The sequence below is a fragment of the Scleropages formosus genome, chromosome 12 (genome assembly GCF_900964775.1).
Source record: "Scleropages formosus chromosome 12, fSclFor1.1, whole genome shotgun sequence".
In the NCBI taxonomy this organism is placed as follows: Eukaryota; Metazoa; Chordata; class Actinopteri; order Osteoglossiformes; family Osteoglossidae; genus Scleropages; species Scleropages formosus.
Window position 1 is genome coordinate 19,928,010 of NC_041817.1, and position 72,089 is coordinate 20,000,098.

The following is a 72,089-nucleotide window of genomic DNA, read 5'->3' on the forward strand; positions in this document are numbered from 1 at the left end:
ACTGCGGACAAATCAGCACCTAGCTTAGCGGGGCTTTAATTAAAACCGCGCAATAAAGTAAACATGACATCTGGAGTGAAATCTGGACAGGGGATTATTCCCATCATGGCAGAGAAGGCAACTTGTGCAGTCAGTATCTGATTTATGCACGATGAGAGGCAGTAATAAGGGTGTGATTTTTTTGTAATGATTGTGCTTTAAGTGACTTTCACATTATTTTTATCATAAAGATAATTCTGAAACACATCAATGCAGCTTTCAATTTGTAGAAGTCTCAAAGCCCATACATGTAATTGGATCATTTTCATATGTGAATTGTTGTGAAATGTTCACATATACTTGGACTTCTTAGATTCAAAAGGATTTATACCCTGATAGTTCCCTTTATTTAGATTATGTTTTTTGAGGACAAGCCTTAGTAGTATTAATGCAAATTATCATTTATTCATTTATCTGATAATTTTCTTCAAAGCAGTACATAATTCTTCAGGTTTGATCTTTTACCCGCTTACAACTATTCATAGATTTATGCAGCTGGATAATTTTCACTAGAACAAGTACCTTACTTATGGTACTTACAGAGTAATGCAGGGTAATACAGCGGGAAATGGGATTCAAAATTGCAACAAATCTAACCCCTACAGCACCTGCTGCCCCACATATGAAGATATAGTTACATGAAAATAAATGGCACATTTCCTTCACGTTTTACAACATGGATGGCAAAGGCTGACATTCACAAAATCTCAATGTCTGCAGTACGTAAGTGAAACTAAAGAGCGAATGAAACTCACAATAATGAAATTCCAGCAGTCAAGTAAAATGCCAACAGGTGTCTTATGCAACATGACTACTATTCACAGTATTCTTTAGGAATGTATGCGATGGTGTTATTACATTTCCTGACCATCCTCCATTTTAAAATGCACAAATTAAAAAAATGTATGATTGAAACATCATGAAGTGTTACCATGTAGTTTATTATACAGTTTTTCGGTCTTCTGTCCTCTCGTATTTATAACTGTGTGCCTTTTAGATACAAATACATGACGATAAAACTATTGGATATATCTACAAAGCTGTAGATACAAAAACACAGATGGATTCCACTCGAATGTATCAAACCATCAACATTTTTGTCAATAACTGATTGCCAGTTTTAGTAAAATCATATTGCCCTACTGCAGTTTACTGTGAAATCTCCTGGTGGCTTTACACTGTTGTCTAGGAACCCGAATTCTCGTAATCTTTCCACATTTGCTGTTTGTTTTATTGAACGGGGGCATGCCTGTGTGAGCAAGGAGTCCGAGAGTTATTGCCATTCCAGGACGACTGATAATGACAAATAAATTATTAAAAAGTAGCTTGGCTTAAGTGCATATTAAAAATCCTGTAATGCAGTCTGAGCAGGCGGAGGAGGCGGAGGAGGCGGAGGAGCCTGGCTCCCCCCAGCAGCTTCGCACTTGAAGGTTCCTCTGATGCTGTGCAGGGCCGTCCACTTGATCATGTGCTGTATGTCATTCCCTTTATGTGGCTCTGGACTGACAGTAACTGTAGGCTAAAGAGTGACAGAAAGTAATTTCATTCTTCATGTCTTGCTGTGCCAAGCTGAAGGTCATTAGCACTTGTTTAGCAGACTTTCCAGTAGGAAATGTACTCTTCACGACAGCCAGATGTTAGAAAAATACTTGTAACTATTAAGAAAGATGGAACTATGGGAGTTTCCTGTATCAGTCTCACTTAGTCTCAACTAACTTATGCTGCATAAAAGACAGTGAAAGCAATGACATTGTGTTAAAAAACCTTATGGCCTATCCTGGATTTCATATAATAATAATAATAGAAGAAGAAGAAGAAGAAGAAGAAGAAGAAGAAGAAGAAACTATTCAACCTTACTGTGAGAATAGAATTCTAGTTAATTAGTACTTATGCATATTAATTAAAACAACGAGGGCATTATTCGTGTAAAATTTGAGTCCATTATGTAGAAAAAGATACCATTGACAAAGTTATTCAGTAACACACACAAAATCGTTTGTGTTGCTATTTTCCATCACATAATTTGAAAACACAAATGGATGAATCACTTCTTTTGATCAATTATGCCAACACAGCAAAAACTGCATAAAGAAATATAATAAATGCAATGTATAAAAATAATAACTAACAAAAACAGCAAAGCACAGGAGGTACCAGTGGAGTTGAAGGCACAGCGGTGGATGCACTGTACAGGAACTGGGTAAAGGCTTAAAGAAAATACGACAGCTCTCCCCAGGAGTCTGTTCTTCTGCGCTCAGATAACACAGTCTGATGGATTTCAATCAAGATTTCATTTATGGGGTAACAGTTGGAGCACTCAATGCCACTGACCCACAACGAAACTCAGTACATAATTGAGCAATCTGCTTCCTTATCCCCCAAAAGCAGCTGTCTGTGTGAGATTTCATGATGACAGATGTTGTGTTTTATTGATTTACTTATTTTTGTGGTCAAGGACAGAAGTTTTTGTGTACTTTAATGCTCCAGAATACCAAACACCAGAAAAGTTTTCATAAGTTTTTTTTTTTTTTTTTTTTGCATTTTGTGCTGTCTTTGTCTACATAATACAATTAAATAAATACTAACCATGTGCAGTAATTTCATATTCCTTATACTGGTACTTTAATTGACTTACTTCAGCTAAGTTTGGGGCTTAAAATCACAAGATTCTTGTCTTCAGTTCTCATCTTGCTGTAGGAGCCTTGAGCAGGGTACTCAGCCTGAATAGATATGGTAAGAATATTCTGCCACAGGGGGGTGCGGTGGTGCAGTGGGTTGGACTGCAGTCCTGCTCTCCGGTGGGTCTGGGGTTCAAGTCCCGCTTGGGGTGCCTTGCGGCGGACTGGCGTCCCATCCTGGGTGTGTCCTCTTCCCCCTCCGGCCTTATGCCCTGTGTTGCCGGGTAGGCTCTGGTTCCCCGTGACCCCGTAAGGGACAAGCGGTTCTGAAAATGTCTGTGTGTGTGTGTGTGTGTGTGTGTGTGTGTGTGTGTGTGTGTGTGTGTGTGTGTGTGTGTGTGTGTGTGTGTGTGTATATTCTGCCACATAAGCTGATAAATCATTGTAGAGTTGATCTTCTAACACCATAACTTGCCATGGACAAAAGTGTCAGATCAACTAAAAACTGGAAAAAGTTCACTTTGGTCAAGAACATATACTGTATGAGCAGTAAAGCAGAGTCTGAAACTGCTGGTCCCACACAAGGGTGCGGCAAGCCAGAGCCTAACCTGGCAACACAGGGCACAAAGCTGTAAGGGGAAGGGACACATCCCGGATGGGATGCGAGTCAGCTGCAAGGTAGCTTAAGCAGGACTCGAACCCCAGACCCACCAGAAAGCAGGACCTAGCCAAAACCCACCCTGCCACTGTGGTCCCTAAGCAATAACAGCATAACATAATATCCTTTGTCCTTATTTATATTGCAGCTGCAGTTATTTGATTATTACAGTGATATCAATGCTTTAATTTATTAGTTTTTCCATCCTGCATTAGGTTTCTTTTAATGACAACGTTCAAGATTCTCTGATTTTTTTCTATTATTAACATACAGACAAAATGACAATGAATGTGCAATCTACACACATGAACAGAATCTTCAGCACACAGAGGGTAAAATGCAGAGCAGTACAACTTTCCCGTATGATTGGTTGGAGCCCTGGGCTAATCTGCATATTGGAGGCGTGTCTTAGGTCGCTGACAAGATGAATGAGTGACTTTTCCAGTTTGCAGTCCCACGGTTCTGCAGGCAGGGCGGTCGGCAGCAATCTGCTTTCATCAATGGAAAAATGCATTAACGGTGGAGAGCATTGTTTTGTTTGTGTCAGCGCAAATGTGTGGAATTATGTGTAATAACAGACGCTTCAACCTCAGGGCAAAATTATGGGTGAGTACTGAGAAACTAGAGGCGACATTCAAAAAATTTAAAAATGAGGTTTTGATTAAAACAACGAAATCAAACATGAAAATAATTGTTTCATGATTTATCTCTTTCACTTTTTCGTGTAAGTCTGAGAAGGATAAAAGAATGTACTACTGTTACACAAACTTAATGTTATTAGTATCGTTATAATATTAGTTTTATCATGCTTTGGTTCTTTCTAGAATTAAACTGCAATGCATGCACCAGCAGCTAGGTTTTATTGTGTGCCACGATTTTTATATATTTTGCACAATGTTCAAAAATTTCTGATGTCCACTTTTGCAAAATTGTATTTGTAGTCTACTGCAGATTTAATTACCTATATTATTATTATAAATATTTTGCCCTGAAAATTACTTGCAGTTTCACACAGTTTGCACTGCAGTTTAAACAGTCAGAAGAACAAATTATTTGCAGCTAAATCTTGCTTTTCAAACATTACTGTTTCACATATTTTAAAATGAACCATTATTGTTATTCATTTCAGGGATTGTGCATTCTCCTGCTTTTCATCAGCCCTTTTCCCTGCTTTTCAAATTTCAGCCAAGCAAAAGAAATCGTCTATAAAATAAAAGAAGGATTACCCAAGGGGAAAATAATAGGGGCCATCGGTGCTGACCTGGAACTGGATTTCTCTGTTGATCCCCCGCTTTTATTCAATCTGGCCCTAAAGAAATTCAGTGAACGCTATGTGAGTCTAAACAGCACGACTGGGGAACTGTATACTTCAGAAAATGAAATGGACAGGGAGGCTCTTTGCCCAGGCCTCCCGGATAGCCAAGATTGCTTCTTGGCCCTGGATGTGTTCATTCTGCCCCAGCAATATTTCCAGTTGGTGAAGATCAGAATTATTGTGGAGGACATCAATGACAACAAGCCCAGCTTCCCCGTGCAGGAGATCCACGTGTCTGTCCCAGAAAATGCGCAGGTGAACTCCAGATTTGCCGTGGAGCAGTCAGCAGTTGATCCCGATGCAGGGATTTACGGAGTTCAGACCTACTGGCTAGTGAACGACTATGGGGTCTTCACCCTGGACGTGGAGGAGAATGACAGCGGTGAGCTGACCCCGTTTTTGATTGTAACTGGTCCCCTGGACCGAGAGACCAAGAGTGAGTACACGACAAGCATCATTGCCGAGGATGGGGGATCTCCGCCCCTATTAGGCACCGCCACCCTGAAAATAATGATTATAGATGTGAATGACAACTGCCCTCAGTTTACAGAATCGGAGATCAATGCCACCGTGAATGGAAACTCTACAGTAGGCACACACATAGCTCGTGTTCATGCATATGATCCTGACCAGGGTGAAAATGCCCAGATAACATATGTTTATAGTGAGAGAGTGCCAATAGGTGTAAAGGAAATGTTTAGTCTTGACAAAGTCACTGGTGTCATCAAGTTGGCCAGTAAAATAGACACAAACACCAGCAAATTCTACAAGCTTTCAGTTCTTGCAAAGGGACCAGGTTGCATACCTGCCCTGGCTACACTGACACTGCATGTCATCAAAGTGGTCTTTGGTCCACCAGCTTTGATGCCGCGGTACATTGCCCATGAAGATGATGGAATTGTGTTTCTGAAGGAGTCTGAGCCAGCTAACTCTCCAGTTGCGTTTTTCACTGTGAAAAATACTGATAGGCAGCAACAGATTGACTGTCATTTGGAGGGTGATGGTCCTTTCAAGTTGTCCCCCTACAAGCAATTTAAAGATGAGTATCTACTAGAAACAACCAATGCTTTGGACTATGAGAAAAATAAGGAGTATGAACTTTCTGTGGTGGTGAAGAACTACCAAGGTGTGCTGATAAAAATGTTTGTCAAAATACAGGTGATTGATGAGAATGACAATGCACCCATTTTCGAGCAGTCTTTGGTCAACCTGTTTATTGAGGAAAACAATCCTCCAAATATGTTCCTTACCAAACTGCATGCCACTGATAAAGACAGCAAGGAGAGGGGAGAGGTTGTGTACCTGCTGGGATCTGATGCTCCGTCTATTTTCGCACTGGATCGAGTGACAGGGGTTCTTGTAGCATCAACATCATTAGACAGGGAGGAGAAGGAAAAATACAGCTTTACAGTGAGGGCTGTGGACCGTGGAACCCCCCGCCAGGAGACCTTTGCCACTGTCACCATAATGGTGTTGGACCAAAATGACAACAGTCCACGATTCATCAACAAAGACTTCACATTCTTCATCCCTGAGAACTTCCCGGGATTTGGAGAGATTGGAGTGCTTTCTGTGACCGATGCTGATTCAGGAAAGAATGGCTGGGTGGCCCTGTCGATTGTGAATGGAAGTGACATTTTTGTTATTGACACCGGGAGAGGGGTCTTGAGAGCCAAAAACCCTCTGGACAGAGAGCAGCAGGGCACCTACTACCTGTGGATTGAGGCAGTGGATGGTGGGGAGCCCTCGCGCTCCTGTGTCACCATGGTCACTGTTTTGCTTCTGGACGTCAACGACAACCCTCCTACAGTTCTATTCCCGCAGTCCAATCAATCCTACATGCTAGTGCTGCCCAATACTCTCCCCGGGACATCTATAACTGAGGTGTACGCCATTGACAAAGACACTGGTATGAATGCTGTGATAGTTTACAGCATCATCAAAAGGAAGGGAGGGGAACCAGGGTCATTCGATATCGATCCCAACACGGGTAACATTACTTTGCGGAAAACGTTAAACTACAGGGGCCTTTACAGCCTGCTGGTCAAAGTCAGCGATCACGGTCAGCCTGAACCACTCTACACCATGGTCATGGTCAATTTCTTTGTCAATGAAACGGTGAGCAACGAGAGCTACATACAAAGTCTTTTGACCAAAGAAGCCGACATGGAAATGGAGAGTATTATGAGGAGACTTATCGATCAGCCTTCAAGAAATAAGGATTTTCCTTGTCAGACTGTCCTGATTGGACTTTCTACTGCATGCCTGGGGCTGCTACTGACAGTGATCACACAAGCTGCCTACATGTGCAGTAAAAGAGTGAAGAAACACCGAAAGAGAGGGAAGAGATCAGAGGCCGAAATTCCCTTAAAGATTAACAGAGACTTTCAGACAGCGGACAGAGGGTTTTCGGAAATGTCTAATATATAGCCACCATTATAGTATTGTTCACCGTTAACAGAACAGTGTCAGGTCAAGGTTGACTTAATCTGTAAGAAAAAAATTAGAAGAGTATATGACACGCTGCCAGCCTAACCAGGACAAGCAGTTAGCAAAAATGAGTGAGTGGGTGGATATATAACACTTCTTTACAATATTTAAATAGGCCTACTCATAAACTGTAATTCATTAATGCAACTTGAAAGGTCAAGTGATTGCAAACTGCATTTGGGATTACCAAAATGAGATATTTTTACTGCGTAAAACATAAATATCAATATGTGTCTCAAAAGGAATTACAACCATCATTCCATAATTACAGTGAAATCCATGTGCAAGGTATTTATCTGTGTAAATGTCCAGGCAGTAAGTGAGTTTGTGAAAACTGTATAATACTGGCCATTAACTATTTAGTGACTTGGGTTACTGGAGTATTACTATGAGGACGCCCTTTCATAACTTCTCTCTTTGCATTTCCTGACATGTTAAAACCATTCCTCTGTGCATAGCTAGGATTAGTTTAGCACTGAAACATGTTATTGAGTGCTTTTATTTTACACATCAGGATTCTTTTTTGTCTTTCTGTTATAGATACATTGTTGATATTATTATTAAAAGTGCTATATTTTCATAAAAATTTAGTCATATTTAGTTTTTCTTTATATCACAGTATATACACTTAAAATTTAAAACAACTTCATTGTTACTCAGCAATTCCAGAAAGAAAAATACAACAGACAAGATTTTTTTTTTTTTTTGCATTAAATAGGCATCTCCAGCTATCATGGGTAACTCTCAGATCAATAATGTGCAATTTTGTTGGATAATTTTTGATCAAGATTACTTGCATGAATTCCTGAGCCCTCAATGAAGGCAGTGTTTCTTGAACCAGTTCCTCGGAAGATAGGTTAAGGTGCATTAATGGATGCTTTAGAATACGTGTAATAGCTGGTAAGCTAGTTCTAACAACACATGCGTACATAAAAACTTAAAATCTGAGAACTTTTTATATAAAAATAGTTAAATGTTGGAATCCAAATATGATATAGTGGTTTGAGAAGATCCATTGCACGGACAGAACATTCTAGAAAAAAGTTTTTTTTTTTCTTTCCCCCTTTTGAAACAAACAATGTAAAAGTAATCTGCTGACAGCACTTTAGACAGTTCAGAAGTGAAAACATTCAGCAGGTGAAAATACTTTTCGCTAATTACTCACGCAGCTTCAAGTGGAGCTCTTGACAGACAGACACTATAGATATGCATTGGCATAATAACCTTATTAAGATATCTTTGTTTCGTGACTAGGATAGTTTAATATAACCCCTGAAATTAAGATAATCATTTCTGCTTGCATAAATCTGATTAATTTAGCATGATGTGTTTTCAAACGTAATTGGTACTTTATCCGAGTCACGCGCTACCAGCATAACCAGTTATTCATAGTCCTTCACTTTGAAACAATATACATCTATTTCAGATGTATTTCTAAGGTAAACAGAGGAAACACACAGTGAGATGGCACTAATCCATTGTTGTCCATTGTCATTTTGTGTCCATTGAAACTAGCAGGTAAACATTTTCATTCCAGGGCATCTATTGGGTCTTTCGTTAGAAATGGAGTGCAGGTGTTTTTGACTGACGTAGCAAAGTATTTCTGTTTCAGAATGAAGATTGGAAAGCTGTTTCATTATTATTAACCAGTATCATCAGCAGAAAGAAATCTTGCAAACAATCCTTTAGGTTAATTCGTGTGAAAAGCTCATCTTCTCCACATGTTCAGCCCCTTCCCTCTGAAAGAGGCAGTAAAGAAGTAAGAGGTTCATTTTGTAGGCAGATCTTTAGCGCTCACCTGTTGTGTGCAGGGTAATCGTTGAAAAAAAATGTCAGGTGCTCTGTTAAATGAGCATATAGTAAAATTATAACAGAAAAGAACAGGAAAGAGAGCTCTTTTTTTGATTTATTTCTTTATTTTTAAATAGAATATTCAAATAGAAGTCTGTCACCTTTAAATTCATTGGTCTAGGCAGGTTTTTCTTTAAGGTGGAGAAATGCTACCATGAAAACTTTAATTAGGATAATGCATTTAGTAAGAGAGGGAACATAAATTGTTCACCTTTACCCTCTTCACACTTTTTTACCCTTGGATTGTGAACAGAGAGAGGTCACACAGACTGCACACTCTTAGCCTGATTCAAATCTAAACGGAAATGCAGCACTAAGTCTTTTCCTGCTGTGCCACCATGTCGTGATTTGGGTTTTTTTTTTTTTTTCTTTCTTTCTAATTCATCTACAGTAAAATTTTTTCTGGATTATCTTTTTTTTTTTTTTCCTAGCAGAAGGTGAAAAGTTCATTTCATTTCAGATCATTTGTACTCCTGCAGCAGTCTGTGTAATGACTTCTTAACATTTGGCTGATAATGTATACCTGTGTTGGTTCAGGTATGCTTTTGTACCATAACATAAAGCACCATCTTATCTTTTCTCTAAAAGGGATCGATTATGATCGAGAATGTTAGGTCCATCAGAGGCATGTTTCCCAAAACTCAAAGCCAAAGTCATGCTTTCAAAAACCGCTTCAGGGTGCTTATTCTTTTATGGAAATGTTTTTTTTTTTTTTTTTCAATCTTCATTCATACATCCACAAACTACATCTTCATTTTTTGTCTTGTGTACTTTGAAATGGTTTTCACTCCAAATGTTGAAGGAAGTCTTTCAATAAGGCAGCTGTTCTGATGTTACTCCTGAGATGGAAGACTGCTGCGCATGTCAGGCATTTTAGAGGAAATGTGTTTTCAAGCCATGCCATCCTCGTGAAACTTGTTTACTGAGATATACAGGGCAGGAACATCAGATGCTTTCATATTTAATTCATTATCCGTGATCTTTTCTGGCCATGGCAAACAGATAAATAGATTAATCTTTTTTTTTTTTTGTTAAACTCTGTTTTGACATTTTGTAGCACAACTTCTCTTCACATTGAATAAACTTTATGAGTGGATGGATGGATGGATGGATGGATGGATGGATGGGAAACACCATGACCTGCTGTAATTAGAAATGCTAGCAGAACCTACCCTTTACAATGGTGACAGCCCCAAAATACTTTATACTGCTTATATAACAGGCACAGGAAATACACTTTGGAACTGGGTAAACTGATAACATATTCATCTTTGTAACCATTTCATTTTTCATTTCACTCTCATTTACCATTCAAAAATACCCTAAGCAGATGAACAGGTGAGCTGAGGTATAACTCACTCCAGCCACGACATCCACAGCTTCTGAGACTTTAATTTAGCAAGAGAAGTTTAAGAGGGAGTTGAGGCCAATTGTGCTCTTTCTGGAAAGTGGTGTATCTGAAATTACATTAAATTATTAATTGCGTAGACAGCAAGTAATTACTATCAGTCATGGACTGATCAAATTTCAAGATTGGCTTTATTGTTCTGTCCATGCCTTGAATTCAAACAAATGCAGGCACAATAAAAGAGGGGATCTTGGGTTACCTGGGTCTGAAAATGTGATTAGCTTGGTCCGTAGGTTATGATGGAAATCCACCTTGTTCCCTCCTTGTCTCCCACATCAATAACGCATTTTGATATTATTTCTCTCACCCCTCCTCTACACTCCTAAAATCTGTCTTTGATCTAATAGGTCTTTCCAGGCTGGGATGTAACACACATAATTCAGTCCATAGCTTTCATCTCTTGTGGATTATATTACTGCTTTTATCTGCTTTTTTATTTATTTATTTATTTATTTATTTATTTACCTACCCCCCCCATTGTTTCCCTTAAAATAGACTTCCTTTTCTTAATTAATTAATTAATTTTTTTTAAAGGCTGCTACTTTTACTTAATTCAACACATTCCTTCATTTCAAGATTCAGCTTATGTCAGAAGTCTTTTTACAGCTTCTATTTTTGGAATTTGAAAAGTGGAAGTGCTGGGAAATTCGGCAACCATTTCATTAAAGCTTGTTATACTTTCATAAAGGGACTGTCTTCACATCACAGCAAGTAAAATACAAACTTAGAAATATTCTAATATTTAAAAGAAAAACATTTAAAGCAGATTTTGCAGTATGATGAAACATTTTGGGGAGCTCAACTAACAAGGAAATCAGCTAAAGCACAGTTAAAGCCTTACAAGTCATGCAGGTAATAGGTGGATCCTGCACATAAATTCCAGAAAGGCCTCATTAATCTCCCCATTATGGTCTCTGCATTGCTGTTTTCTCTTAGAGCTTTCATATGCATTGTGATATTATTAGTCACTTACCCTGTGCAAAAAATGGTGTCAAAAGCAATGACTTACCCTTCAGGTTTGTCTAAGTTTTAGTATGAATCCAAAACTAGAGTTATCTTTCTGAGAAAAAAAAAAAATAGTGATGCATAATGCCCTTTGGGAAGAAACAGGGTGAACTGAATTATCACTTACTTTTCTTAACTGCTTATCCAAGTCTGAGTTGTGGTGGGCCGGTGTCTATGTCAGAAGAACACGGGGCATGACCAAGGGCAGTACGTGCTGGACAGGTAGCTACACATATACATAATCACACTATGGGCAATTTAGAGTGACCAGTTCACCTCACACTCAAGTATTTGGACTGTGTGAGTAAACCAGAGCACTTAGGAAACCCACATGAACATGGAGAGAAAATGCAAACTTCCCTATAGACTGAGTTGGCTTCACACCTCTGCCCAAACAACCTAGGTGCTATGAGGTACTGGTCTTGCCGGCTGAACCACCATGCCGCTATGATCTGGATCATCATTAAGCACATAACAGAGGATGCAAATGTAAGATTATGTGTGAGTTGTGGATTTGACAATGAGGAAGTTTTGTATGAGTCACGGAGGGTAAAGCTGTTTTGTGGTTAAAATACCTCAGTGTGGGCAAAGAACGAAACGGTAACTGCCATATCCAAAGAGAAGAGACGCTCTTACTGCTAGCACCAGGTTTTTGAGTAGCATTAGCTTTCCTATAATGGGACTGATGCACAAAGCCACAGGGGCTGAATCCTCATTTAACCTTGCAGTCTTATTCTATTCTATTCTATTCGATTCGATTCTATTCTATTCTACCATATTTATTTCTGGGTTAGGGTTGAGATACATGTTCTGCCTTTGCGATTCTCTAAAACACTGCACTAAAACATCTAATTGAATTATACGATGTGATATCCATCCAATTTAGTGTGCATATCGTGTACATTCAAGCTTTGCGGAGCTGTTTCATGCTTTGCAGACAGCCTTTCTTCACTCTTGAGATTTTACATCATTGACGTCTCCGATAGCTTTCATATTTGCTTTGGATAACTCCCTACCGTGCCTTTTCCAGCTGTGCTACTTCATCTATCTTCTGGTTTAAGATGCTCGGGAATAAGTAAAAATGTATCCATCATTCTTCGGTGGGCTCACCACCTGCCGGAGAAACCGTAAGGGGCCGGTGCATTGTGAGTTGGGCGGTGGTCGGGGCCGAGTGCCCGGCCGACCCAAACCTCGGGCGCCAACTCTGGTTTTTGGGACTTGGAATGTCACCTCACTGGCGGGGAAGGAGCCTGAGCTGGTGCGGGAAGTTGAGAGATACCGTCTAGATATAGTCGGGCTCACTTCCACTCACAGCTTGGGTTCTGGAACCACTCTACTCGATCGAGGGTGGACTCTCCACTATTCTGGCGTTGCCCAAGGTGAGAGGCGGCGGGCTGGTGTGGGCTTATTAATAGCCCCCCAGTTCAGCCGCCATGTGTTGGAGTCTACCCCGGTGAATGAGAGGGTCATCTCCCTACGCCTTCGGGTCAGGGAACGGTCTCTCACTGTCGTTTGTGCTTATGCGCCTAGCGGCAGTGTAGAGTACCCGGCCTTTTTAGAGTCCTTGGGGGGCGTGCTGGAAAGCGCTCCCACTGGGGACTCTGTCGTTCTACTGGGGGACTTTAACGCCCACGTGGGCAGCGACAGTGATACCTGGAGGGGCGTGATTGGGAGGAACGGCCTCCCTGATCTGAACCCGAGTGGTGAGTTGTTATTGGATTTCTGTGCTAGTCGCGGTTTATCCATAAAGAACACCATGTTCATGCATAAGGGTGTCCACCAGTGCACTTGGCACCAGGACACCCTAGGTCGGAGGTCGATGATCGACTTTGTAGTCGTTTCTTCTGACCTTCGGCCATATGTTTTGGACACTCGGGTGAAGAGAGGGGCTGAGCTGTCAACTGATCACCACCTGGTGGTGAGTTGGATTCGATGGCGGGGGAAAAAGCTGGATAGACCTGGCAGGCCCAAACGCATAGTGAGGGTCTGTTGGGAACGTTTGGCGGAGGCCCCTGTCAGAGAGGTCTTCAACTCCCACCTCCGACAGAGCTTCAACCAGGTCCCGAGGGAGGTGGGGGACATTGAGTCCGAATGGACTATGTTCCGCTCCTCCATTGTCGGTGCGGCGGTTCGGAGCTGCGGCCATAAGGTCTCCGGTGCCTGTCGCGGCGGCAATCCCCGAACACGGTGGTGGACACCGGAAGTAAGGGATGCCGTCAAGCTGAAGAAGGAGTTCTATCGGGCCTGGCTGGCTCATGGGACTCCTGAAGCAGCTAACAGGTACCGACGGGCCAAACGGAGCGCGGCTCTGGCAGTCGCCGCGGCAAAAACTCGGGCTTGGGAGGAGTTCGGTGAGGCCATGGAGGAAGACTTTCGGTCGGCCTCAAAGAGATTCTGGCAAACCGTCCGGCGACTCAGAGGGGGGAAGCGGTGTTCCACGAACACTGTTTACAGTGGAAGTGGTGCGCTGCTGACCTCAGCTGAGGATGTTCTCGGGCGGTGGAAGGAGTACTTTGAGGATCTCCTCAATCCCTCCGACACGCCTTCCGTAGAGGAAGCTGAGGCTGGGGACTCGGAGGGGGACTCGTCCATTACCCTGGCTGAAGTTGCTGAGGTAGTCAAAAAACTCCTCGGTGGCAAGGCTCCGGGGGTGGATGAGATCCGCCCCGAGTTTCTCAAGTCTCTGGATGTTGTGGGGCTGTCTTGGCTGACACGCCTCTGCAGCATCGCGTGGAGTTCGGGAACGGTGCCTCTGGACTGGCAGACCGGGGTGGTGGTCCCTCTTTTTAAGAAGGGGGACCGGAGATTGTGTTCCAACTACAGGGGGATCACTCCTTAGCCTCCCTGGGAAAGTCTATGCCAGGGTACTGGAAAGGAGAATCCGACCGATAGTCGAACCTCGGATTCAGGAGGAGCAATGCGGTTTTCGCCCTGGCCGTGGAACACTGGACCAGCTCTATACCCTCACTAGGGTGCTGGAGGGTTCGTGGGAGTTTGCCCAACCAGTCCATATGTGTTTTGTGGACCTGGAGAAGGCATTCGACCGTGTCCCTCGTGGCATCCTGTGGGGGGTGCTTCGGGATTATGGGGTTCGGGGCTCGTTGCTACGGGCTGTTCGTTCCCTGTATGACCGGAGCAGGAGCTTGGTTCGCATTGCCGGCAGTAAGTCAGACCTTTTCCCGGTGCATGTTGGACTCCGCCAGGGCTGCCCTTTGTCACCGATTCTGTTCATTATCTTTATGGACAGAATTTCTAGGCGCAGTCAGGGAACGGAGGGTGTCTGCTTTGGTGGCCGCGAGATCTCGTCTCTGCTTTTTGCGGACGATGTGGTCCTGTTGGCTTCATCAAGTCAAGACTTGCAGCGTGCACTGGGGAGGTTTGCAGCCGAGTGCGAAGCGGCGGGGATGAGAATCAGCACCTCCAAATCCGAGGCCATGGTTCTCAGTCGGAAAAAGGTGGATTGCCCCCTCCGGGTTAGGGGGGAGTTGCTCCCTCAAGTGGAGGAGTTTAAGTATCTCGGGGTCTTGTTCACGAGTGAGGGAAAAATGGAGCGGCAGGTTGACAGGCGGATCGGTGCGGCGTCCGCAGTAATGCGGTCATTGTACCGGTCTGTTGTGGTGAAGAGGGAGCTGAGTCGTAAGGCGAAGCTCTCAATTTACCGGTCGATCTACGTTCCTACCCTCACCTATGGTCATGAACTCTGGATCATGACCGAAAGAATGAGATCGCGGATACAAGCGGCAGAAATGAGTTTCCTCCGCAGAGTGGCTGGGCGCACCCTTAGGGATAGGGTGAGGAGCTCAGTCACCCGGGAGGAGCTCGGAGTAGAGCCGCTGCTCCTCCGCATCGAGAGGAGCCAGTTGAGGTGGCTCGGGCATCTGTTCCGGATGCCTCCTGGACGCCTCCCTGGAGAGGTGTTCCGGGCTTGTCCCACTGGGAGGAAGCCTCGGGGCAGACCCAGGACACGTTGGAGAGACTATGTCTCCCGGCTGGCCTGGGAACGCCTTGGGGTTCCCCCAGAGGAACTGGAGGAGGTGTGCGGGGAGAGGGAAGTCTGGAGTACTCTGCTCGGACTGCTGCCCCCGCGACCCGGCCCCGGATAAAGCGGAGGAAGATGGATGGATGGATGGAAGTATCCATCATCACTGTCTTCAGCGTTCGTCCAAACATAAACACATATTCAAGAAGCATTCAATAGATGGCAACCAGTTCTGCAGATAATGTCATGTTTGTCATTAATAAGCCTCAGCGACTAACCTTTTGAGGTGCAGCTACAGCAGATACAAAACAAACACCACATACCTATATTGAAAAAGTAACTCTTCCATAATAACATGTGGCTTGCTTGAGGTAAGACCTGGGGTATGTGCAAACATTTGTTACATATCGGTTATACTTGCTCTCAAATGTATATACTTACTTTATACAACTTTTATATAGTTGTTTTGTACAGCAAATTAAGTTTGGTAAGTTTACATCGTATTTAAGTGTCTACACTAAACAAAGAAATGTTGCCCTTATGCTTTTTAAACTGTTCAAACTTATTTACGGATCTCGGATGACACTGACACTCCCTTTTCTTTAAATGGAAGAGCAATTTTTTAGTTGTTTGCCTTATTGTGTGCGCAGCACCACATGAACCTAATATGGTGACAGTTATTTTTTTTTAATTTATGCTGTCAGATCTCCTTGCGGAATAGAACGCAAACCACCCTTAGCCCTGTTACAATTATCTTCTCAGTAATTGTACAAGTGAAAGGTTAACAATAGTAACTTCAGATTTTAACCTAACTAATCACATGTAAATGAAGTGACTCTGTAAATGAACACAGGGAACACTATTTAGAATTATTATTCCTCCATTAAATCATGAGTGACGGCACCAGGTCTCGCAATGTCCTCCTCACGGTCTGAGCAAGATTAGCACTTATGCCGTTTCCTGCTTTGTAAAATGACCCTAGACTCATGACATCAAGACTCTTAACAGAGAGGAACATTAATATTGAAATCTGTATGCTTGGCAGTGAATGAGGCTTGGATGGGAGTACAGAGAATGAGTATGAAATCCTTTTTACAATTGAGGAGCAAAAGTTATATTTTACACTCTCGACCAGTGAATAAATACACATACAAGAGATGGAAATATGAGAAAATATCTGTACGGTAACATTTGATAAGTTCATTTATAGATGCCTTCCTTAAGACTGGATGTTATTTTGTGCTGAAATGTACATCAAACTGGTTGTTGTCTGTGTTTCGATGTAAGGTACTACTGATAAAGGAGCACAAAACTCAACAAGCATCATACAGTCGAGATAAACCCAGCGATCACTCGAGGTTTACGTTCCTAAATATACTTCTAATCTCCTAGTGATTTCATCAAAAAAGGTTTTGTGACGCTATATTACTTTTGTCTGTGGCTAAAGATGCGTGTTAGTCTGCCTTCAGAAAATACCCTAGTGCTAAGCAGGTTTCGGATCATATGTTTTCTGTACAGCTACATGCTGGAACACGCAGCAGCAACATGCTTTTTCCATTCCCAGAAAAGTGATAAAGTTTACTAATCCAGGGAAATTCAAACATCAACCACTAACCATATACAAAGAAATTTATTACATTACCCATAATACATTTCAGTTCCTCATTATACATCGGCATATGTTCATAGCATCCTCCCCCAATTTAACAAAAGAAAAAAAGGGTCTTATTTTCTTGCATTCTTTGTTTAACCATACAAAGAAACTTAAATTTCTGTTTGTTTGTTCATTCCATCAGTTTTGTACAAATGAGTTCAACTTTGTATTATTATCAGTTAATGAAGTTGCTGCATTATTCAATTATCCAGCCCTCAAGTGAAAACTAGGAAGTTGCACTTTAAAAAGAACTCAGGAACAAAGCATCATATCTTACTGCTATGGTTTAATGCAATTTCATATAGTAATGGAAGCACTTTTATTTATTTCCTGAAAAAGCACTCTAAATAGGTTTAACAAAGATATGATTCTACTTTTTATCGCAAATTAAAGTTTGCTTTGGGGAGAAAAGGAGGTGTTATAGACAGCTAATAAAAAAAAAAAAAATATGTGTGAGCTATTTGTCTTCATTCTGAATGCCATATTGAAAGGCTGATCATTTGCATTTTTCCCTCTGGTTTCTTTAAAGTTCTAACTAGGCATAACTTTTGTTACTCGGGCAATTTGCTCTGCCATGTCCCTCCCCATGGAAAAGCCGACAGGCTCGTATTAGAGATCATACAGCTCAGATGTCACCAAGGCCACGCTGCACTGGACCACAAGACCCTCTTGCTCAAATAATTCTCTATAGATGGGAGTTTTTCTTTTTTATGCAACCACAAAACATTCCTTCTTGTGTTACTGAAGCTTATCGGGTTCCAAAGGGCTCTGGGAGGCAAGCGCACGGGAAACTTGGCTGAAATTACAGGTTCCTATTAAAGTGGGAACGCTCCTCATGTGAAAGGGGGGAAAGACACACGGAGAGCGGGAGAAAAGTGCAGTCACAGAAGACGGAAGGAGCCAACAGCAGTCCACGTGAGGTGGGAGGAGAGCATGAAAACCGATTTCATATTTTCACTTGGTTTACAGGGCAATGTGTATGTGTAGGGGATTCTCGCCAAACGGCATTGTTAGTGCAGGTGAAAGATATACAACCCATGCACAATCCAACCTGATAATTTAAGAGCTATTATTATTCAAGTATACACTTGATTTTTCTTTGTGTGTGGCACCTTCCCACCTTGGTGCTGTAAAGAACTTTGAAAAAAACAGGCACAACCTGAATTTTAGAGAGCAATCCTAATACCAATATGTAGATATAGTCCAACTGACTAGTGGCTGGAGATGACTCGTTTGAACATGTCATCAAACATGTTCAAACATCACCATCTGAACTTTGACTAAACACATTCCTGCATTACTACCGTGCTAAAATAAGTGTGGGAGGGGAAAAAAAAATTAGTTGTGTAAAACAGATCACTGGGAACTGACTGTAGCGGGAATTTTTTCCAATGTCTACAACCGCTTGACCCAAGCGGGGTCATGGCAAGCCAGAGCCTTGCCTGGCAACACTGGGTGCAAGGCCGAAGGGATGCACCCTGGACCGGATGCCAGTCTGCCACAAACCCCAGACGCACCAGGAATTACATTATAAAATTTCACATGGGGGGAAAACATTAAGCAAAAAGTGAGTTAAACCAGTAATTTACTTGTGACAAATATACTGGTTTGAGGGACAAGAGGACACTCACTCACAATCTTTGGATTCAATAGTTTTTATTCTGTACTTTTTTGGGTGAGAAAGAAAAAAAGCTTCATCTCTAGTCCTTTTCTGTTGCTCATTCCAGGCTAAATTCCTTCTCACTGTTAAGCAGGGAGTTAAATAGGGGTGTCACGGCAACTAGGTGTCCATTAACCAAGTGTACAGTTAAAGGCATGGTTACTGACATGGGCAGGACATGTTGATGTGTGCACGTGATGCTGTGTTGTGCTGTGTACAGATGTGTGTTATATATCCTGGTACATGTGTGCAAGCCATCTTGCCACATGCCACACTTGTTTTCTTTCTAAAATTTACTTATAAATGCACGACTCTAAAAATTATGCAAATTTTTTCTGTTTTGAGAGACACAGAAAAAATTTTTTCTTCCCAACTTCTGCCACTAAGCATTAATGGATTCGCTGGAGTTAACCAAATTAAACATCTTCCTTTTATTCTCTCTAAAGAGATTTTTCTATAGTTCTGACCGCTAGAATGTATCTGCAGGCCTTCAGATCTATGTATGTAGATAAACAATATTCTGAGGATTTGGAGCAGAAGAAAGGTTACAAAAATGAGAGTGAGCGAGACAATCAAACCATGAGGAAGAAACAACTGTGCATGTGAAGGAAATGGATAAAGCCCAGAGGTTACTGAGTGTTTGGAAAAACAAAATTCAGAAATTTAAAAAAAAAAAAAAAAAAAAAAAAAAAAAAAAAAAAAAAAAAACAGAAAATGGCAGCAGTGAATTAGCTCACCAACCCAGTGTGGAATTACAAACAATTTGCTTTCACTGCTGATCAGGAACTTTGCTGTCAGTCAGGATTTAACTGAGTGGCAGAGAACAAGTGGGAAAAAACTAAAACACTGAGCCCTTGTTAAGATCATTTGGACTGTATGTGATTCATTTTCCATAGCATGTCTACATTGCTGAGGAATGGCAGCTTACATAAAAGTAGGATAATCTTGAGACTGATAAAAGTTGATTACACTCATGCAGGATTTAAAACTGCCTCTGGCAGCTTGTCATCATCTAAAACCTTGATGACCATGTTCTGATGATGAGGCTGTCCAGACTATTCCTATTCTAGTGTATGAGAAATGACAGTGAGCTTAAGGTTTGGCTCTTGATGAACTGATCAAGAGAATACTTGAGAGAAGCACTGACCCAAAATGTATCCACACTTGCTTACTAGGGACTAGCATTCATGTGCTTCATGTTGCAATTATAAAGCTTTCCATTTCTTACAACCAGGAGTTCACATGTTCTCTCCATGTTTACATGGGTTTCCTTCCACAGTCCAAACATGTTTCAGGAGAATTTGTGACTCCTAGAAAGCATTTTCCCTTACTGTGGCATTGCCCTGCGATGGACTGGCATCCAGAGTCCAGGCTGAACCTGTCTCACATCTTATTTTTATGGGACAGGCTGTGAACCTGTGACCCTGCACAGGTTACTGATAAAGTAACGGCCGGATATACAAGTTACATGGTTTCCCCGAAATGACCAACAGTGTGTTCCTGCCAGAAATTGAACTTGCACTTGCAACTCAAACTCATATTCACATGAAAAGCTCTGACATGGTACATACTTTGTAGGGTGAAAAATTAAATATGAAGAAAAATGTCTTTCATCACTCTTGAGATGTTATTAAAACTAGCACAACCCACTAGATGAGTAATGGAAACAATGTTATCTATGCACTTTCTAAAACTATGCAGCAGACATGAGACTCAATTATACCTGGGGAATTAGTCAATGAAATTGTTTCACCATCAAGTCATAATGACTTCTATATTTATTTAGTGAATTCTCATAGAAACAGCATATAGCAAGCATGGCTATTGGATTTCTGTATCTAACAAGATAAACTGGATTATTAATAAGTTAGAAGGTTATTGCGAATACTTTACCTTCATAAATGTAATACTCCATCTAAGCATGCAATATTCCCATTTTACTAATCCATTTAATGATTTTAGTTGTCTGCTTTTACATGTACACAATTTCCTTAAATACAGACTGAGTTACAGAAGAATACTGTGTACTGACAACCTCTATGATCCTACTGCACCTTTCATAGGCCACTGTAATACAGAAATACCAAGCAATCTGGAAAAATAAGTGTACAACTTTTATTATTGTTATTATGAATTTTAAAGATAGTGCATTTGTCAGTTTATACAAATTTGACAGCCCTTTTAAAATTGAGGTTTTTTTTACGCAATGAACACAGACACACACACGCAAAAAAAAAAAAAAAAAAAAAACCTTTACAATGAAAACCATCTCAGATGATATTAAAGTTCAGTTGACCTCTGTTTCCTTCAAGAGTAAGCCTTTAAAAGAAAGGGGGGGGGGGGGGGGGGGGGGGAGAAGTTAACCGATCTGCAAAAAGATTCAGTTTGCAGATGTGTTGAACAGTTTTCTGAGAAATCAAATGAAAAACTACAACAAAGAAACTAAGTGATGAGATGCAAAGATGCAATTTTGAGTCCTCTTACCTTCCCTCACACCTTTCGCTTACCTTGCCCATTTGTCAATCTTTAGCTCTCGGTGGCTGGTAGTATGGCTGTGTTGGGCGTGTGCGCTTGGCCTGGCCACCTCCGCCTCGACGGTACTCCAGTGATGTCTCATGTAAACAGTCTTTATCCTGTAAGTGGACAAACAAATCAAATCTTGAGAACACAGAACATGCTACTTAGCATGTGACATAAGCACGGCATGCAGTCTGCGCAGACTATTATAGACGAAATAAAATCTCAGGGTTCCTGGATGACAGTACATATTTGGGATTAACAAGCTAACACTTATGTAACACTGCTTCCCAATGTTCCCCGCAGAAAATAAACCACTTATATTATATGTAATTTTAATAAACAAGCAAATAAATCAGATGACAGGCCTTGGGTAAGCCTTTTATTTGATAATAAAAAGAAAGGGCAGAACAGGAAAACAGCCTCCATGCAGACAGACTTGGGCCTGAGCCACCACAGTTCTCCAAGATCTAATCAGGTACACAAAGACTGCCCTCACATGATCCAGGTTACCTGAGACAGAGCTTGTGGGAAATATTGGCAGCTGGTGGGGGGGGGGGGGGGGGGGTCAGTAACACACCTACAGCAGCTCCAGGTGAAGGTGCAAAACAGCAAGTGCATCTACCACATTACAACCATCGTCTGAAAGTCTAACAATGTACTTCACGTAGATAACTCCTGAGAACACTACGTGTCCAAATGAAATATTTGCCTGAATACCGAGATGAAGGAATTAAAGCATTCTTGGAGAGCAGACTGCAGTTATTCCATAGAAATGATCAGTTATATGGCCCATTATTATTTATGTTAAATTTGCTGCTGTTATTTTACATAGCAACTTACGCTTTCAATCAATACACAAATATTTCCGAGAAGCAAATGATATAAATCACGACAAGCAGTGTCCAACCGCATTAGGACCTCTTCTCGTGAAGCTCAAACTTATGGATGAACAGCTCCGTAACCATCTTATGTAGGATTTCTTACCCATGAGTCTTTCTGTAAAGGTTTGATGTTTTCAAGAAGAACTTCTTCACAGTTCCCATAATCACTGAAGACAACTACAGCAGTTGACCCCGAATGGTGCACACCATTAATTACAGCACGATAAAACTACAAGAGGAGGAAGAGGAAACAATTTTAAAATAAGTTTACTGTAAAAATTGAGCTAAACTACAACATCCTTCCACATTTTGGGAATGAATTAAAACATACAGTATGTCAAAAAAAAAGTTTGTATTTGGCCTTAAAAAGGTCTTCCAAAGTTCTACACAGAATGAAATAATCAGTTAAAACTTTTTTGATGAGATTCCTTAGTCTACCCCTCACCTTATTGTCCTCCCAATAGAGGGCAAGGCACTGGTCTCCTGGCTTCCAGTGATTCAGTCCACGAGCACCAGAGTGGGAGTTAGATTTTGGTTTTATAGGTCCGGTCCGCTTATGCTCAGAGCTCCCATTCTGTGCCTGTGTATTTCCAATCTGGACCCTGGACAAATCCTGTGACACAAAAGTGTCCTTATTACTCCTAGGCTTGGAGTAATCACAAGCTTCTTCAGCACCAGATTTCCTGTCCAATAGATCAGAGTTTGACCTATCGCATTTGCCCCGCCTTTTTCTCGCCTCGGGTTTACTCGAATCGGTCCGAGAGTTTCCTTTAAAATCCCCTGTGCCATTGGTGTCTGGCGGCCTGGACTGAGGCCCATTTTCTCTTGGGCCCTTCTTCGATGGTGGGTAGGACCCTTGCTGGCATCTTCCAGACCCTGGATGACCTCTAGATCCTTGAGGAAGCTCTACAGGGGAAGCCTGGCCCCCGGGTCGTGAAGTACAGATTGATGGCCTGCCGCCCTTCTGGATCTCATCTTTCTGCTTGTCCAGGTGTCCTGCATTTATCCTCTCAGGTTTGAAATTCTGGGTTGGGATTGCAGCGTCTCCCCCTGGCTTGGGGAAGTCACTGTCTCTCTGGAAGCGGGGGGGCTTGTCATTCCTCTGTTGCTTTCTATCGTTCCGGGAAGAATTCCCCTGTGCCAGGTCTTTGACATGGTCCTTGTTTGGCAAAGTCCTGGTCGGTGGCTCCTCGACCCTCTGACTAGGCTGACTCTTTGGCTCTGACAAAGACAATATCTTTATTTATGATAAATAATTTACTTGTATTCTTTCAATAATTTACTATTTATTTAGTATGCCAGTGGGAAAGAGAACAGTATGGCTCTCATAATGATAAGGATTATAAACAAAATCCCCCAGTAACCAGTTCAACAACCATCACCTGGCCAACATTTTTTTGAATTGGCTATATAACGGTTCTTCTGGCCTCTTAATCGGCCATTAAATTAATATGGTTAAATGAATGAAATGGCTTACCATCAATGGAAAAAGCACTCATTTTTGATTCCAGGAAATCAAATAGGGTGCTGGGGCCAGAGGGCCTTCCTCCTGCATCTTCGTCTTCATCTTGTCTGGTTCTTCCTCGACCCCTCCCCCTAGCTGCTCAAAACAAAGGCAGCAATGAAAAGCACGTTATCATGCATCTTCCATCAAATATATATATAGGATAAAACAGAAGTGAATACAGCCCTGTGCAATATCACTTAAATGTCAAATGATTCAAAATTGTATTGCCTCTCAATAATTGCATTATTTCTAAATTGAACAGTAGAGTATTTGTTTTTATGTAAAATTAAAAACTAACAGTTTAGATTTACTATATTAAAAACACAAGCCTCACAGCAGGAACTCAATGCAACACTTACACTTATTTAACAAATGCTTTTTTTTTTTTTTTTATTTATCCAAAGAGACATCCAATGAATTCTATGTAGTGTTATCAGCCCACACCTTATTCACCAAGGTGACTTACGCTGCTAGATACACTACTTACAATGGGTCACTCATCCATACATCAGCGGAACACACTCTGTCACACACACACACACACACACACACACACACACACACACACACTATGGGGGAACCTGAACAGCATGTCTTCGGACTGTGGGAGGAAACCAGAGCACCCAGAGGAAACCCATAAAGACTCCACACAGACTGAGCGGGAATCGAACCCACGTCTTCTTGCATCACCCAGGCGCTGAGAGACAGCAGCGCTACTCGCTGTGTCACTGTGCCTCGAAAAAAGTCAGCACACCTTTCATTATTTTGAAAATAAAAGATTTGAATCTATGTCCACATTTATTTTTCATGACAGACTTAATCCTCCTCAGCATGGAAGATACCAGTGTTACACAAATTTCTAGAGAGATGTTCTGCCATTCTTCAGAGACAGCTAGCTACTCTTTGCTGGAGGGGCTGTGTTGCTCTACCTTTCTCTTTAAAATACCCCAAAGGTGTTCTATTGGATTCAAGTCAGACAACATACTTTGCCAGGTCATAGTTTTAACTTTTTTCTTCTTCAGAAATTCTTGCATGATTTTGGCAGTGTGCTCTGAATCGTAATCATGCTGGAATATTCCTCTTCTGCCAAGCTTCTGAAGACTAGGAGTCATCTTGTCAGCCAGTATTTTGGCATACCTTCAGAGGCATTCATGGTGCCATCGATAAATGCCCTCTCACCAACACCTTTTGCACTCATGCAGGTCCATATGATCACACTCCCACCTCCGTGCTTCACTGTCGGGACTATGCGCTCGCTGTAGTAGTCCTGGCCAGGTTTACGCCAAACATCCTGAACCCCATCTGAGCTGAACAAATTTATCTTGGTCTCATTTGACTAAAGAATGTGCTCCCAATATTCATCAGGCTTCTTCTCATGTTCTATAGCAAAGTTTAATGGACACCATCCATAGAGGTTGACGTTATGCAATGTCCTTTGCACTGTCTGCGCTGTCACAGAAACTCTGATTTCCATTGATAACCCCTACGCCAAGTCTGAAGTACTTGCCCATCTGTTTTTTAGAGCTGGATTGTGCAAGTAGAGCACTGTCCACGGAGTCATTTTAGGACGGCGACCACTGCGGCTCTGATAAGTGGTACTATCGCTTGTTCTATACCTCCTGATCACTGCTGCAGCGGTGTTCAAACTGATTTTTAGTTGGTCACCGATCTTCCTGCATCCTTTTCCATCTTTGTGAAGTCTCACAATCAGATTTTTGAACTTCTCTGGCAATTCTTTTCCATGTGGAGCCATGATGCAGACATGCATATAGACACAGCCCATAGGTCCAAAACTGAGCAAGTTCTGGTGTTCAGAGGAGAGGATGATTGAGTCTGTCATCAAAAATAAAGACGGACATACAAAGTATTGAAAAAAATAAGACTTGAATCTCAGTAATGAAAGGTCTACTGACTTTTCTTGCATTGAGTTTCTACTGCAAGACCTATACTTTTAATATAGTAAATCTAAACTGCTAGTTTTTAATTTTACGTAAGAGCAAATACCCTACTTGTCAACTCAGAAATAATGCAATCATTGAGTGGTGATACAATTTTGAATCATTTGACATTTAAGTGACATTAAACAGGGGTGTGGTCACTTCTGTTGTATACTTTAAAAGACAAATGGCAGTGGGGAAGACAGTGACTATGAACCTGGGTTTTTGATACTAAAAAGGCTGTCTGTGCAGTAGGACGAGACATTAATATACCTTCACTTCACCCCCACCCAAAGTTCTCATCTCATCAGGGGTTTCAGTAGGGTGGCAATTTTAATGGGCCTGTGCTAGCTGCCTCCACTGTACCTTTGGGTGGTGGTCGACTGTACTCTGATGAGCCAGAGTTGGGTTGGTTGCACAACAGGAAGTTGAGGGCTGCCTCCACTTTGTTATTGTGGTCCAAGAGGGCCTGCCTTGCTGCATCTATGTTGAAGCCCATTTCCATGATGTTCCGTAAAGCCCTCTCATCAACCTGGAAGGTGAGCAGGATAACTTAAGATCCAACAACCACACACTGTTCCTCCCAATTTATTTTAATTCTGATTTATCTCATGAGTTATACTGAAGACAAAGGCTCACCAGCTCTCGGTACAGTCCGTCTGATTGGCCCTCAGTCCACTTTTCCTCCCCCTTCCTCAGGCCGCTGTCACGGCTCTTATATGTGGAGCCAGGATTGGCAAGGTTGTTGCCTGCGTTGCCTCCGCCGCCAAATGTCCGGGTCTTCAAGCACAAGTCAAATACAAAATATAGAAAATACACCCTTGTCGCACTTCATTAGATGCTCACAATAAAATTCATATATTTCAAAAACGAGAATTACTTATATGGGAATCACTGGGATGCACATGAACTGATAGCAAATACTGTACAACAACTTTAGAAGTCCACACACTTACATAGTTTGTGATAATTACTGCTTTTAGGAGAAGGGGTATTTGTTGTTCAAGTTTATGACTATGAACTTGACTAATGCTTATTTAAAATGCGAAGGTTAATTACTATCATACCGTTGCATGTATTTTTTTTTTGTCCTGATTTTTTTTTGTTTTTCTACAAAGATGTGTCACCCCTTTCCCACCTCTTTGCTCTTCGAAATCTCAGCAATGGCAGCTTTCCGCTGCTTCTCAAACTCATCATCTTCATCTGCAGTCTTCACCGTGCCAGTGACTTGCAGAGTCCTTCTTTGATCCAGCTCTTTGCTGTCCACTTGCTCTTTGGTAGCACATTTCTGCGAGGAGAAGTGCCGTAAGACAGGATGAGTGCAGCCAACCTCCAAAAGAAAACCTGCTATGTTTTTCATTGCCATGGATGATCAGCATAAACTATTAATTAATGGAAAGCATGGGACTGTTTACTCAAGTCAAAACTAACACTGCAATAATTAAATACAAACAAAAATGAAACAGAACACAATGTGAGAATGCAGATACACACGCACACACAAAAGAGACAGAGCAAAGATGAAAAAACATGATACTTCCCAGGAATTTTCTATAAAAATGAGTCACTGGACTAATACAGTAGCGTTACAATAATAAAAAAAAAATCTTCTTACAGACCAAGCAAAAGAATTTAAGACCACACAAAACATTACGCAGATGACAATTCTTAGTAGTTATTCAACAATTCCTTATTCTTTACCAGTTCTTAGTACTTATGCAAGTACCTTGCAGAAAATTTAGCTAATTTTTTTACATAACCATATAGAATAAAGGGCTGTATTTTACTTAGATGAAGAGAATGTCACTTCAATATATTTTTTTTCCTGTAATTAAGGGACTGTGTGCACATTTACATAAAAAAAGATATTTCAGTGTCATGAAAAACTGAAAATACAGAAAAACAAAAACTAGATCATGACAACTCAATTACCACCACTCCAGTTTAAAAATGAAAATGGAAAAACACAAACGTCATTAGTGCAATAAAATCTGACAGAATAAAGAAATTGTGCAAAAACAGGGAGTCAGGTGAAATTGATCTGTAAATGATTCTACAAATGACGAGGCAACATACCTGACCAAAAGGGACAAAAGGAGGGGGGCCACCTTCTGCACCAATGTTACTTCTGCAGTGTTTTGCCAAACTCTTAAGCAAAGAGAAAAAGGCAGAAGTGTTAGGAAACAGGAGTTTCATATTTTTTCAGTAGCTGGAGAGTACAGAGCACATTATTAATTCAGGAGTTACATACACAGTTTGACTTGAGGAAAAAAAAAATTCAATACATTAAACACTTAAAACTCTACAAGTGTAAAATAAGATGTTTTATATTACAATTAACACAGTGCTCATAGAATTAAGTCACATTTGCATTTAGTGTAGGATGTATCAATTTAACAATAACTAACTTGGCATTGGCCAACAATAACGCTTATGATTCAAAAGCCTCAAACAGACATTTGTTTCAAATAATTAAAACCAAACATTTCTAATGCCAAATGAGAATATGAATAACTAGTGTGGTATTTAATATTTGACCATGGCAATACCACAATTAAAACAAACAAAAACAAAGTTCAAAAGTCTACTGGATAATAACTGGCCCTGTGGATGGCAACCAATCAGCCATTACCTCCACTTGTTTTCATACTCTCCATCATTACATTAACACAACATACTTTCACCTCTAACACAAGGCATGTTTTCATTACCGATTGTACATTTCATTCCTGTGTATTTCAATTCTGTACTACTTGATTATTTACAAGATTAGGAAAAAGAGAGAAAAAATGGACACTTTCAACTGTGATGTTCTTACCCTTTGCAATTCCCATTTTTCAATCATGTGCTCAACTTCTCCACCAAGAACAACAATTTTGGAGTCATCCAGTAGCAAGAGGCCATTCTTCACCATCACAGTTCCAAGGAGCTTCAGTTTTGTTCCAGGTGGGGTGTTCAGACTGAACACAAAAAGAGTTATCTAGACGTTGCAAGCTGCAGCTTCAATAGGGGGCAGGGAAATGTAAGAATTGCAAAGGAACAAAATCAAATATCCCCATATCATGCATTACTGCACAATTACCTATCTGCTTTACTAAGCACACATGGTGAATTACAATTTACAAACGTTCCACATGTCACTTTAAACCTGTGTAATCCCCATTTAAACCATGAAACTGACCACTTTAGAGTTTGTACACATTGGTATATGTAGTACTGGAAAATTAAGTCAGTCTCTCAGTATTTAAAAAATCATTTATAAACATAAGGTCTTTCAGTGACTCCAGTGGGTGAGGCATAAACACAAACAAAACAATTTCCCTTTAACCCTTCAACCTACACTGGCTCTCTGAGGATGTGGCCTGAAACTAAACTAGAGCTAAATACAGCTACTAAGAGCAGTAATTTTCTGCCCTTTTCACACATGTTAATAGCCTCATGTGACAACATCCTTGAGAATTTGTAATAAAGCACATCCTTAGTACACACCAGAGCTACTGTATGATCTTTATTTAGTTAATACTGAGCAGATCTTGCACTGGGAAAGCTTGAGTGGCTGATGAATACCTATTGTAAACTTTAAATCATGGACATTGATACCTTCTAATAGAATGGAATACATAGTATATATTTTCCCCTATAACTCTCAAGTGGAAAAACTAAAGCAGTTTTACTAACTCAGAAAGACCCAACACTTAGTAATATTCAAAATAACAGGCTTGACTCGTTAGACCACAGAACTTGGGATCGAGAATGCGGCGAACCATATTCAAAGTACTCAGGGCTCAGCCGATTCAATTTTACTGCTGACCAACACAGTGCCTGTCTAGCCCTTTCTTATCTTTGAAGCTAAACATCATGACTGGTTTAAAAACGAGTACATTTTGAATAAACTAAATTTGACATTTTATGTCATTACACAGAGGAAATAACAGAAGCAAAGTTATCCTGAATGCGAATTTAGTTTATGCTGCTTTAATCACATAATAAAATTTAATCAATCAATAAGTACATATAGAAAAGGATGCAGACTTTCTGACTTCAAGCAAAGCACTGAGCGAATTCATGGGAAAGACTGTAAAGCCAACTCAGTAATTAACTACGCGTTATTCGTAAACTCTCGGAGTAATATACCTAGAGCTTTTGCTGCATGAATAATCAATCTACAATGCATAATTAAGCTTTTTAAATCCTACATGGATACTCTCTAATTTGTGTGGCTAATCAAATACTAACTATATACATAATTCATCAATCAGTTTGGCTTAGTTCCTGTGTATCTACATAACTGCAATAAACTGTATCAACAAAACAAAGGTATGCAGATTATTATATATCTGTAGTCCACTCTATAAGTGACCGAAACAGTAGATTGTTACAAATTTACTGTCTAGATCTGAATTGCCTTACGGGAAGGTGGTTTAAAATGACATGCACAATATGTAAAAGCACAATTTAATACGGAGGAACACAGTGGCTAATGCAAACATCTCATCCCACCTGATTTTTGACATGTGCTTCAACTCTATGCCCACACAGGTGGTGTGCCCATCCGTCATCTGGAGGCGCAACATCCGGGGGGCTGCCTGGGACTCCTCGTGGTCCTTTGGTGCCGCCACGTTCCTGAGCTTCTGCAGCTGGACGACACACGGGCCCTCCAACTGTACACAAGCACACACATGCGCACCATGTTGTACGCACCACTTAGAGCAGAGAAGCGTGTCATACAGTTAATTTAATTTCAGATTTCAACCTTCACATAACACTTTCAATCCTTAACACTTGAGCCAATTCATGCCAATATGAAACAATCTTGTAACCTCTTTGGACCACTTAAATACAAAACACCGGCTCAGCTGAGAAAACTTATAATTGCAGTTTTGGGGAGACAATCTGGGCAACACATACAGCCTAAAGTCAGAATTAGAATGAAAGAGCAAGCATACAATAAATTTTGAATATTTAAAACCATAACATGAAATCATTCCTAGGCAGCAGAGACACAAAATTAGCTTTTTTTCTATAAATATTTCTGTAACATGCCATTATCAGTTTCACACAATCCGATAATAAAATAAATTGTTTCAGCGAAACATTTTTCCTTAAACACCTTTATTCCTTAACTATTACTATGCCCTGAGTCAAGGTCTTTTGTACACGTTAGGAGACATCTGCTGGTCAATTTTGAGAATACCAGATAAAAATCACAAACGCTCAAAAGCCTTAAAATGTACAGGTCGCAGCAAGATTTTTGATTGTCTTTAATCATAAAATAGGCAAAAAAATTTGACTATATCCACAAATTAAATATTATTTGGTGGTACTGAAATGATAATAATGACATGCTTTTCAGTTTCATATAAGACTGAAAATATGGTGCCATCTATTGTTTAACAAAATTTCTGCAGCAGGTCCAACTGAATCTTCCATATCAGACCAATCTTCAAATATACCCCTTTCAAAACACCTTTAGAAATAAAGTTACACATAATCATAGATAGTGATTTTTCCAATGCTTAAGACATACGAGGATATCTGTCAACTACGTCAAGTAATCTTAAACAGGCAGCTATTCATTATCTAACAGTATAGAAATCAAGTTGACATTCAGGTCTTGCATTACCCCACCTTTCAAAGGTAACACGTTCCAGTAAATCCTTCACAACACAAACTGTTAAACTGAAAGACGTAATTACCACCAGTTTTAATTGTTAAACTTTTAGGCATCTCCAAGTCCCAACAACACCACCCACATATTGTAAACTCTTACCAATTACCATTAAAATGGACACAATTACTCCAATAGTTAAAATTATTCATATGACACAACATATCAATGCAGTTTCACTGATACACTGACTACTCTATGGTACCGCAAGGCTTTCCACTAGTGCTTGCTAAGCTCTTTGGAAAACTATTACGTACATCTAACAAAGAATGCATTTTCTCACAATCCAAAGAGATGTATTTCAGGTGGACTGATGACTCTACATTGCCCACAGTGTGTCTGTGTTAAATTGTTTGCAACATACATGCGAGAATGGCTACAGGAAGTTTTGGGTTGTGTATCTAGCATTGTAGAGGATGCGCTGGAACAGCGGGTTAAACTAGTTCAACACTTCCTGAGCTGCTCAGTGGGCATGAAATTCAAGTCTGACTCAGGGTGTGTGCAGTTTGCATGTTTCCCTCCCATGTTTGCAACCCCTGACATGCGTGGAAGAGGCACTGGCAAACCACTTCTATTCCTCCCTTGCCTTAGAAGCCACACAAGTGGTCACTATGGGTTGACTGCAACAAAATGGCACCTCCTTCCACCCATTTATCTAGCATTGGAAGTCACCTTGGATAAAGGGGTCAGCTAAATACTACATTATAACCACTGTACGTGACTCTGGAGAAATGTGTGCTAAACAAATGTAAATGTCTCATGTCACTCAGCTGTCAAAAAGCTCAAAAAATCCAAATCCTGTCCTTGCAAATACAAAGAAATTTCCTGTAAGTCAAAGTAGGGGTATTAAATGAAACTCCTTCTAAAGCCCTGTAACTCAAATGGGCCTGTCTTGGGGGGAGTAACGTGTCAACAGAATTACTTTTGACAGCATAAACAATTAAAGAATAAACCATTTACTGCTGTGAAAGAGTTTGATGATTGACGAGGGCAAGCAACTAACATTTTAACAATGTGGCGTACCTTTTCCACTCTCCCGCTGTTGATTTCATTAGGTAGAAATTTCTTGCCAATGGATCTCAGGTCACTCTGTGAAGAAAGATGAGCAGAAAGAGACAGATGCCTACAGATTGTCATTTCATCACATCTATAATTTCCAGGCATCTGAACCTACTTTGAAGTAACGCATTAAAAAAAAAAAATCTGTCCTGCTGTAATGGAATCTAACTCCAAAATTTTTATATACTCAATCCATTACATCATGGGTGGTTCATGTTCTCACATACATAAGCATATGTTTGTGACAACATACCTCGAATAAACCAAGTACTTACACAAGAAAACTGAATTAAATGGAATGAACAAAAGAAAACCTGGGAGAGTAGAGTGTCAGCAATGCACTTTGTATGTAAAAGATCCATGAATGTGTGTACAACTACACAGATACACACACACACACACACACACACACACACACACACACACACCAACCTACATTAAGTGCAATACAGATGATGTCCTGGAGAGACAGCTTCTCTAAGGAACCTGTACAAGCCACTACTCCCTCATCTGAAAGGTACCTGAGAAGAGAAAAAAAAAACAAACTTTGATTAAAAAGTAAACTAGTTGTGATGCAAACTTCGGCTAACACAGTTCAAGGTTGCCCACAAAATAATACATCATTAGATTAGTACAAATAAATAACTTGAAGACACTCAGACCACGGTTAAAAAAAAAAAAAAAAAAAAAAAACACAAGGACTGGTGTCAGGGTAGAATGAAAGCCACTGAGAAAAATGTGAATCAAGTTCACTAATGTTTAACATTTTTCAGAAGCTTCTTGATATGTATACCAAAAAGAGTACTTGTACAAAATATCTTTACATAAAGGTGTTTCAAAGTTCAAGGTAATACTCGCATTAATTTCAGTTCAGGCCACAATCAGGACACGTAGCCTATAGCGCCATCGTGCGGATGAAACAGTGAAATCATTTATTTGTTACATGTGACTGCATTTTTACAACAAATGACGACGTAACATTGTGTTTATAATGTCTGCAGTGTCCTGATCTATTCTCTTTCCGTATCACTCGATTATGATTATCATGTTTCACTGATCACAACTATGGACTTCGGAGGTCATTCACTTCAGCAATCGTTGCTTCTGGGTAACGAGTGTGACAAATGAATGGGACTTCTGAATTTCAGTCAGTCCTCGATCGGATAGACATAGTAAACCTTATTTCTGTATTAAAACAGATACGTAAGCGCCGAAAAAAACATCCCGTGACTTCATCAGAGACAGTTCACGTCTATGATACCGCCGAGGCCCGGAAAGAAACGCAAACCCCCCATGATCATGACAGCTTACTCAGTAGCTTAGCTAACGCTAAGCATCGTGTCAACCAACCTCCGCCGGGCCCCAGGAAGCAGCTCTGCCCAACCATTCAACTTTGCAGAGCGTTAAACACTGATACAAAGCTAACAAATCCAATAATCATTTCCGTTTCACAATTTACCAACTCAACTGACCATACTAGGGCAGCGGTCGGCGCCAGGCGCCGTACTCACCAGCCTTCTTTGACCAGGGATGAGACGACGTCCTCCATTTTTCCTTTACTGATACAGTTCAAACTGTCGACGGAGGGCTCCTGACTTCTCTCCGAAACCCCATCCGTCATTATCATTAAATACGTACTTTTAGAAAGGAAAGTTGCTTATTATTACTTTATAATTCAATTAAAAAAGGTTCAACACCGTGGCAACTGTTTACACACGCCAAGATTTAAAAAAAAAAAAAAAAAAAAAAATGACCTCCGAGGAACGATTTACGTACGTATCGGGTCAAAGGTGAAAGGGCTTTACGTCTATTGCGTGTTGTGCGTGCTGTGCGTACTCCGCGTACTCCTCAGTGACGTCAAGCGGGTCAGGCGGAAAGAGACGGTGACGAAAACAACTGCGCGGGCGCAGTCCGGTCGTTTGTGCTCTGGAAAAATGGCGTTTTGGGTGACGCGATGTTCGATTTGTGTACGTTCGGTTTTAAGTTCTAGATTGAGACAAAAGAACACGTTATTTTTAAACTATTTACAGTAACATGTTCTGGTCAGAAATGTAAACTTTGCCATGTAGAAGTATGTGATTGTGAATTTCACGCCATACGCCGCGTGTTTTCAGCGAACCTGCCTGGCTGACCTGACCGCTGACGTGACGTGTGCTTTAAATTTATGCATAATTTTCGGAGAATAATCATATTCACAGACTTTACAACATCTAAAGAATAAGGAATAGAGGCACTGAGTGAGTTCGGGTGGTGTAACTATGGCTTACAGGTTTCCTGAGAAGAAATCTGTAGTCGTAGAGTTGTATGCAGTACGCAAGTTTTATTCTGGATATGCATGCATGCATGGTCATGGTTTTAATTAATTTAATGTCATACCCTGACCTGATAGCAAATCGTAGCACCCACCAAAATTATTCAAACAGTAAGAAAAAAAATAAATAAAACACAATGAATGAAGGATAATGCAACTACAGCCATTTGATTTTATGTGTTGTAAGGTGGCACTTGTGTTGTGCTACAGGAGTATAATTCAAGTCCTGAATCACTGACACTGACATTTATTAATTTAGCTGATGCTTTTCTCTGAAGAACTTATGGAACAATACTGGAAGTGCATTACAGAAGGAAACATTTGGATGCAGACATGTGGTTCTAAAGTACAGTTAATTTGTCACATTCCACTATATGAACTAGTGTACATCACATAAGCAGCTACATAAAAAGAGGTTCATCTGCTATTTAAGGAATTGTTACAAAACATTATTAAAGATTATCACACATTTACATGGTGTGTGAGTGATACAGAGAGATTGTGTTCCACTGATGTATGGATGAGTGACCCAGTGTAAGTAGTGTACCTAGCACTGTAAGTCACCTTGGTGAATAAGGTGTGTGGGCTGATAACACTACATGGAGTTCATTGGAAGTTGCTTTGGAGAAAAGTGTCTGCTAAACAAGTAAATGTAATGTTTATCGTGCACTTATGACATGAAGGGAGGAGTCTGAAAGAGATATGTTTCTTTACAGGCCATTTAATGCTTATGTTGTAATTTTATGTGGGTAATGAAGTAAATTTTTTTATAAAGTCAAAAAAAAACTTAGATCATGTGCTGTTGTGCTACTACTTTTAAAACAAAACATGTTGTTTCCAAGCTACGATGTTTTCAAACGACCAGGATTGCATGTCTGTGCCTATGCCACATGTGTGACCAGTGGTACAGTCTCCCCACAAAGTGTTCTAGATGATGGTCATACACATTCTGAAACTATGAGAACTCATTATATTTTACATTAACTGTGGAGATTAAACAGTATATACCATATAAACACATTGCCAGAATGTTAGCAGGATGACTGAGGCTGTGAGAAGGATAAACAACAGGGTGACTCAGGTTATGAGCAAGGTGAAGAACAGGATGACTGAGGTTGTGAGCAGGATGAACAACAGGATGACCAAGGCTGACAGTAGAATGAATATAACAGGAAAAACAGCTGCAATGACCGCACACACCTTGTATTATTTTTCACTCAACTGTCTTTTTGTTCAACCCTGTTTGCTGTGACTAAGGACATTGGATGATGAGGGGTTTTCTTTGTAAAATTATATTAAGATTTATTGTAATGCTGTTAACTTATTTAAAAAAGAAATATTATTTATTGGGAAAGGAAAAGGGTGTAAAGGGAAAACACAAAATATATGTTAATGAAAGAGGTAGTTGCCCTCAACCATGTTCATTATGTCCAATAGGTGGTGCTTTAAAACCATGAAGTAAAGGTGATTCCTGAAAAGTGGTGCGTGTGCGCGCGCATGCGTGTCAATGTGTGTTCTTTCTCTTTCTCTAACGATTGCAATCTTTCCATGAAGATTGTTAGAATGGATTCCAGTGATGATGGCAAAAGAAATAAACTGATTATTGCTATAAGAAGGGCATTTCTTAATTGTCCATACAAGCATTAATGGTATCTTACAGAATAGTGTTAGAAAAAGAAGGTAAAAATCTGCATCAAAATCCTGAGCTCCCTTGACTTTGCTTATGTGCAACTTTTTAATTCAAGTGGAAATAAATAAGTACAATTTCTCAAAGTAAAAAAAAAAAAAACATGTTCTTGAAATGAATCTTTGTTCCCAGCCTCAATTATGCCTGGGTAATAGTCTCTGCCCTGTGAAAGGAAATAAGCATCTTGATGGTGATTTAATACTTCAGCCTGATGGGGCCTACAAGGATTGTCACCAAGCTAAATACCATTTGTCACAGTCGGTTTCCCGAAAGCAGCGTTTCTGCTCATGCCAGGCAGTGGGCTATGGCGGCAAACACCTGAAAGAAAGCACAGTGAGGAAAAAAGTCTCCCTGCATCTGCAAACATCCGTCTCTCCATGCGTTATATAGTCCTTAAACAGCGCATTCATTCTTCTGTCCATCCGTTTATCCATTTTCCTTTATTCTGCTGCACATTAGTGTTTCCTATGAGAACCAGAATCACCATGTATAATTTACATGAGCTAGGTGAATTATACATGGTAATTTCTGAGGTGGGAATTAGATTTCCTTGTCCTGTCTTTTCATGTTCTCTAAATGTGCATTTTCACTGATTTATATTTCCTGTCTGTATGTGTTTAGGACTATGCTTATTCCCTATACAGTACATACATACACACACACACACACACACATATGATTAGTATTATTATTTACAAACGGTACATATGCAAACTGCATCATAATGGGAAATTTGGGGCCAGTTGGTAGCGTAGCAGTTAGAAATGCTGCCCAAAGGATGCAGGTTTGAATCCCACCTCCAGCTGTAGTACCCTTGAGCAAGGTACTTACCTGAAATTACTCCAGTAAAACTACCCAGGTGCATGCAGGAGTACATAACTGCAAGCAGTTTGTAAGTTTTACTGGAGAAAAGCATCAGTTAAACTAACAAATGTAAATATTGTTATAGCCAATATGTAGTTCTTTTTTTTTTTTTGTGTGTGTGTGTGTGTGTGTGTGTGCCTGTGTGTATATTTCTAATTTAGAGGAAGAATGATTTTCTTTGGAGACATTTATTATGAAGTGCGGTTCCAGTTATGAATATCAGACATCCAGGCTAAATGGTCAGCCACACACCTAAGCATAAAAGTAGATCTAATTACGCTGCTGTAGGTTAAAAACCCTAAGAGACTTTATAAAAGGGGATAAACACCTCTAATTAACTGTTCAGTCAGGATGAGACAGGCTGTTCAAGGGAAGGAGAGAATATAAAATCCAGTGAATGTAGTGTGACTAATCTTCTCTGTATTTCACTCAGAAACCCAGCACCGCTGCTTTACAAACCTAATAACGTGACTTCAAACTGCCAATTAATACAGGCATAATAATTTTACTTGTGTGTATCAAATACATATTCTGGGACTTTTTTTTCATTTTTAATTTCAACTGTTTTGTTTGATAAAACAAAAATCAAATGCCTGCTTTGTGTATTCATGTTTATTTATTTATTAAAAATAGTGTTTGATAAATTAACTGTACGAATGCTTACAGTTTTACTAGTTACAGTCTGAAAAATGACCGCAAAGCTATTGCCCATGAAGAAAATATGATATTTGAATAGTAAAATTTTACACCTGAAAATTACCTCATCCCCAAGAGTTTGTATCACTAACAGCCAGTATATCCTCCAGAGACCCAACCATTCATTGCTGTCCATTGCTGTACACATGTTTTTAAGTGTGTCTCCCAAACTGCTGGGTCCTAAATGCATTTTATAGAGGAGATTCTGTCTTTTTAAATGATACAACCTGTATGGGGCAGGGCTTAGACGAGAAATCGCCAAAATATATCCAACACTTTTTTTTTTCCTGGGTCTCTGGTGAATTTTTGTAGTCGTAAACGAAAAAAAGCCTCAACATCTTGGCCCTGCATTTTGTCTCTTTTGCGAATTTCAGCAACATATCAACGGAATGACTTTGGTGATCCGACGCGGTCCAGCGTGAGCTTCAAGGCACTTCATTTGCCAGATCATTTCAAATGACAAGAGCAGGTGTTTGGATTATTGCTGACATACCGTTGCGTGGTTCAGGGTGCTTTGTCTTATGTAAACCACCTTTCTCATCTGGTTACAATAAAGGATGCATCACAGCTACTTTTTACAGAATGATGGATTCGAAGAGCTTCGGTCTCCTGGTTCTGGACGTCAGGAGAACATCTTCTAATTACGTTTGCGGTATCATCTCGCTTTATATAAGTGCAGCTCAGGTGGGTGAGATATTACAACATCACCCCGAGGCCCTAACTTCTATGCAAACAAATCTCTTTCAGTGAAGAGATTAAGGTTTTGTAGCCTGAAGTAAAACAAAAGAGAAAATAAGCTGCACTTTACGTGGTTTTCTGTTCGGGTTCTTGATGAAAGGAAATGGAACGGAATTTGTTTTTGTCTTCCAGATGTTATGTGCACTTGAAAAACACTTTGAGTGTTATTCTAAAGAAGTTAAATATGAAAGTCAGCACAAACACACAGTGTATACACAATACTACTTTGAAACATCTTTTTATTGTATAAATAGATTTTAGCCTTTCATTTTGAATTTAGAGCAGATTAACGCGCCACCCCACTCCCAACTCATAAATACCATCTACATAAATGCAGAAATGAAAATATGGCATTAATTACAGCTGCAGTCATGGCTTCACTGGTGGTGTTTCCAAGTATGCGAAGCTCGGGTTTTCATTCAACCAGAAGACTAAGAGACTGAATAAGCTGCAAAGCAATGAGCCCGCCTGTTCAGGAAAGAAGAGGTGGAATGGAAATGGCACTAACCTCATTGGTAGGCAGCGCGTCACCGAGTGCTTATTGAACAGAACCAGGTATGTGAAGCAATTACAGATTCTGCCAACAATGCTTTTGGTCCATCTCAACTTGTTTGACTGCCGTAGCGGTGCCCTTAGAATTTGCACATTTAGCAAACGAATGACCTTCGACTTCTAAAACCTTTACATTTTTCTCATTCTTTCTTCGTTTTTTTTTTCTTATTTAAAATGTATTTTTTCCTTTATATATGTTTAAAATATTTGATCGTATTTTACATAGTTCAAAAATTTTTGCCGTATACACACGTTGATACAAACTGCTTTGAAGATGGTTGTATCTGTATTTAGTCCATTGTTTTCTACATTATTCATGAAAGGCTGGTACTTTCCTAAGACTGTCATTCAGTAGCAAATTAAAGGTGCGTATGCTTTAATGGTGTAAAGTCATTGCACCATAATCATCTTAATGAGAGAGCAAGAGGTATCACCTGCACCCGAAGTGACCCCTACTGACCTTTGCTCACCTCTGCCTTGTTTGGACCGGCCTGCGCTCTTTAGTAACATCTGGCAAAAGTGCTGCAGCTACTTTAGCATAATAAAGAGCCATTATAATGGATCTTAGTATTCCCCTCCATACAGCGCTGCACAGAACACAATCATTAATACACATCACAGCACTGCGCTGCTGCTCTCCTCAGCGGGTTCTTAAGAGTGGTTCTGGATACCACGCATAGTGTGGACTGAAAATAGCACATACCTTTCTTACATCAAGAAGAAGTATGCTGCGATTCCTATTCTTCAGATAAATAACACTTTCGTCTGGGTTGTTTACCGTAGTAACACCAGTCTAGGCGGGTACCCCTCTGGTTAATTATGGTCATATAAACTCTGCCGTCAGGGTAAAATGAAAACAGTTCATGTCTGTGAATTTTGCATTTGATTTCCCACAGATCAAGTGATCTAGAATAATTTTCTTCTAATTAAATTTCTTTCTTTAATTATGTAACACTGCTGGTGTGGGAGCACTGGAGGAAGAAAGTTACCCCCAGTATGTTTTAGTACTCTTTTTGCCTTGAAAAGAAAGCCTTAAAAAAAAAAAAAAAAAAAAAAAAAAACGGTGCCTGGCTGGTTGCAACCAACTGCTCCTTCCATCAAATTAGAATGGGAAAGGAGCAAAGGAAAATAATAGGCAATTTGCAAGGCTAATTTTGAGGCTATATACCAGCATAATAGTCAAAGTATCATTTACATAAATTAAATGTGTAGAGTTATGTGGAGGCAGTGCATGCCAGCCGCTCTGTACTTTATCTGTGGTATTGAGTCCGTCAGGATAAAACACACCAAGAGAAGATTGTGTCCTGTATCCATGGTGACGGTTGCGCTACTCTGTCAAATTTACTTGGTTCTCGACTGCAGTGAGAGGAAACCTTCCATTGTGGATTAGCATTACAGCCCGATGGAAACCTCAGAAATGTCCCTGAAACAATCTTTATAAACATTACTGTGTGACAGGCTGTTAAGCTCTCCAGAGCAAACACAAATCATTTCTTGTTTATTAGAACGACTTTATTTATCTCTGCGCAGTTTAGTATAAAGGTTAGCAATAAATGCAATGCTGTGTTGATCAGAAGTGTATTATGCTGTTTCCTTTCTGGGTGTATCGATTATTGTCCTGACCAGATTCTGCCCGACCAGAGAGCCAGCCCATGCGTGGAAACCAACTGTAATGTGAGTGAATTATTCTGTTCCTGAAACAGACAAAGGACAGAGGCTGTGAGGTGGCTGCTGAATGCTGGAGGAAAGCCAGAAGGTGGAAAGACAACTGGAGCTACTGGGCCAATTAGTGATTATTTGTGATATAAGCCAGAATCCGTGTTGCTCTCAAATCTCTCTGTGAATTTCGGAGAATGTGCTCAGGTGTGATCTCCAGTCTTGCAGTTTATGTTCAGGGTTGTCCAAGCTCTTGGACAAGAGTGTACAGTAGACAGAATCAGTGATTCATTCCAGTAAAAGAAAAATAAAGCATTCATTCATTCATTCATTCATTCAGTCAGTCACAGTTCTATGCAGGGTCACAGGGGTTTGGCGTTTATCTTGGAAGCACGGGGACATGACAGGGTAAACCCTACACACACATCTATCTATCTATCTATCTATCTATCTATCTATCTATCTATCTATCTATCTATGATCATAATCATCATCGTGTTTATTATATTAGAGTAACAACCCTACAGTTGTACAGCCAGAGTGACAGAGTGACGGGCTGGTCACAGTGCTGATACAGAATAAGGAGAACACTGAGTAAAGAGAATCAGGTGGTGAACGAACCACCACTGGGTTCATTCTACAGTACTGACACTCCTATATATTATATATATATATATATATGTATGTGTGTATATATACTCCACATATACAGTATATATTTAGGTGGCTACAATTGTAGGTCTGTGGGGTTGACTTTTCTGAAATGAAAGTATTGATTTTTTTTCTCAGCTAAAATTAATTGGAAATTTGAATTGTGAAGAAACAATTGATTTAGGAACAATTTCATTTTCAGTGGATAACGCTGCTACGACACCAAAGGCTCCAACCGGAATAATCTTTTGAAATTAAACCTATGTTCTTACGGAATGTCCTTGTTGTACAGTCATTACTATATTGATTAAAGGATTAGGAAATTACTCTAATTTTCAATTAAATCTTAACAGAATACATGGGTATTTGAATGTTGTATTTCATGCTTTGTTATTCATTAGACACACCTCTGTATTTCTGAAATGCAGAAAATAATGAAGAACACAATCTTGCAGCTGCTTTATTGGCTCAATTGTTTTATATTTTTAAGGATTTGAAGTAATATGGTAAGGTTCTAATTATGTTGCTGCATCTTTAGTAAATATAGATTTCTTTGCTGTATTTTGGACAAAAATACATCAATAAAAATACAAACTGATAACAACAGTACCTACAGAGATTCACTGGTAACTGTGCCAAGTTGGCAAAAAAAAAAAAAGGTTGGAGAGTGTCCCCAAACACACATAGTCCACCAAGATCATGTTTCACACTCATGTGTTTTATGCTGCTAGGGGGCGCGGTGGCGCAGTGGGTTGGACCGGGTCCTGCTCTTCTGTGGGTCTGCGGTTTGAGTCCTGCTTGGGGTGCCTTGTGATGGACTGGCGTCCTGTCCTGGGTGTGTCCCCTCCCCCTCCGGCCTTATGCCCTGTGTTGCTGGGTAGGCTCCGGTTCCCCGTGACCCCATATGGGACAAGCGATTCTGAAAGTGTGTGTGTGTGTGTGTGTGTTTTATGCTTTGGAGAAACTTGGCTCCATGGACCAGACCTGACAGTGCTGAAAACTCTACTCAACATAGACAGGTGTTCCCCACCCCAGGCTGCACACCCATTAAAAAACATGCTGAAAGTCTCACTGGAGACAACTATAGTAAGAATCATAGAACTTCTGCAGAAGTGGGCAAACTGACAATCAACCTTCTTCTTCTATTGTGTTGTGCATTTCAAAATGTGCTTTTGAAATTTAAATGTAATTTCAGGCCTTTTAGTGGCAGTTACGAACATAACATTTTAATTTCTCTTTTCCTTATGACCGTTTATGTCTCTTTATTCGTGAATTTTTTCCTCTTAATTTTTACATTTTTTTTTATTTATTTTTTTTATTATGGTCCAGCTCGTTTCAAGGGCTTTTATTTCATTTTAACTTTGACAGATTATGGCTACAATAAGCTTGCAAGCATGTTCAAGTTTTAGAAGACATGCGTCAGTGTTGTAAACTGTGAGCGGTAAATATAATGTAATGTGAAGTGTAAGCAGCTTTGCCAAAGATCGATTTTTTTTCTTCTTTTCAGTGGCAGAGTAATTAACAATTGTCTTTTAATAAATGAAGGACATTTTTGATTTGGGAACTCATATCGATCCCTCCCACCATGTGTTTACTCTGAACAGTATAGATTTGTTTTGACTTAATTAAGGACAGAGAACTGGTTGCAGAGCAGCTCCAGAAAATCTTCAGCACCTCACCAGCATTTCAGGGACAGCTGTGATCCACAGATATTAATGAGGCAGTCGGTCTGATTCCCAAGCCCGTCATGATCCAGGACACGTCAGACCGTGGGAAAAAATGCGGTGCGCTGTAGGTTGTGCTGGTACACCCCATCACGTTGAATAACTAAGGACCTAGAAGAGAAGAGTCTTTAATAAAGTCCATAATACTTGATGCGTCTTGAATTTCATTACAGCCAAATGCATTTTCTGCAATAAATTTTGTTTTGTACTTCAAGGGGTGTATCTTTGACTTTGAACCAAGCACTGAATCACACAGACAGGGTATGCAGAGGACGCAGATCAAACCCAACCTAGTCAACAGGTGGTAAAGTACACGACCACAGCACTGATTGAAGGCCTGTGTCTCTGGCCACTCAGGCTTGAGTTCCTCATTTGTTCCACCTGCCTTGAGCGGGCCACTGTGCTCCCACAACTCAGGAAAGTTCACGACAGCCCTGTCAGCCAGTGCTTCATCACTCTGATAATGAAACGTTTATTAAGCCAAACAGGGCTGGAACTCATTTGGCCCAAAGGTCATGCAACAGATGACCGATTTTCCCGTTTAAACAACTTGAAGCCAACGAATCAATGAAGGTTTTTAGTATCCGCCATTCTTAAAGAAGCCGAAATCCGCTGTACTCCACATATTTTCCTTATTTATGTCTCCGGCCAGTTCTGTCTATCCGGCATTTTCAGCTTGTTTTTCAACTTCTCTGAAATACTTAGGATATTTTTTATTGTTTGTGTCAGCTGTTGGAAAATTACTTTTGTTATGCTAGTTGCTTTATTGATTCACTGCTGATGGAAGTGGTGAAAACACAAGCTAATTACATTGGTCTTGTTGAAGCTATACAGTAAACATGTATGGATTTAGCACCGGTGGCAACCGGACAATATGTTTCAATCCATTTTAAATGCTAATATGAAAATGATTATCTTATTTGTAAGTGTGTTCTCTTTCTTGTGCACTTGTTACCCTCTGAAAGCTGAGTCACAGCGGTTACAGTGTTTAACATATAATGTCCCTGTGGGATTTGAGTCATTGAAGCTGCTGTATCTCATTGTCTTTGTCGCAGATTTTTTTTTCAAATATTTTTTTTTTTTTTACATTATTCAAGTTAATTGCAAAACAAAGTTCTAATTCATTGTTAATGACTGTAACGGTGATTCAATTCAAATGCTCCTGGATTCCAAAGTGCACAGTCTCATAAATTTTCTCTGTCTATCCAAAAAACAAACACACTGACAAAACTCTCAACAAAAATTAGTTTTTTTTTTTTTTCCTCCCCCACCAAGGTGTCGTTTATGACATCTTTGCCAATAATGTCTGCTATGAAATGCCATGGTTCTGCAGATTATGATGGATCAAGCAGGGTAGCTGTAGTTCCCACAGGGAAAATGTCATCTAAGATTATCTCATGTCTAAAGTTGTGTAGTTGTAGGAAGGGGGAGTCATGGCACTACAAACAGCTCTGCCAACATTAAACTGTACAGCTTATGACAAATCTGCCTTAATATGGCTAGTCAAAACTTTAAAACTCCAAATGGATGGTTTTAATGCCCAATTTCTTTGTAGCAGAAAAGGGTTTCATATTGAAATAAAAATTGCTAGAAAGATGGATGCTACTGCTTGCAATAGTAATGTGAAAACAACTTGTCTGAAAGAACGAAAATAAAGAGTGATTGCATTTTGCAATGGATGAACACAAATAAATACATTTTATAGTTTTAACTGCTATATTTCATTTTCTTAAAATCAAAGAAATAATTTTCAAGGAATGATGGAGGGGAAAAAGGATCACCTTACTTATTAATGTTAAGCAGTGCAGTACCATTAGAGATAATACATCCAGTACAATTCATTCATGAGACATTAGATACTGTCTTATTTATGCAGTTTATGCTGTTATGGGGATATCTTTTTTACTGCACAGTGCAGTGACTTTATTCTCGAATAGCAAATGAGCTTACTGCGCCTGTAAAATGTTTAAATGTTCACACTGAGGCATGAGTCTCCTTCATGTAGGAACTCATCTTAAATGTTCTGTATTAAACTTTCTGTTTGACATTCTCACTCATTTACAGAACACTCTGAGTCTGTAATTTACTTAAGATTTAAAAAAAAAGAAAAAAAAAATACAAGCTATAACCAGCTGGCTTCTGCAGAAGTGGATTCACTTATATATATCAGTTTAGAGGTCTGTTGAACAAGCTCTACTGTAGAGGAAAAGAAATTAAAAAGCTTTAAATGGCCATTACAGAAGACTTTATGTTACCTATGTCAGTAGGTACACGGCTACTCGATTAACACAGAGGCACTTGTGGACATAATTATTTACATACCTACTGTGTCCATTTAAATCACCATAACTGACTTGTCTATGAAAGCAATGGTAAGGAAGTAAAATTGGAGCCCCAGTCATTAGCTGTTATATTTAAATCTAAATTAGAGTACAGTATTTCCAAAATATTTGTCAATCATTAAAATTCCCCATCCCATCCCCATTTTCAGAACCGCTTGTCCCATACGGGGTCACGGGGAACCGGAGCCTACCCGGCAACACAGGGCGTAAGGCCGGAGGGGGAGGGGACACACCCAGGACGGGACGCCAGTCCGTCGCAAGGCACCCCAAGCGGGACTCGAACCCCAGACCCACTGGAGAGCAGGACTGTGGTCCAACCCACTGCGTCACTGCGCCACCATCATTAAAATTGTTTTAAATATTTCATTTATTTTTTTTAAGTGTTTTAATCCCTCTTGTCATTCTAGGGGTTATATGGAAAAAAAAAAATATATACGATTTGTTGTAACTTGGATAAATAACTAACTGAAGATAGAGTACCTATTAATATTAAGGTTGGTGATGGTTAATTTTGGAAAGTATAAAAAGGTGGAGCATACTTGAGATTTGAAGAATAAGAGAAAACAGTTGTATGAGGTTTAGTATTGAACAGGTGGCCAGGAACAGAGCCCTGAGGCATCCCTGAGGACAACCAATGCGTTGCTGAGACAGGTCTTTTAAATCTTTCTTTTTTATTTTTTGGAACTCAACTCATTTTGTGGAATTGCATGTGTCAAGAAGAAAGTAACAGAAAACAAACAAGTTTTTGCTTTCAGTTTTCATTTTATGAAGTAAATTGATTTATTTCCAAAGATGCTCTGTTTTATGTCCAGTCCAATGGATTGTGTGTTTGCCTATTTCCATCAGTAATTGCCTTGCAAGGATTAGATGCTTATAAATATGGCCTCAACTGAAAATTCTAAATGTACATGTTGACATATTGAACCTTTATCAGGTTTATTCGGTTTTAAATAATGCAATAAATAATACAATCCTCATACAGAATAACAAAGAGACAATATATTTCTTCCTTTCTTTATTTATTTACTTTGGATGGAAAGTAATTTAATTTTGGCTTTAATATGTATGAAGTTTTTTTTCTGCTTCAGTGATACATTTTTCTACACATTTCATTAAAAAAATGCCTAAAGTAAAACAAATTATTTTTGCCAATTTGTTCCAATTGTTTTTCAATTCCCTCAGCAGAAACTTGTTGCTTCTGCATCACTTATGATGCTGGAAATGTGCGTAATTTGTGTTTTGATGTCTTTTTCATATTTGTCAACCCAAATAACAAATCACAGCCTGTTCCTCCAGATACATCCTGAATAACATCCACAGGATCCACCCTTATCTTACAACAAACTCCATGCAACTGATGTTCCAGGCATATGGTGATATCCCGCCTGGACTACTGCAACTCTCTCCTGTCTGGCCTTCCAGCCTCTGCCATGAAACCACTCCATTTGATACAGAATGCTGATGCATGAGTCGGGTTTGACCTACCAAAGTGTTAATATGCATCCACCCTCCTTGTCTCTCTGCACTGGCTTCCTATAGCTGCTCATATCAAATTCAAGACTCTGGTTATGGCCTGCAAAACCCTCAATGGATCTACTCCCTGATATTGACAAGACCTGATCACTTGCTACACCCCAGCCAGACTGCTGCGCTCCTCCACTTGGTGGTCGCATGGACAAAAGGTGAAAACTTAAAAAGCATGAAGGCTTTCTCCCTCTCACTCAGAACTAAAGAATCTCCCTCAACATTTAATAAGGATGTTAAAATTCACCTCTTTTCAATTCACTTATCCCCTGACTTGCACGTGTGTGGACATTTTGTTAAGTATAATGTTTAAAAACAATTTCTTTAGTAATGAGAAGCCTATACGCACCTACTCATGTAATGCATACTGGTTCATACAGTGCTATATCACAAATGTACTGTAGACACTGCACTCAAGCATCACATGTCTGCATTTGAACCCCTCCTTCTGTTGGCTTAATGCACTTTTTGCATTCTTGTGTGAGATGCCTAGAAAAAGCATCTGCTAAATTAATAAACGTTAATGCAAAAATACATTTCCTTCTTTATGCTCGGTGTAAGTTTTTCCCACTTCCACATCCACACAAGTGGTGCACATACACCTCCTTAGATGAGGATGAAGGTGGTGTGAGATGCAAGGCAGGGGACAGCAGATGGCAGTGGTATCCTCCAGTTACGGCGGAAGAGATCTGAGATGAGACACAGCTGGACCGATGAAAGCGTTCTGCCGCCACATAAAGCCAACCCACATCAACCCATCATTTCACACATCATTTCTCCTAGGGTCCATGATAACGTACTTGCTCTCCGTGGCAGTGTGCCCAGCTCACGAAGCACTATGTGGCCCGAGGTTGTGAGGTCCGATTCGGCAATCCAAATCAGCAGTCCTTGGTTGGGATTTAAATATAATGAAATGAAGTGGCAGGCTGAACTAAAATGGGAATAAATAAAGAAAAAATAAAGCTATTTATATTCCTGTGTGAGCAAATGGAAATTAGTAAGGGCAAAACATTAAAAAGATATATTTCTTTTTTCCTTTTTTTACCTGCATATTGTGCATGAATTCTCCAGGAAGCAATGGCCCAAATTTTCATACAGAGATTAAGAAAGTGGGCTGTTTCCATAGCAGTTGTACATTTAAAACTTACCAAAAAAAGTTGCTGGACAAAATATACTTTAACAAATCTACTTTATTGTACTTTGTACTTCCCATAAGAAACGTTTCACAGCTTTTATCTCAGCAGCTCTGCTGCAGGTTATTATGTAAAATAAAGCAATCGTGTCATACCCTTGGCTGCACACAAAGTTTGTAATGAAAGGTTTCCACTGAAAGAGGATTTAGTGTTCTGGCCTGCTTCACATGTACGATATCCATATTAAATGTTTCATTTCTTCGTTGCGCTATTAGCATGGATGGAGGACTGTTAATGTAGTCACTAACAGGTTTGCACTGTTAGAACTGCTGTATTTTCAGTGAGAATTATAATTGATGGAAGTTTCTTAAAAAAAGATTGCCTCTGTGATTTGCTTTATTCTCAAACCCTGTCACATAATACAGGCTACATCTCTGAATTTAAAGGACATTTTTATTCATCTTTACCTGAAAATGTCTCCAGGATTGTATGGTTTTGATCAGTGTCGAATGAATAGAAAGATGGAGAACTTAAAAAAATAAAAGAAAAATGAACTTAATTTGTCTTGTCATTTACAGTACAGGATTTTTCTGCTATTACAAGCTTACTGCTCGGCATGAGAGAATTTACATTTACATTTCATTTATTCATTTAGCAGACGTCTTTCTCCAAAACAATGCATAATTACAACTCTACAGCATTTAGCTGACACTTTTGTCCAAGGTGAGTTACAATGCCAGATACACCAAAGAAAATTGTACAGTCATTTACCCATTTATGCACCAGTGGAACCGGAGCAATGCAGCACACATACTGACACACAAAACAATCAATTTAGAATCACCAATCCACCTGAAACTTGCCTTTGGATTGTTTGAGTAAACCAGAGCACACAGAAAAGACCTATGTGAACACAGGGAGAACATACAGACTCCATGCAGACTGAGCAAGGATTGAAAACATTTCCCTTCTGCACCACTGTGCCCCCAAAAATTATCATAAAAAGAACTCTTCATTACAGTTAAATGGGAAAAATAGATAAAACTTCTGTGTGCAACAAACAGTAAATCTTTTTTTCCCCAAGATACCAAATTTACTGCATTACCTTTAAAACAAAAATATTGATTTCAAAATCAAGTCTGGAATATGAAAGCCACTCTGTACACCTTTAAATCCAAGCTTAAGATCCACACGTCTAGCTATCAATGACACACTTGCATGCACCTCTTCTTCTACCCTCTTTTCAGCATCATTTTTCTTAATATTATTTTCTTCTTTATTTTGTTATTATTCTTTTATTCTTGGACAGCATGATGATACAATAGAGGTCGTCATTGTGAACATGTCTGTAACCGATTTATTCTGCATGCAGTTTGTATCCCCTCCCCGTGTTTATGTGGGTTTCTTCCCGCAATACGAAGACATGTCTTTCAGGTGAATAGATAACTCTAACCTGCCTTAACAGTGTGAATTTGTCAGTGACTGAGTGTGTGAGATACTTCCCTTCATTGGACTGGAGTCCTCTTCTGGGTGTACCCTGTTTCATGCCTTGTTCTTTTGGGATGGGCTGTGGACCCCAGAGACCCTGCAAATAATTATTACTGAGTGGCTGATTGGATTTATTATAGGTAGATGGATGGGTAAATATTCAGTTTTGAGAAACAGAGGAACTAAATTTAACAGTAAAAAGCGATATGTAATACCTCAAGTGTTCTGTTCATTCCCTTTAAATATGTATGCTGTTTTTGCTTTGGATTTTGCATAGCTACTCTAAAAGCCTGCTAAGATTTCTTCAGTTTTATTTTTTGATGTATGAACAATTTATCTTTAAACAACTTGCCTTCAGGACAAGGAAATTCAGATGGTGAATGGTCATTGTCCTTTGGCAAACTATATATGCAGTTGAGTGAAAGTTTAATTTCATTGCTTTTGCAGAGTATAGACACTTGTCCTGTTTGAGTGAAACAGCTGCGGCATTGTGTTTCTCCACCACCACAGAAGCTTCCTCTCGCATGAAAAAGTGTTACTGTTAGGGTGATGCCATCACAAAATGTCACGGATAGACTGAACAGGAGGAGGACGGGGGTGGATTTGTCAAGTGCCTGAATCAGTCTAAAAAGCAAGTCTTTATTTTTTCTTATTATTTTTTTTATTTGTAATCACGACAAGCTTGCTGGGTAATCTAGTTTACAGGAAAAATGTGCCAAGAACATTCCAGCAGGCTAAAATGTCTTCATGCAGGCTGGGTGTTTGATTAGCAGAACATTGAGAATTTGCTGCTGTTTGCATTCTGTGTCACAACTCAAGAACTTGTGATTCTGTTTCTTGAAAAAAATAAATAAATTAAAAAAATAAATAAAAAGACGTGCACTTGGTGGATGATAAAAGTGTGTGTATATGAATTCAGGAAGTGTATCAGGAAATATTAACAATAGAGATCCAACAAAACTCCGAACAGGAGCCCTCAGTTTAAGGGCAAAGACAGAACAGCCTGAAAAATGGCTTTAGGGACACTTTCTGAATACACTCTGGTTAGAGTATATTCCATCTGTATTGATAGTTTTCATCCCTCCTACCCACCACCCTACATGTTCCTCTTTCTGTGCCTGTCCAGCTGAAGATGAAAACAGTACAAAACTGCTGGAGGAAAAGTATACCAATTATGCTTATTTAAATATATATATAATTTCTTTTGAGTAGGTAAAGGACATTTTTCCAATTCTCTTGTCATTGACCTTGAGTGCTTTTCAATAAATGTTCATCACAGAGTAGAGTTTTATTCTATTTTTTGGCAGTTAGTGGGTATTTTGGGATGGTTTCAAAGGTCTACTATTTAACCTACACAGAGGTACTTAAATTTGCATGTATTTATCTCAAACTCTTATTCAGATTAATGTGCCTGACTGTTAAGACAGAGGTGCAGCTGCTGCATAATCATATGAATTTACAATATTATTTATTCTCAGTCTTCCTCCAGAAATATATATCTTTGTCATTTTCAACCTAATAGAATATACGTTTTTGTTCAGCTTGATTTTCAGTTGGTTCACAATCTATAGTAGTTAAATTATCCTAAAATTGCTTATCATTTGCGACTGTATGAATGAAAAGATGTAATTGTTCTTTAATGGCTTTATGATGTATTTTGCCTTTGAGGAAAATCATGAAGTGTTAGAGACATTTCCATCATCAAAGGACCCAGGTTCGAATCCCCACTTTTGTTCTAGTTCTCTTCACTGAGGTTTTATACTTATTTTTTATGGAGAAAAAATATATATATGCTGCACAAATGGCTAAATAATTGTAAAGAGCTTATAGTACAAACAAAATTCACTTTAGAGAAAGTAATCATAATAATAAATTGAATTAATCATTACAAACAAATCAATCTGCTTCTTTATCTGTGGTATGTATTTTATACAATGTATAGACTTTTCTCTTAGAAAGAGAATAATCACTGAGCAATGTTTTGTTGTGTGTTGAGTTACTCTGTTTTAGTGAAACATTTCTACCACTGAGTCTTATTTTCAACAAGGAAAGTGAAAACTTTTAATATGAGCTTCTTATTAGTTAGAGTAAAGCCTTCATTTACTGAGCTCCTTGGAAGCCAGATCACTCTTCAGGGTAATTCTGCAAAAGCAGCATGATATGGAGAGGTCACAGTTGGATTGCGTCAAGTGATCAAAACTACATTTACTTGTCCAAACTCAATCACGCCAACCGTGAGAAGAAGTCTCCAAAACTAATTTAATCCTAGCAAAGCCACAAAAGCTGTGAGTCCAAGAAAGGACACTTGCGAGGTTCAGACAAGTGCTTTAAATTAACCCAGTTAAGCATGACATTATAAACAACAATCATGTTAAGATGGGTTTTGTCTAATTAGTGACCACCTGTAAAAGGCCCTCTGAAGAAATCGGAAAACATGGTAACAGTTCCGCACATTTTTTGGTTGCTCTTTTTCCCCAAAGAAAGAAAAAAGAAAACATTCCTTTTTTCCAAAAATCAAATGTGTGTGGGTGAATCAAGGAGGAGCCCTCTGTGTTTTAATGAGCTCCATCTGTAGTAGTTGCCGAGGAGGACAATCACAGGGTACCGCTTTATTCATCAGCAAGCACACAGCACCGAGCGGCCTGGAGTGTAAGCAGGAGGAGGACTCAAGTGATGGAGGTACTGAAGGCTACATGCATGGCTGAAGGAGAGAGAGGAAAAAAAAAAAAAAAATCATATATTTGATGACCTTGTTTATTTTATTTCCACTTTGCTCACTTTTAAATGGCAGTTACCTTTTGGGAATACTTTGATCACTGTGCGTATGACATCCTCCTTGTTCCCTGTCCTTCACATGCGCGTTCAGTCCTGGGTAAAGTTCCAGGACAGAAAAGGACACTCTCCACACAAGTTAAACTTGTTTGAGACTTTCATATGGAAATTTTGATATTTTCTTTTACATACAAAGAATGTTTCTCAAATCTTCTCTTTTTTTAATTCCTTGATTTTTTTTTTTTTTCCTCCCCCTAAGGTATTGACAGTTGCTCTTTCTCCCCAGAGGTTTCTACAGCAGAGGGGGCCAGTAATTATTTGAACGGACGACAGACATGATTATATTGCCATTGTCCCTCTTTTAATCCGTTCGCCTACAGCACTTTAACACTACCATAATGAACTCCCTGAAAAAGCAAAGTGAACAAGCAACCCAAGGCAACAAAAAATATTTCAAATTAATTTTTTAATTCTAAATTAACTTAATACTGTTTTGATTACTTAGACACTTATCAGAGAATAAGATTATGTCTCACTTTCGGGTTTATAATGACTTAAGTTTATATAATGAATAAATGTTGTCCAGCATCTGATTTGTATGCTGAGTCACGAGTCTCTCTAACTGTGCCTACTTTAAGAAAGTAGAAAGGGAAAGGTGAGAGAGAAATGGACATCCATGTGGGCTTACCAAGGATTTTTACAGAATAAGCAAGGTCAGCTTGTGTTAAAAGCTTTGACTGTCTCCTTCCCGGGATTTAAAACCCACTGCATGCAGGTTTCTCAGTGCAAAACAAACGGCCTAAACGAATGGCATACAGCACCCTTTATTGCGGGCCAGCTTTTATTTGCCGTGGTGCTTCGGGAAGAAGGCAATATCCAAGAATGTGTTCTCGTCTCGAACACGTAACCACACCTGTCTGCTTTCTATTCATGCTTATTTTATAAACACTCAGGAGAGGCTCCGTTATGCTCTTACCAGCAGAAAACCTTCTTAGATGAACTTGCTGTTAAGGTTCAACTGGACTTGCTTTGCTGGGTCTGTCAAAGCACCAGATGGCAGTGCAAGATCATCTAGATTTCCTCCTGAAAGCTGACATAGATCATGGACAATTACCCTTGGCAATGCGACACTGGCAGACAGAGCTAATTTGCCATTTTGGGAGAGGGACCTAATTTACATTAACAACAATGTAGTTCTGCCCCCCCGCCACCCAACAGGCAAGTATCTGAAGGGAGAGCAGTGGAAGCCTGTTGGTCTTCACTTTTTTTTTTTTTGCTATACCCATGCTCGTGTCATGGTTCGGTACATCCACAGCACTCCCGGCCTCTACCTCCACTGAGCCGTACCCTTTGTTCTCAACCCCAGGCTGGCCACGACGCAAGGCCATGAGCACTCACAGTCTGACTCACCTTCCTACCTCCTTGTTTCCTGGCCCTGCAGTTCCTCCCCATGCTGCAGCGTAACCACCTGCTCCCAGGCTGCTCCAGCAGCACGAGCAACACTCCTGTACTAAGTGCCCCTGTACTACCAGAATCCCAAAAGCTTTTAGTACTGCAGCAGTTGCCTTCTAATGAAATACAACAGCATGCTGTTTGTAATGTCCTCATAAGATCCAAACATATGGGACATCTCTTACGTGTATGAGAACATATTACAGTTCTCACCTTTTTTTTTTTTAAAAACCTTTTTTCAAAAAAAAAAGAAAAAAAAAATACATCAATAAAGGTCTGGCTGAAATGCCAGGGCCATTAGAAATTCCATGTCAATATGAAAAAAAGATTCAACCTTTTGACTGCCTCTTTTAAAGCAGGATGGATTTGAAGAGGTATTAAATTCAGTCTATTACAGGCTATGGAACCAAAGTTTGGATCTCAACATAATCTCTTAATACTGTCAGATATAGCTATCTGTGCCACAGTTTAATGCTACTTAAGTAGTTGCTTTTTTATTTATTTATTTATTTATTTATTTATTTATTTATAACAATGAGGTTACATGGCCCCACAGTGGGTTCCTCTGTCTGGATTTCATCTTCAGCCACATTTTTCCTTCAATGTTGTATTTGCACCTGGCGTTGTTTCTTGTATCAATTTACTAAACCTGACAAAATATAATAGAATAAATTTAAGTTCACTCACTCTCAGTAACCACTTGCCCTGGGTAGGCCAGAGCTCATCTTAGAATCACTAGGCAGAAGGCTAAGGGGGTACACCCTGGACAGATACCAGATCATTGGAGTAAAGCCACAAACACTGAGAAACTGCAGGTAATTTGGAAAGGCCAATTCACCTGAACTGCATTTTTTTCAACTGTGGGAGGGAACCAGAGCACACCCACACAAACACAGGAAGGGTATGCAAACTCTGCCTGGACTGAGGAAGATTTGAACCAATGTCCAAACAGCCCAGCTGCTGTGATGTAGTAGGCTTCCTGCTGTGCTATCTTGCTGTGGTAAACCTGAATTCAAGTAAATTTAAAAAAAAAAAAAAAAAATTGAAATGCGTTCAAAATATGTCACATGCATTCATGTGAGTTAGAAATATAGTATGTATCCCAGAGTACAGTTTGTGTATAGTAAAATACAGTATTATATAATTTATTAGAAGTTAATGCTTGTACCAGGAGGTGTGGTGGCACAGTGGGTTGGACCACAGTCCTGCTCTCTAGTGGGTCTGGGGTTCAAGTCCTGCTTGGGGTGCCTTGCAGCAGACTGGTGTCCCATCCTGGGTGTGTTCCCTTCCCCTTATGCCCTGCGTTACCGGGTAGGCTCTGGTTCCCTGTGACCCTGTATAGGACAAGTGGTTCTGAAAATGTGTGTGTGTGCTTGTACCATGTATGACTAACACACCAAATGGTCTACAGGTAATATTGTAATGGTACAAATGAAGCTGTATGCCTAAGAGACTTACGGAATAAAAACCTGCAATGCCTTTAATGGGTATTTTGGAGTCTGTACGCCATAGCAACATATGCTGAAATTCAGCGCTTTTGAATTTATTTCCTGCTTCTTCTACACTCATACCTTTTGACCCAACAGGAGGTGCAGAGAGGCAATACATTTGCCTATACATTTCAAAGGATTTAGTTCTAAATAACAGGTAGATATTTGTCATGTCAAAGAAGACCTTTATTTATAACTAAGATATTACATATATGCGGAGGCAGCATGGTGGCATCTAAAGACATCCAGTTCAGGTGGATTTGTGACATCCATGCCTGCTGTGTGGTGGGTCTGGGGTTCGAACCCTGCTTGGGGTGCCTTGCAGCAGACTGGTGTCCTGTCCTGGGTGTGTCCCTCCCCCTTTGCCTTGTGCCCTGCGTTGCTGGGTAGGTCTGGCTTGACCCCACTCGGGACAAGCAGTTGTAGACGTTGGTTGGTGATGTTCGCTTACCCTTCTTGTGTGAATGAGAGAGTAAGTGTGTGGGGCTACCCAGTGATGGACTGAGATCCTGTTCTGGTGGTACCCCTCTGAGCCTTGAGCCCAGTGCTTCCATGATAAGCTGTGGTATACCACAACCATGCTCTGGACAAGTGGTAATTCAAATTGGATAGATTTACAATATGAATACATAAGAATACATATGAATATGGATATATCTATATAGTGTACAGTCCTAGCATATGTTTCATGTGGCTTTAAATTGACCATAGTATGTGTGTGTGTCTATCTTACAGTGCTCTGATACATAGATGAGTGAAGGATTGATATGGAGTTGTGATGTGGTCTGTCTGGAACTGCAAATCACCTCGAATAAAGGTGTTAACTAAATACCATGTAAAAATCATTATGTGTTGCTTTTGAGAATACTGCCTGTTACATGAATAAATGTAAATATGAATGAAGTTTATACATCAGATAAAATTAGTATGGTAAAACACCTGCCAAGCTAAATGTTAAAAAATCATTAGAATGCAATTGTGATAGATAGATAGATAGATAGATAGATAGATAGATAGAATATGATATTGCTTAATATGACTCTACAGGAATGATGTGCTAGCATTATACAGTCTTTCAGAAGGAAGGACCTCTTCTAATTGCAAACAAGCTATAAGAGGAGCACCAGAGGGAGGCCTTGGATTTACCTTAAATGGGGAAGAAAGAAAAGAAAGAAACTGCGAAAACAGACTTTTCAGTCGCTTAATTTAACCTCTGTTTGCACAGCACACCTGCCTTAAATGAAGCCGAGGTAATTTAAATCTCCATTTATGGAGCTGGTTTCTGTTTGCAAGGTTGACTCTCATTTTGGTCTGTGGGTGCTACTGAGCAAGCGGTAAACAAGAGCGCCATCTCATTGAATTGCAAATTTGTGCTATTCGTCTTTCTTGAATAATTTAAGTCTCTTAAATGAATTAATACAACTAAGTGCACCGCTACTTCGTCACGGATGTAGGCACAGGTGTTGCTTTTGCAAGGAGTCAAGCATTAGCTGAGGAAAGGAAGCATCTCAGATGAGATTAATTTGACAGTAAGGACCAAGTATTGTACAATATGCATCTACACCATGTCACTGCAGAGTATTCGCTCATAAAGAAGTGTATATTCATACATTCAAGCCTGTTCATGTGGAAGCCTTGAATTTAGAGAAAAAATATCTGTCAATAACTGGAAAAAAAGTGAAATCATACCTCCGTGTTCATTCCTTGAGTTTGAAAATCATGCTGCTGGATATAAATCAATGTGTTTGGACCTCAGTGCAAAGGTTGATTGTGTAGACTGAACCAGTTTGAAATAAGATCATGAGACTTTACATGCTCAGTTTGCTGGTTCAGCTCTTAGAAGTTACAGCTTTGGCCTTTATTTATTTATTTATTTATTACCCCCCAACCTTCAGTAGCGCTACGGTGAGTCAGTACATCCAGAGGCACAAGTCCGCAATAGAGCTGTGCAATCCAAATCCCATTGTATAGAAGCAATTGGCGAGTTTGGTGTTTGTAAACCAATTACTGTAAGGTAGATGGAGTAAAAAAAAAACAGGCCACCTTTTTATTGTGCATTTCTGCTTTTCTGTGATAAATTTCTAATCTTATAATTACGCGGCAGGTGTTATTATGGAGGGGTGCGGTGGCGCAGTGGGTTGGACCACAGTCCTGCTGTCTGGTAGGTCTGGGGTTCAAGTCCCACTTCGGGTGCCTTGCGATGGACTGGCGTCCCGTCCTGGGTGTGTCCCCTCCCCCTCTGGCCTTACGCCCTGTGTTACCGGGTAGGCTCCGGTTCCCCGTGACCCCGTATGGGATAAGCGGTTCTGAAAATGTGTGTGTGTGTGTGTGTGTGTTATTATGGAGTGTATGTTAATAAATCAGGGCTTGCATGGCAATGAGGCAATGAGGTTGTTGAGTGACAATGGGAGTGCCAAGGCACATTAGAAATTTCCTTTTGTAAAAACCTCAGCTGTGCATAAAAGCTTTAACTGTTGCCTTTTTTTGAAATCTAAATGATCTGCCAGACCATGAGTGATGCAATTTAAACGTGAGCTTTTTTTGGAGCAGGGGGGTCAACCTTTAATCCATTTAATAGTTCAATTATTACTTCCAGTTGCTGCAGGTGACCCTTCCCACCAGGTATTTGTCATTTTGCTATTTCAAGAGGTAAATAGAACCCTCAAGGCTTTGCAACATCAGGAATAATATTAAGTGCAGCTACTAGTATAATGGTTACAGCTACTGCTGTTGGACCCAAAGGAAGCAGGTTTGATTTCCACCTCCAGCTGCAGTGCCCATGCTCAAGGTAGTTACCACGGATTTCTCCAGTACAATTAACCAGCTGTATAAATGGGTAAATAATTGTAAGTACCTTAATATTGTACGTTGTTTTGGAAGAAAGTGTTACCCGAATGAATAAATGTAAGTAATCTGTCTCTGATGTGAAATAATTTTGCCTAATAATTATCAATATTGAACCTGTATTTAGTCAAAGCTATACTGTAACTGCTAAGCCTCCTGGAATAATGAAAAAAAAATGTTTTGAATTCAAGTGTGGTAAGTTTGTAACTACTGTATTTTTGTGAGATGCAATTGATACTGAGCACATTAAGATAAACTGGTTTCATTGCACAGGCAACCTGCATACATCTTTTTTTTTCTTTCTTTTTTTAAATCAAATATGAAATCATAATGTTGGCCCAGTGCAAAAAAGAAAAAAAAAAAAAAAAAAAAAATCAGCAAACATCCATTACAACATCACTTTGAAAAATGGTTTAGAAAGTTGGTTAGAAAAAAGGACTTGGAGAGCAACAGTATCATAGCATACTGTCAAAGCAGAAAGTTAGTGTTTGACAAATACAATGTCTTTTCTGTGGACACTGCAAAAATACATGGTTAAAAATAAAAAGGCACAAAGTGCTATATAATGTTGTGGTGTGCATGGGTGGTTGCCAAATTAGCTGAAGTAATGCAATATCATGTGAGGCATGCATTTTACAGGTGGCATTTACAGTAAAAGTGTCAAATTTGCAGATCACACTAAAGGTCTGTCTGAGACACAGCACAAACGACTGAAGTCATATTTATAGGGAAGGTGTTATTACCCAGAGTCCTGGCTGAAATTCAGAAGCAGGCACAGAATTTCCAGATAAAATTTAATATAAGCAAATGTAAAAAAGTCTTATGCATTGACAGGAAATCTATTTACCAAGACAACTTTACAGGCCCTATAAACAAATTCTACAGCACAGAAATGGATGTAGGACTTATTTCATGACAAGTGCAAAGCAATATGCTGCTGCAATTACCCCGCAAACAGAATATCAAAGATATAAAATAGCGGAGTTAAAATGTAGAATATAGAGATGTCATTCTTCGGCTGTACAATTGCTGTAGTCTATGAAAGTGGTCACTGCACTTGAAAAAGGTTTATTCAGACACATGAAAGGGATTAGCAAATGGCACCACCATTTCACCATAATCTCTGACTCTAAACAGATTGCTTTCGAGGACAGACTAAAAAGCTGGCTCTCTTTATCCTCTGCAAGTGGGGGCTGAGAAAAGATTTTATTTAGACATCGAAAATCATAAGGGGCATCGCTAAAACAAAGCATGATGGGTACTTCAGGCAGAGTTTGGTCTGCAGAAGAAGAGGTCAGGGGAGTAAATGAGCTAAAAATAGACTTTTACGGCAACCCTTGGAAATTCATCTTTATGCAGAGGGTAATAAACATTCAGTATAAGCTGCCAGGATTTTGAGATGAGGGCAAAGCCTGAACATCGTTAATATTAGTTTTAATATAAGTCTGATACAGTTGGAGATTTACGTTAGATTTTGTCCAGGGACAAGCTAATATGTCTTCCAAGTGCACTCATGAATCACGAGAATCCGTGTTCTAAAGGTCATACTTTGGAAGTAGAGTCCCAGTCCTATGTTTAGATTTTTAAGAATAGACACACAATCATGAATATGTGTTGTACCCCTAATAAACCGTGGTGTGTGAGATGAAATGCCAGTGTACCCTAAGGATTCAGTTTAGAATCTGGACCCGTGACTCAAATTGTTGCCCATTGGAGACACAAAGAACAGGGTACTTCGCTCTGATTGCTTCAGTGATAACTACACAACACACAGCGGAGCTGCAGAACTTACACAGCAGGTGGAAACATGCAGGTGGGCTTACAAAGAACACTGATAGAGAGCAGAGAAAAGGTACATGCTGTGTCTCCTGAATGGAAAATATCAACCAGAAATGGACTGAAAACTGGAACGTGAACCTCAGAACAACTTCTATGAATGTTAGAACAAGTACAAATGCCCTGGTGCCCCCAACCACCAGCCCCAAGATTGCAGGTCACATAGTAAGAGTTGTACAATATCAAAATAAAAGATTTATCATCTAAATTCCAGCATCCAGTTGTGGAGGCCTTGCTTTTTTGAATGCTTCAGACAAATCACTTCTCTCGTAATGTTCATTAAAATCTCCTTATACTGAAGAGGTTAAGATGGCTTGACAAGATCAACACTTTTATTTTATTTTATTTTATGTTTTAATCGCTTGCCAATCCACTCGTAAAAGAACAACACAGGTCTCTGCCCTTAACCTACCTGTCAGATATTGTACTTAGTGTTCCAGTCCTATTGAAAGTGAGTGCGGAGAGTTCTTTCGAGTTTTTACCTGAGAGTGTAGCTTTCAAACTGGGCAGAAGCCAAGGGTTCTGTCATTTTGCTAGATATATCAAAGAAAGAAACACTTCTTTAGCACAAAGTGACAAGGGGTAGGGGGGGTTGGCTTCTTGCTCTCTGTGGTTCACCCATATCTAACCTGTCATGGGATGGAGTGGATTGCAGATTGACACACTGTCAAGTTTTCACCAGGCATGCTTGCGCCTTACACCGTTTGAGATGTAACAGTGGAATTCTGACTCGACTTCCAGCATATATTTGCCCGACCTTGAATCCATACCTTGGAGCATTTATGGGTGGCTAGGTGATGTGATGAGCTGGCAAGGGCTTCAGGTTTCCATCATTCTGTTTGTAATCTTAAAATTCAAAGACACCAAACTGTCCCTTTATTAGTTTTTTATATATATATTTTTTTTTTTCCTTTAGAATTCATGTTTGATAGCAGCAAGCAGAAGATGGAAAATGGGTAAACATCATTAAAAGTAAAGCTTTGTGCATGCTCTCTGTAGTAGCTTGAGGGTGGGGGGTGGGGTAGTAAGGAGGTGGTATTTGGTGCTAAGAGACAAAACAAAGCCGTACCTTTACAACACTGAAAACAACAACAGGTCAGCCCCAGTAGTTAAGCTCTCAGGTAAGACAAACATCCTTTCCTATCGCAGCTGAGAATTCCACCGTCAAATAATGATGGAGTTGTTTGTTTGGTTGGAGGCAGTGCCCCTAAAACTATGTAGTTTCTACCATTTTCAGATAAAGTTTCAATACAATTCAGAAATCCTCTCCCTCCGAATACCTGTCAGTAAAAATACATATGCTTACGTATTTCACGGATGCTCAGACATTGAAATAAATTTCAGATTTATAAAATTCATTACATTTTATACTTATTTTAATTATTGCATTCCAGGATTGGCAGCGCAATAGTATATGCATGTATGTAGATATTTCTGCATGTGCATATGTGTGTATGTAATTTGCTTTATCTTACACTTTCAGCTTCCCCGCATACCCTTGGATTTGCTTGCATTTCATGATGTTTTCAAAACCTTGCTATGGATATCCAAAACACAAATTCAGGTAGTCCCCGATTAACGATGGCTCGATTTATGATTTTTTTTCAACTTTATGATGGTGAGCTGGTGATAGACATTCATCAGAAACCGTACTTCGAATTTTGAATTTTTCCAGGGAAAGCGATATACGGAACGATACTCTCCTCCCGCGATGCTGGGCAGTGGCAGCAATCCACATCTCTCAGTCTTTCAAGCAGAGGTGTGTATTAGGTGTATTAAATGCATTTTCGACTTACGATGGGTTTCGCGGAACATAACCCCATTGTAAATGGGGGCCACCTGTAATTAGAAAAAAGGAGAGTTACACTGTAAATTGACCATTTTCCTCTCTAACTGAGATATCAGTGCTAATTAAATATAGATGAAAAAGATATATTCATATTTGACATCATTACTACTCTGGGTTCAAAGGGTAAAGATGGGAAGATCATTAGGATTCAAGTAGTTTGCTACACAGTTGAGAAATAGGAGGGAAGATATCATCATCTGCAGCCATCACAACCCTTTTTCTTAATTAGGACATCAGAGAAAGTTGCTTCAATGAAATGCTTTGTGACTTTTATATTAGTGTTGTGCTCACAGATTGTGCTCACAGATACCTTATGCCATCTCTGAAGCTACAAAAAACATGTAGTCTTTTTAGACCATTTAATGGATTAGAGGAGTTTGGGTGACAAATGAGTTTAAAACTGAGACATAGTGCATTCTACATATGGGTTAACTGACTAAGAGAAGTAGCTTAGTAACTAGTAGTTATAGATTTGAAAGAGTGCAGAGTGCTAGATTTGTGGGGGTAGCAAATGTATTCACAAAACTGAATAATGCTTTTAAAGTCATTAGGCATGCAGACATTTTGCCACAGAACACACTTGTCCTGAATTTCCCATTGTTAATGTTTTAGTGGTTTGTTGCATGTTGGCTCATCGTAAAAATACAAGAGTATGACTAATATCTATGACTCTCAGTTATAACTGTACTGCTTTCCAAACACTCTTGAAATTCATGTTTTTCCTCCAGCCATCTGGATTGAGGCTTCGCACTTTTAAAATGTTTTAATCTTTTGGAACTGGGTGTTAGGACTAAGGAGTTAAATTAAATGCAGTTGGAAATTTACAAATTAAGCACATTTAGGATAGTAAATGAGTCAAAATGTTGAATCAAAGTCAAAAATGAAGGCAATAGATAAAGAAACCGTTGAAGAAAATATATGTACATTGTGTTTTTTTATAGTTTAATCATTAAAATTTACTGATGGACTGATCACTGCAATTTGTAAGTTTGTAATAATATACATAAAAGCTTTGCATTGTTTATTGAAATGCTCTGTTATGGAAAGTTCTCACTACACTGTTATTCTAAACTGACTGTTCTCCATATGGTCAGTAATTTACTACTGCAATTATTCAATTGATTGGAAGGGTAAAGAGAGGTGTCAGACTTTTTTTTTAGTTGGATGAATGACCTGTCCTTTAAATGGTCCATCAATTCTGTAAGCTGTTCTGACATGCCCCATTACTACTTCCCTTTTTGCATGTAATTATAGGCAGTACAGCAGAACTGACAGAGGTAGATGTGGGTTTGATTGTACTGAAGCATTGGTGATTGGAGCTTATTAAAAAAAAAAAAAAGCCAAAATTGCTAGCACAGTACCACTAGAGCAGAACGATGGATTGAAAAAAAACAACCAACAAAAAAGGATTTTCTAAGTAAGGATGATCTGAAATTATGATCTAATGTTCGTTTCTGGCCTTCAGAATTTTACGTGGTATGTATGTGTTCAACCATAGGTTTAATGCTCCCAAATATTCAAAAAACCATAATGAAGAAGAGGATATTTATTTTTCTATATGTGTATGTCCTTTGGTTTCTTTCCACAGTCTGATAAGGTGAATTATTATTCTAAATTACCCTTGATTTGTTTGTGAATGACTCTGTTACACTACCTTCTACATTAATATGTAAGTGTTAAAACATAGTGCAGAAATGAGTAAAATAGCAAATATAATGAATAATTTGTAAAGTGGTTGCTACTGTCACTGTAAATCTGTGTGGATTTACAAGTGTTCAGAGTAACCGTAGAGAAAATCAAATCTAAATTGGTTGCCCAAATCAAGACACCTTCTCTGATGTAGTTGAGATCTTTTCAAATAATCTATTTCTTCTCTTCCGTTTCTACCTACCTCTGCACTTCACTGCCAGTGACAAAGTGCTCTTACTTATTTATTTGTTCCTCCCCTTTGATTTTACTACACACAATCTCTATTAGTTTTTCCTTTTAGTTAATGAAAATAAACAGTTGAAGTGCACTAATTAGGTTTACTTCAAAATTTTTCTTCTTCAGTGTACCGTTGAATGTTCTTACAATCAAAAGATGTAGTGTACCCTGTCGCTTCTTTTGCAATGTGACTTCTGTCCATAACAAAACTACAAACACGGCCTAAAGCTATCCACAACATGATCCGTTCTCTCTTTTTCTGAGTGGAAATTTTATTTTCCTTTCAGGTTCAGGTCAAATTGACACCAAACAGGAACAGCATTACTATCCTGGATAAAATACATTTATTTTTCTGTTAATTTTTTTGGCAAAAAAAAAAAAAATATATATATATATATGTATATGTATATATAGCATAGACATCAAGACATATTTCATTTTTGGTTTAACAATATTTTTTTATTGTCATTTATAGATTTAATGCTCTTCCTGATATGCACATGCCTATGTTGGAGGAAAAGAGAGGGTTCAGGCATCAGTCATTTTCTGTTTTTACTGCATTTCAGTTAAGTCAGAAAAAATGAAAAGAAGCAGTTGAAGTGCACCGAATAGGTTCATTTCAAAATTCTTCCTTTTATTATTCTGCACATATAGTGTTGTGGTCACTGGGACCGCAAACAATAAGGAAGTAAAGGGTCTCTTAATAAAACATAATGGTTAAATGTGATCCCAAAAACCATGTCTGTACAACAATACTGTAACATTACTTTTTAAAGGATGTCTATTTTCTGTGGACCCGTCCGGGGTGTGTCCTCTCTCCCTCTGACCTTACACCCTGTGCTGCCAGACTAGGCTCCGGCTTGCCGCGATGGGAGAAGTGGTTTCGGACACTGTGTGTGTGTATTTATTTTCTGTGGATTTTCAGTGAAGTTTCTGTAAGAATCCTCTCCATCATGCATCATATTCCATCATTAAGCATCTGTAATAAAGCATGAGAGGTCAGCACATTGTTGGCACACAATGGTGCTCAGCTGCTTCTTTTTGATACACAACTTTGTTTTGTCAGGCAGAAAATGAAAGCAATTTGTTTTCAGCTTTTGCCTCCCCACAAAAACCCATTCCTCAAAATATCTCTGGATAGAAATCATGCTTAATCAATTCCCTCATTAGTAAGCAACTTCTGCACTATGGGATGTGTGTTTCTGCATGTGTGTGAAAGAAAGTGGGGGGAAAAAGCAGGATGAACGGCTTGTATTACCCAAAACAGGATTACATCTTCAAAACAGCTCATGATATTTCAACACACTTGACTCCTTGACAAATATAGCACCCAAACCTAGTACCACAATGAGCACCAGAAGTTGTAGCAGTGTGTTGAGAAGCAGGTATCAGAAAGGGTTCAGCCAGCACCACCACACCCAGGGTGGGCAATGGCACATACTGTAAAAACTCCCAGAATGCAACGGCTTAATGGGATTTGCCTTCACATTAAACACTGTGCTTTTTGAGAAAGTGACTCAGTAATGTGCTTCAGTGGATGGTCACATGGTAGAAGTTCCATTTCTGCTGAAGCATGTTATTATATGATGCTAAGCACATCGCTCACTTAGATGAACAAAGTGGAAATGTGTGTTTTCTTAACCAAATAGAATACACAGCTAAATAATGCAGCATGAATAAAAGCTCAAAGCACAAAGATGTTTTTGGAATACATGTAGAGGGGGAGGAAATACAGCACATTTGTGTCCTTATATACATGTCAACAAAAATAATGTTAGCACACTGCCTCAAAGTGTACAGTTTTCTCAACACTCTGCTACAGTATCCACATTGCTTACCATCTTACTCAGTGGAGGAGACCCTGAGGGGGATAAGGAAAATAAAGGGTTTGACATTATATGCAGAGGTCTGAGTGGATTCTGTGTAATTATTATACTGACAGCAGAAGCAGTGATTCAGAATAATAATAATAATAATAATAATAATAATAATAATAATAATAATAATAATAATAATAATGATGATGATGGCGGCATGGTGGCACAACGAGTAGTGCTGTTGTCTCACAGCGCCTGGGTAGTGCAAGAGGACATGGTTTCGATCCCAGCTCAGTCTGTGTGGAGTCTGCGTGTTCTCCCTGTGTCTGTGTGGGTTTTGTCTGGGTGCTCTGGTTTCCTCCCACAGTCCAAAGACATGCTGGTCCAGTTCCCCCATAGTGTGTGAATGAGAGAGAGTGTGTTCCACTGATGTATGGATGAGTCACTCATTCTAAGTAGTGTATCTAGCAGCGTAAGTCACCTTGGTGAATTAGATCTGTGAGCTGATAACATTACATGGTGTTTATTGGAAGTTGCTTTAGAGAAAAGCATCAGCTAAATGTAGTTGTTCTTATTATTCATCCCTCCATTCAGTGTTATTAATTGCTCATCCCTGTTTGCCAAGATCCGGAACCTATCCCAGAAATCACTGGGCACAAAGTTGAGGGGGATAAACCCTGAAAGGGATGCTAGTTCATTGCAGGGTATATTTCATTAAAATGATTATTACAATTTTTTTTACCTGTCCTGATGATTGTACCTACAGTGAACACCAGAGGGCTCCCATCCCTGAGTTCTTGTCCTGCACACCTGTCTGCAATTGTGCAATCAGGACAACCTCTACCTTTAAAAGGAAGCTGATTCCAAACCCTCAATGTAGGATGTTGTTTATTTGCTCCTGCGCACAGTGGCTGTCTCTGTTTTGACCAGCATCACTATGCCCTCAGTTTTGTTCCTTAGGGTTTTTTTTTTTTTTTTTTTGGGAAGTTTGCACATTTTTGGCACTGTAAAAAAAATTCTGTGCTCGGTTTGATTCACCTTTACCTCTCCTGTCTGTGTTATGTTCCCTTACACTCCTGTCCACATTGATTTACTATGTTTGATAATCAATTTGCAGTGATTTGTCTATTTAAAATACTGTATAGTGTATTACTACTATAGTGTTCCAGGGTTAGAACCTTCATTGAGCGTACAACAACAGAAAAGAGTTAAAACCAGGAACCCAAAGACAGAAAGAGCCGTAATGATCACATTACCTGCTGCCACAGACAAAATACACATAATGCCTTCATGTCTAAGCTTCATCCCGAAAGAGAACCATTTGGAAACAATAAAAATTTTTGAGTAAGTCCTTTTCTAACACAAAATGTTATATTCGAGATCAAACTTACACAAATTAACCTGCATACCTAAAAATATGTTGGTTAATATACTGACTGTTAAAAAAAACACACACACTCACAACACATCACAATCTGTTATAGAAAAGTTTTTTCCTGAAGTCTTAAGTTCGAACAATTATGAGGTTTACTTCACATCATCCGATCATTGTCCTTCAGAGAGAAAATCTGGAACATTTTGTAATGATTGGTTCTCACAGATGACGATGAAATGGTCATGAAGCATGGTACTGTCCGTGGTAAAGCATATGCTTAGTAATTTAATTGGACTCATTGCTCCTTTGGATTTTTGATCAATGGAGTGACACATTTATAAAATAAAATAAGCTGTAAGCAATTACACCACTGAGCCATGATGGACATGAAAGTAAATCGTATTTAATTTCATACAGTGGCATTTCTGAAGGGAGGGGAAACACTTGAAACACACACACAAACAATCATACAAATTTAAATCAATTAATTATGCTCAAATCTTTAATAGATACACCAAATGTATTTGATGTTATTGGACTGATTAAACTTGTCTGAAGGCTCTATCAGCCATTCTGGAAAGATTATGAAAGCATTTCCATAATTTAGGCAAATATGAAGTTACACTGACTTGTATGGCTCCACCTTCAGGTTTTGCTTGACTTACTGTATCAATATTTGCCTAATTGATTCCTCCCTTACAGGCGACTCCAGAGTGGGTGCACGCTTACTGACTGACTGAGTGTGTTTGAGTGCTAAAGTGCTTCATGGGGATAGTCACACTAAGGCACATATGCCATGCAGAAACTCCAGTACATTGAAAATGTTTTTTTCATTTTTTATTTTCCCCTCACAATGATGCTCTTTTTGATTTATGAGTTGCAGTATGACAAAATATTTCCTGTCTTATACATGCCTATAAAAACTTAAGCAAACTTTATGTATATGGCTATTACTAAGCTGGTAACTGACTGCATCAATTAGAATAAGTGAAATATAATGACAATTATTATTGAAAGCATTAAAATTAAAAAGGAAAAAAAAATGCTCCCAACAGCAGCAGAGTATTCTCCAGGTATGGTAAACTTCTGCTGCATGGAAGAATATCGAACACGCTGTGAAATGCAATTGCATAGTGCAGTCAGTAAGTTCTAAGACTGGCTACCATGTCAAGCTGCCGTACTTGGAGGCTACCTGTGCATGCGTGTTACATGTGAAACCTTCATCATAACAACAGCATTAGTAGTACACAGCACCCACTCTTACTGTCTGAACCATGTATACAAATATATGTACATTTTTATACATGGTTCAGACAATAAGTCATGGCAAGTCATGGCTATATATATATACACACACACACACACACACACACATTTTCAGAACCGCTTGTCCCTTACGAGGTCACGGGGAACCGGAGCCTACCCGGCAACACAGGGCGTAAGGCCGGAGAGGGAGGGGACACACCCAGGACGGGACGCCAGTCCGTCGCAAGGCACCCCAAGCGGGACTTGAACCCCAGACCCACCGGAGAGCAGGACTGCGGTCCAACCCACTGCGCCACTGCACCCCCTAGTATATATATATATATATATATATATATATATATATATATATATATATATAATATATATATATATATATATATATATATATATATATATATATATATATATATATATATATATATATATATATATACACACACACACACACACACACACACACACACACACACACACACACACACACACACACACACACACACACATATGGCCATGACGTTGAGGTGGAGCACTTGTTTCACTGATGTATAAAAGATAACGACATGTTGTTTACAAAAAACATGCAACAGTAAAATGTGGTTTTATATTGAAAAACAAACAGATGCTTACCTTGGGGAAAATGGAACCTATGGCAAAAGGGACTTATGGTAGTTGGAGTTCTTTAAATACTATCTGGCAGAGTCCATGTGAGAATGAAAAAAAGACGATAGAAGTAGAAACATTATTTTATGTTACCTGGACTAAATTGCACAGCTGTGAAATACAGCGTTTGTAAAATTAGGTTATTTAAGTATTATTTGTTGCATTTTTTTAAATGTAAGATGGATAATTTTCAAATTAACTGTATGAATGGAAAGGCTGAAGGCGGAGTCTATTGTAGGTAGTTTATTCATCTTAGAGGAAGAAAGAAGAAAGGAAAAAAATACATATACATATGGTACACTGTATTGGTGTTAAAACTGCAGTGTTATTCAGTAGTGTAAGTTTTAACTTTGAATATAATCCATGTTATGGGTTACTTGCCCCTGTTAACAGAGCATTGGGACATTTACTGAAGAAAACAAACCTTTGCGGATCCACACCACCTTCATGCTCACCTCACTTATTTGACCTAACTGGGTAAAGGGTATGCTTTATTTGCATTTGTTCCTTCAGTTCATGCTTTTCTCAAAAGCAATTGGCTTACAGGATAATTACAATATTTTGCCCATTTATACACCTAGTCAACTTTTACTGGATCTATTCAACATAAGTATCATACTGAAGGCTACTACAGCAGCAGGCCTGTTTATTGGTTAGAGGTCCAAGGTTTGAATCTGCTATACTTCATGATTCATTTGAAAAGCAGCTCCTCTGCGTTTCAGAATGATACAATATGTTATTTTATTATGTTTTTTCTAATTGTTTTAAAATATAATTATTGTGAAAATAAAAATCTTTACCTCATTATTAAACTCATTTCACTACAGTTAAACTACTAAATGCCACTGATGTCTGTAATTACTGGATTAAATTTAAATTTAAAAACAAAATCCAAATTTGTTTATTGTTGCTAAAATAATTTAATTAAACATGGTAGTAGTTTTGAAATCTGTATACTGGCAGAAATACTATTTGCGGTGAAGGAGTATATGGTATGAATCAACTGTTTTGGCTGGCCTTGTTTGTCCTAGGCTTGGATGAGAGAATGTTTTTCTGGTATCACGTCATCACTGGGGACCCTGTGGCCACCTTCAGCCCTCCTTCTTCCGCTCCAAACGCAGCTCAGCGGAGACAATGACCAAACATCTTGTGTTTTCTATATATTAAGGAAAACAGATGGTAGAGCATTGAAGCCAAGGGACCTGTGACTCAAAAGTAGCATGATCATCTCCCAGGAGGCCCACCTGCTGCACCCTTGAGAACAGTGCATACCGTGAATTGCTTCAGCAACAGTCCCAGAAGAATTATTAGGTTTAATTACACAGGTTTTCAAAATCGAACAAGTGTTTTAGATCTTAAAAAGGGCAAAGATTATATGTAATTTGCTGATGTAACATTTTACATAAATTATTCACATTCAGTTTCAATCTCTATTTTGTGTAATCGACTAGCACTCTCCGAAACCACATGTCCCAAGTGGGGTTGCAGCAAACCGGAGCCTAACCCGGCAACACAGGGCAGAAGGCTGGAGGAGGAGGGGACACACCCAGGACAGGACGCAAGTCCGTCACAAGGCACCCCAAACAGGACTCGAACCCGAGACCCAGGGAGCAGGACCCAGACAAACCTGCTGCACCACCACACCCCCGCCCCACTAGTGTTTATGTTGAGAGAATTATGTAGTCAGAATGATCACACAAATAATTCCATATTTTAACATTAAAGATAACAGCAAAAGGACAGTAGTGCAGTGCGTAGCGCTGGTGGCACACTCTCCTGGCCTGTGGGTTCATACTTAGGCTTGAATCTGGCTCATGAGTTTGCATGTTCTACCCATGTTCATGTATGTTTTGTCTCCGTGCTGTTTTCCTCCTACAGCGCAAAGACGTGTTTCATGTGAATTAATGACTCTAAATGTGAATGCGTGACTTAATGAGTGTGGATGTCAGTCCTTGGTAATGTACTCACGTCCTGTTGAGGGTGTACCCTACTTTTCACCCTCTACTTTCAGGACTGGTTCTCTGACCATGACTCTGCATTGGATGGAGGGTTATTGATGAAGGATGAATGGAAATGAACGAACGAATGGGCCTATGTATCTTTTCCAGCACCGCTGATTTCCCAAAACAGTGATGCTGAGATGTAATACAAATGGAGAAGCGATGTAGACATGTCAAACACAGAGTGCGTCAAAAAGCTGCATTTCTTTCCATCCGTACTTTCACTTTTGTCTTGTCAAAACTTGCAGTCGATGAGCTCTTGCTGCACAGAGATGGCATGTAATGCAAAGCTGATGATTTCCCAGGGGACTATTCAAGCAGGAATACAGTCTGAGAGACACCCTTGGTGTGCTGCATGGAATTGAAAATCTATAGAAGGGAAATTTAACACCCCCCCCAATAATAGCCTCCTTGTCTGCTACCCTACCTCCCAAAGCACACACTCATAATGACCTTTAGTGTTTCATTTGTGAGAGGGAAAACGGTTGGTTGTGGCTGACGTCACAAAAGGCAATTTATTGAAGCAAATATTTATATGGGACCGTGCCTGCGTCTGTCTATGGTATAAAGTCTGTGCTGACGGAGAGAATTTGCAGCCCTTGTGTTTTATGTCTAATTTGCTTGGTTACTTAGCTGACAGCTAGCCCTGTTAATACAATTTGTAGGCACCTTTTTGGACATCCAGGATAAATTCCAAATATAACACCAGAAAGCAAAACTTTAATTTCTTTATTTATTTATTTATTTGAAAGAAATTATTGCAGCAGTGAAATACAGAATATGATCACACAGAGTAAAATTGGGACTGCAGCTGCAACCATAAAACAAAGAAAGCGGTATACAATATTTTTCAGAAAGGATCAACTGGTATTTTCAAGTCAGTTGTCCAAAAAAGTATGAAGTCATTAGTGATCATTCAGATTAAATTTTGTTAGACAGAAGAAAATGAATCATCAACATCCACAATATATAAGTATGTACTATTGTGAGGTATGATATACACACACACACATTTTCAGAACCGCTTGTCCCATACAGGGTCACGGGGAACCGGAGCCTACCCGGTAACACAGGGCGTAAGGCCGGAGGGGGAGGGGACACACCCAGGACAGGACACCAGTCCATCGCAAGGCACCCCAAGCGGGACTCGAACCCCAGACCCACTGGAGAGCAGGACTGCGGTCCAA

At 39.5% G+C, this 72,089-nt stretch overlaps 2 protein-coding genes across 3 annotated transcripts; one reads left to right on the plus strand and one right to left on the minus strand.

Moving 5' to 3' along the window:
• The first annotated feature begins 3,779 nt into the window (after window positions 1-3,779).
• LOC108929120 (protocadherin-20-like) lies at window positions 3,780-7,363 on the plus strand. The gene is made up of 2 exons (XM_018743466.2): window positions 3,780-3,921; window positions 4,445-7,363. The coding sequence occupies exons 1-2, from the start codon at window positions 3,868-3,870 to the stop codon at window positions 7,058-7,060; spliced, it is 2,670 nt and encodes an 889-aa protein (XP_018598982.1). The 5' UTR covers window positions 3,780-3,867; the 3' UTR covers window positions 7,061-7,363.
• Window positions 7,364-20,912: 13,549 nt separating this feature from the next.
• tdrd3 (tudor domain containing 3) lies at window positions 20,913-33,968 on the minus strand. Of its 2 annotated transcripts, XM_018741156.2 has the most exons (14): window positions 33,761-33,968; window positions 32,686-32,770; window positions 32,214-32,279; window positions 30,023-30,183; window positions 28,341-28,482; window positions 27,599-27,670; window positions 26,661-26,810; window positions 26,162-26,302; window positions 25,889-26,054; window positions 23,556-23,678; window positions 22,524-23,299; window positions 22,182-22,307; window positions 21,185-21,310; window positions 20,913-20,996 (listed from the first exon to the last, which is right to left on the minus strand). In XM_018741156.2, the coding sequence occupies exons 1-13, from the start codon at window positions 33,874-33,876 to the stop codon at window positions 21,197-21,199; spliced, it is 2,238 nt and encodes a 745-aa protein (XP_018596672.1). In that variant the 5' UTR covers window positions 33,877-33,968; the 3' UTR covers window positions 20,913-20,996; window positions 21,185-21,196. The 2 variants fall into 2 exon arrangements, with proteins under 2 accessions (XP_018596672.1, XP_018596680.1); XM_018741164.2 differs by lacking the exon at window positions 20,913-20,996 and having other exon boundaries at window positions 21,025-21,310.
• Window positions 33,969-72,089: the final 38,121 nt, after the last annotated feature.

What these genes read in the sequence shown, in the direction of transcription:
- LOC108929120 (XM_018743466.2), top strand. Translation starts at nt 3,868, where the DNA reads ATGTGTGGAATTATGTGTAATAACAGACGCTTCAACCTCAGGGCAAAA. An exon ending in ACCTCAGGGCAAAATTATGG is followed by an intron (nt 3,922 to 4,444) that starts GTGAGTACTGAG and finishes TATTCATTTCAG; the next exon opens with GGATTGTGCATTCTCCTGCT.
- tdrd3 (XM_018741156.2), bottom strand. Translation starts at nt 33,876, where the DNA reads ATGATAATGACGGATGGGGTTTCGGAGAGAAGTCAGGAGCCCTCCGTC. An exon ending in TCCCTGGTCAAAGAAGGCTG is followed by an intron (nt 32,771 to 33,760) that starts GTGAGTACGGCG and finishes TTCTCTTCTCAG; the next exon opens with GTACCTTTCAGATGAGGGAG. An exon ending in AGATTTCGAAGAGCAAAGAG is followed by an intron (nt 26,303 to 26,660) that starts GTGGGAAAGGGG and finishes TTGTGCTTGAAG; the next exon opens with ACCCGGACATTTGGCGGCGG.